The sequence below is a fragment of the Panthera leo genome, chromosome D3, assembly GCF_018350215.1.
Source record: "Panthera leo isolate Ple1 chromosome D3, P.leo_Ple1_pat1.1, whole genome shotgun sequence".
Lineage (NCBI taxonomy): Eukaryota > Metazoa > Chordata > Mammalia > Carnivora > Felidae > Panthera > Panthera leo.
In genome coordinates, this window is record NC_056690.1 from 40,744,449 (window position 1) to 40,816,537 (window position 72,089).

At 41.1% G+C, this 72,089-nt stretch overlaps 1 protein-coding gene, 1 long non-coding RNA gene and 1 pseudogene across 4 annotated transcripts in view; 2 read left to right on the forward strand and 1 right to left on the reverse strand.

Annotated features, from left to right (window-relative positions):
* The window catches only part of TGIF1 (TGFB induced factor homeobox 1), an 8,321-nt gene extending 4,314 nt beyond the window's left edge, over nucleotides 1-4,007 (reverse strand). The window contains exons 1-2 of one of the 2 annotated variants that reach the window (XM_042910478.1): nucleotides 3,634-4,007; nucleotides 3,199-3,522 (exon numbers count right to left, since the gene is read on the reverse strand). In XM_042910478.1, coding sequence (XP_042766412.1) covers nucleotides 3,199-3,214 — 16 coding nt within the window. In that variant the 5' untranslated portion in view covers nucleotides 3,215-3,522; nucleotides 3,634-4,007. Of the gene's footprint in view, nucleotides 1-1,932; nucleotides 2,075-3,198; nucleotides 3,523-3,633 lie in introns of those variants that run through there. The other variant, XM_042910477.1, reaches the window with a different exon arrangement.
* A 1,337-nt stretch (nucleotides 4,008-5,344) lies between these two features.
* Nucleotides 5,345-56,874, forward strand: LOC122203538. Of its 2 annotated transcripts, none has more exons than XR_006195231.1 (5): nucleotides 5,345-5,818; nucleotides 6,517-6,649; nucleotides 49,944-50,076; nucleotides 50,694-50,959; nucleotides 56,790-56,874. It is a non-coding gene; the product is annotated as an uncharacterized LOC122203538 (long non-coding RNA). The 2 variants fall into 2 exon arrangements; XR_006195230.1 differs by having other exon boundaries at nucleotides 6,517-6,584.
* Nucleotides 56,875-66,858: 9,984 nt separating this feature from the next.
* Nucleotides 66,859-67,359, forward strand: LOC122203537 (annotated as a pseudogene).
* Nucleotides 67,360-72,089: the final 4,730 nt, after the last annotated feature.

A 72,089-nucleotide genomic window follows, 5' to 3' on the forward strand; every position in this document is an offset into this window, starting at 1 on the left:
CTGGACCTCTTAACAAATATTTCCAATATGTGCACAAAAGCTGAAGTAACAGGAAGTTAAGACTTCAGCTCCTTGGCCACACCAGCTGATATTTCACGGCAACAAACCACGTTTGCTGCTGTCAGGACTGTTTTCATTAAAACTCTCCCTCCGGATTGTGGCTCAGCTTGGAAAAACAAAAAGACTTTTCCACGTTACTCATTTCCTATTGTAACAGAGCTTTTGAAAAGTTTCCCGGTTACCGCCTGTTTCCAAAGGTCCTGCTCTGCTTACACTTTAAAAAATGTGGTGGTGGGGGAGGGAGATCACAAGCCTCTTTTACTCCATCCACATACAAGGAAATGTTTAGAAAGCCACAAGATGGCCTATGGATCCCACAGCTCTAAAAATCAATCTTTTCTTATTAGGAACTGGGGGTGGGGGGTGGCGAGGGAAGGCCAGAGACACAGTGGTTGTGAATTTGGACTTTTAAAAATATCTAGAAGAGGCTAGAGAAGAATCTACAAATAGGAATAATCGAAGGAAAAGTTCAAGCGTACAATTAGGAAAAAGGAAACCTAACCTAACAACTTTCCTGATCAGAGTATCTCAGGAGATGCCGCAGAAATCGTGGTTAACACCCCAGGCACAGACTCCAAGGTGCGCTGGGCTGGACCCAGCCAGCAGTAAGCAATTCTAAAGCAAGAATTCCAAATTGTCAGGAACTAGGTACAAAAAGACGTCGGGGATTTTCCTCACGGAATCGCCTTTGCTTGTTCTAAAGCTATTTGCTGGGTGAGAAGATCTTTTTGGCACCCTCAGCTTTCCGAGATACTATTATCACCAACCAGGACGAAATCCCCGGCTCTGCGATGGAGTTTAAGGTGCTTTTGTTTTCAAGAAAACTTGAAAAGATTTTCACAGACTTTTCTAAGAGACTGCAGTCCAACTCCACGAGCCAGGCGGGGCAGATTTCTTCCCGGGTCCTGGCTGAGCAGACCGGGAACGCGGGCCCCCTCCGAGGTCGTTTTAGGAAGGGGGCGGGGAGGCAGGACGGAGGAGGACTAGAGGAGAGGGAGGAGCCCGGGAGGGAGGATAGCCAGGGAGCTTTTGTTCTTGCGAGTTCCGCAGCCCCAGCTGAAATCGGCCCCTCCAACTGTACAACCTGAGGGCTTCGGGAGTTTCAGATTACAAGAAGAAACTTAGAAGCGCGGCCGTGAACCCCAACATTCTGAGGGGTCTGCCCGCCCCCCCTAGGGTTTGCCGGGAAAACCTAAAAAGGGAAAGAAACCGGGCAATCTCAGCAGTCTCGGCTCCCCCGCACGAGCTCGGAACCAGTCGCAAAGTTTCCCCTCCAACACGTCACCTTTCATTGTTTCCGTGAGCCGGCGCTCAGGAGCAGGACCGTGCGCCCCCGGGACCGCTGACCCCTAATACTCCCAGCCCGCGGCCGGAGAGTCCCAGCCTCGTTTCTCTGCTGGGGGGCGGGGGGAGGGGGGAAGACCCGGAGGCATCCGAAGGGGGCTCCGGGGGTGGGGGGACGAGGAGCGCCGGGGCAGAGTACCCGAGGGGGCGCCCCGGGGAGGACCCGCCAGGCTGCTGAATACCTTCCCCACCCGAGCCCGAACAATGGGGGGAGCCCGCCCCCGGCGGAAGCCCAGCTTTGCTTTCGGCTCACAAGAACGACTTTTCCAAAACAAAACCCCCAAACCCCTAAGTGACTCCCGTCAGTTCCACTGGGAGAGGGAGAACGCCTTCCAATAGGGATCTAGACCCGTCAGTCCTTGTTGAGGTGACACAGCCTACCAGACACCACTTTGGGCGCTCCCCGCACGCGTTTCTCACCGAGCCCGGTTTAACATCCGAGCCTCTAAGCCCCCACGTTCTCACTGTCCCCCGGAGAGGGGACGCTGGGTGTCCTACCCCCAAATACTGACTGCCCTGGGTTTTGACCTTCGCTTTTACTCTCGCTGGGAAGGCACGGGTTGGGAAGCTCCGCGCGTTGGGAAGCCACCCGCCCAGCATGAAAGGTACACAACACCAAGATGAAAACGTGGCCGAGGGCACCCTCCCGGGTTGAAGGCCGCCCCATCAACAATACTGGGTTTTCACTATATCCGCTGGACTAGTCTGAAAGAATGTGGAGTTACAAAAACTCGGGGACGCTCCTGGGCATGCGCAGCAGCGCCCCCCCCCCCAACCCACCCCCGCGCTGGCTTCCCTGAGCGATTAACTTCTGTTTTGAACCACTCCACATAAATCACAACAGAAAAGCCAACTCTGGCTCACCACGGAACGTTCGGGGTACCTCCCAGCCAGGGACCCAAAAGTTAACTTCAAAGGGGAGTTAACATTCTTTGACCTTTCGGGGCGGTGGGTTGTTTTTTTTCTTTCTTTCTGTGTATTTTGTTTTTAAACCAGACTGACGGCAAGTTTTAGTTGTAACGCTTCCAGGACGCTTCGTGGAAACAATGACAGACTCACTCTGTGCACTTACAACCAAGCCTGCTTGTCACACTTGGACTCGTTCTGACCACACGCCGCTTTAAGCTGTTTGCCCGCAGTCCTAACTCTTCATCTCGCCCCAAATTCATCGTGGGAAAACTTTTAGAGGCTGGGAGTTTTTACAAGTCTAGCTTTCCAAAGCTACCGATACCCGAGGGCGGTTTGGGGGCCAGAGGCGCATTCTTTCGATTGTGAAAACACCCCATCCCCAGCGAAGATCGTGCCGGGGCCCAGCTGGGAGGGAGTGGGGGCCCGGGAGCCCAACTTTCAGACAAAGGCGACGCCGCTCGGTGGTCCCGACCGCCCCGGGTCCAGCCCGGGAGAATCGGGGCGGGGGTCCCCCCGACCTGGGCCCACACCCCCGCTCGCAAGAGCCAGAGAGAAGCCACGCGGCTGCTCCGCGGAGCGTGGGGTGGCGGCTGAGACAATGAAACTTGGAGGCGCACAAACAAGGCGCTGAGCGTGTTTCTTGACAACGTGCCAGCAGCGTGGAGAGGCCCGTCTCCCCACAACAGCCCCTCGTGTTGTGTCTAGAAGGAAAACAGCAACTGCCATTTCAGACGCAGCCTCAACAAAGAGAACGGCCGCGGTTTCTGCCTGAGAGCCCCGGGCTGAAAAGTCCACCAAGTCACTCTCGCCCCAAGCCTGGCGGGGCCCCGCGAGCACGTTTCCCCGGACCCGCACCCGTGGCGCGCACAGCCCGTGGAGTCTTACCTTTCTTGCTTTTCATTCTGGAGCTTCCCTTCCAGCGCTAGGCGATGCTGGGGTCTCGAGGGGCCAAGAGCGGGGGTGGAGGGGGCAAGCGATTGTCCTCCTTCCCCGCAGACTCTCCCCTAACTTATAGGACGCGCTCAGCCGTTATTGCTAATCAAGGCGCTCGGATCCCAGGCGCTCGCTCCTTGGGTGGAATTCAAGTGACACTTGGGCTTCCTCCTGTCGGGATCTTCTGGCAGTCGTCCGGGGGCTCTCCTTCGCCCAACTCGCTCCCCTCCCCACTCGTCTCCTTTGTTCCCCGCTCCTGCTCGGCGTACCTCGGCGCTGTCAGAGTGAGAGAGGCGAAGAGGGAAGGTACAGGAGGTCCTGCCTCCGCCCCCAGCCGCCCGCCCCGTCCCCCGCCCGCCCCGCTGCTCCTCCGCCCCTCCCCCGCACCTTCCAGGCAGGGAGGCCGGCACCGAGAGCCCCGGCCGCGCTGCCTCACTCCGCGCCTGGCTAGCCGCTGTCACCCGTCGCTCGTGGGGGCTGCTGAGCCCAGAAACCCGATCCTTCCTCCCTGCAGCGCGCACGCCGCCCGCATCCCTCGCTCGGCGGCGGCGGCTGCACCAGCCTAATGCCTGGGTTTCTCCTTTGGGCCTTTCTTCCTTGGGCTGGCGAGGGTGCGTTTGGTTAGGAAATTGCAACAGATGGAAAAATGCTGCCCCCTCCTCCACCCCAGGGAAGAAAAGGCTTCCCTCTCGTTTTTGACAGCTGCCCCAAACTCCACCGTCCCTCTCTAGCCGCAAGGAGAAGACAGCTGCTTCTGATTCAAGGGGCGGGGCACCGTAGGAAAAGTATTCAGGACAAGAACCAACTTCTTCCAGAATGCGCGGCTGCCATTGACACGCGGGCGCGGCGCGTCGCACCCTGCTCCTCCCGGGGCTCTTCCTCCAACAGCGACGGCGGGGTGGGGGAGGAGAGTGAGACACAGACACCCCAGGCGAATGTCTGTTACCCCGGGCTAAAGCTGCGAGTTCCGGAATGGATTGCACGGCAGTTTCAAAATCTAACACGTTGCGGACAGACACTTGTCATGCTCACATGCTCTTTAAAAGTCTCAGCCTGGGGACTGCCCGGGCGCGCGCCCGCCTGGCTGCAAATCGGCCTGAAACCCCCACCCTCCGACCCCGGCAGTGCCGCCTTTAAGGGAAGGGGGCGACCACACTGGGGCTGCTCATATGTTTCGATAAACAGTCTACTTTTAGGACTTAAACCCTGTTAGGGGACCCTTTCTCCCCTCGGGTAATTTCAAACAGAAACTAGCCATTGAGCAAACACATGTTCCTGTTAGTTTATTTTGGTTGAGAGTTAGGACTCCAACAGGAGTTCCTTGATGAGATTACCCTTTTAAAAGACCAGATGCTGTTTGGCTGATTTCAAGAAACGCCTGCCCCCTCCCCGCCCTCTCCACTGGGTCTAGTTTTCGCGTGTGTGTCCCGTTGTTTTGAAGTAAACGAACTGTCGCATGCCTCTCTAAGACTTTCCCCATCACTTAAAAAAAAAAAACAAAAAAAACACCCAAACCGTAAATAAACCTAGTAGAGACGTCAGCGCCTGAGTCTGCCTCCAGTTTCGGCTCTGTGCTGTTTTTGTTTTGTAACCTCGATGGAGAAGCCGGCAGGAAAAGCTCCGTGGAAATAAGGTTAAACCCGAGAAGGGCTGAGGCGGCCAAACGATGACTAACTAGACTTTGGAGCCTCTGTTTCAGGATCACACTGAAAATTAAAGCCAGCCTCCCACCCACTCGCCCTCCCAAAAAAAAGACACCCCCGCCTCGAGAGTGAATTAAGGCCAGAGTTTACAAAGCTTGGGTGGTTTTACCAATTACAGGACTTAAAATGAATAAACAAGGAAAAAAGCGTCATTCTAAGAAGGCAGCAACCTTATGACTTTTTTTTTCTTCTGTGGTTTGCCGACTGCTCGGCACCTATGAGAGCACACATCTAAAACGGCAGGGGGGGGGGGGGGGAACATGGTCCTAGGGGAAACCACCAGCCTGGAAGCTAGTCTGCAACTTGCTGGAGCGCAGTTCCTTCCCTGGGCCTGGCTGGAGATGAATCAGCTGCTGCGCCCGAGTGCGGGACAGATGTGGGGCGGGGAGCGAGCGGGAGGCCGCCCGTTAGAGGGCCGCGGCGTCCTAGCATTTGAAGGATTGTTTGTTGCTGGGATTGGTGGCTCGGATCCGTTGGTGAACTGGAGAGGAGGGAGGAGAGACGCAGGGAGGAGGAGTCGGGGGCCGGCCGACGCTGCGACTCCGAGGTCTGAGTGGCAGGAGCCTAGTCTGGAAGCGGGCGGTTACTGGGGAGACGCTTTGTTTGCTAACTTCGAAAGCTGCTTCGGCTGCCTCGGCGGCTTTCGAAGCCACTCAACAAAACACGCCTTCGGGTCGGCTTAACCCTCCCCCTGCCCGCTTACAGAAGCCCGGCACAAAAATGTTTCCGTCGGCGTGCTTATCCTTGGCCACGCGGTGGCTCTCATTAGGTACACAAAGGTATCTTTTTCCTCGTCGAAGTGAGCTTGGCTAATTACTGCGATTCTCAGGCAACCGGGATGGAAACCGAGAGTTGAAGCGACTTTATAGGTAGAAAGCAGACTTTACAGGGGGAGGGGGAGGGGCGGGGAGAATTAAAAGCCTCTTTCAAATTGCAAAGAGGAAAAAAAAAGCCGAACTTTAAACTCTCTTGCTGGAGGTCCGGCTTGATCCGGCCAATGCTCACCTTTTGCTCGAACGAATCCTATCAAAACTGTTATTAAATCTGGAGAGATGCTCCCAAGAGGAACACGGGCACCATTCCGTGTGAGGGCTCTCCAGTGGATTCTCCGACCTCCATCCCCACCCCCAACCCCACCCCCATGGCCTGTCTCAAACTTGTTTGGGGCTTTGGATTGTTGTTGCATTCTGGGAAGAAAGTGCCTGGAGTCTGCATAACACAGGGAAGAAAAACAGCCCAAAAAAGTGGGCTCGGAAAAACCAGCAATTGCTTAGGATATTTTTTGTTTATTTGCTTTTCTCAAGGTGGAAAAACAAGTTTCAATTCTGGCTCTGTCAGTCCCTTTATGTCCCAGGCAGGGCCTCTCCATAAAACTGTTCCAATGACTTTTGAGTTCCTTTTCAGTGCTAAAAGAAATGATATGGATTCGCTTTTGCTGCCTATTATTTGCTGAATTCATATTCATGTTAAATTGGAAAATTATGTGAGTAAAAGTGAGAAAGTGCTTTCGTGCTGGAGAAGGCTGCCGATAAACGTTTTTCACCATTATTTATTTTTTTCCCTCCAGGCACACATAGTTCCATTTGGTGTCATCTTTTGAAGCTGCCTCAAGGCCAAGAAAAGACACAGAGTTGTGTAAGTTAAGTTACTCTTCACAGCCTGCAAACCCTTCAAAGGCAAAAACTCAGAAACTTAGAAAGGTAAATGAGCCAGGAAAGTGTGTCAATATGTGCAGTTAATTTTTATATCTATACCAGGTCTATCAAGCTATCAGAGAAGTATTTACTTCATTCATCTACTGAACAGCCATTGATGGGACACAGTTTCCCTCCAGCAAGAATGGCGTCTCACAGTTGCTGGACCCCTTTGGCTTCTAGTCTCTGGGGAGCAGATACTTTTATGAAGTATGCACACTGCAGGGCTCCAAACACCACGCTATAATCATCTTTTCACATCTCAGGTCAGAGGGTCTTGGGCTGCTTAAGGGAGAAGTTGGCCATTGTCTTTTCAAGGGCCTGGGTTACAACCATCTTGTGGTGATTTTATCTATCAGGATTTCTCTCCTCGCCTCAGTTACATGAATAATGTAAAACTGTGCTACTACTTTTGTTTGTAATCACTTTTCTCCTGGGCACTTCCTTTCTCAGTCTTTTCCCCTCTCTAGTCCAGTCCTCATTGCTCACTACCTACAGGGGGTTTGGAATCAAGGGGGCAGAGCAAAAAGATTATTTGTGGAGCACAGCTTTCCCCCCCTTTATTCTCAACAGCATGGATCTGTATTATGCTTTCCAGTTTATGAAACACTATTTTTTTAAGTTTATTTTTTTGAGAGAGAGAGAGCGAGCCGGGGAGGGACAGAGAGAGAGAGAGAGAGAGAGAGGGAGAGAGAGAATCTCAAGCAGGCTCTGCACTGTCGGCACAGAGCCTGATGTGGGGCTGGAACTCATGAACTGCTAGATCATGACCTGAACCGAAACCAAGAAGGGACACTCAACCGGCTGAGCCACCCAGGCACCCCAGAACACTTATTTAAATTATCTCGTTTAATACATGAACTCTAAGTGGGTTATTTTTTACCCCTTAAAGTCAAGTAACAACAAATATAACAGAACTGAAAGGTATAAAACCAAGTGTTGGACATAGATTATTTGGCTTTAAATCAGGTGATCTCTGTCATTCTTTGGAGGGGTGAAAAGCAGAGACTGACTAACCACAGATTACACACCAGGGCCTCCTGAATGGGGGTGGGGAGGGAGTGGTGGGGGGGGTGGTTCTAAAATCCCCCTCTTCTCTGAAATCTATCTGTAGTTTTGCAAGCGGCTGTCTTCCAACCTGCCTTTTTGTACTTTTCTTTCCCTTTCCCCATTTTTAAATTAAAAAAAAAAAGTTATTCTCAAAACTTCAGTAAGAAAGCCATACAAAGTGAAACATGAAAGCTCTCTTACTTGTCCCCTTCACTTCCCCTAGGCACACATGTGTAGGACACACACTGTTACTTTTTGTTTTCAAGTCCCCTCCGCCGTGGCTGGGCCCACTCCACTCTGCTATAAGTCTCGCTGTTTTTCACCAGTCAAAATTTGGCTTAAATGTCACCTCAGAGAAGTCTTCTGTGACCGCTTGACCTGAATTTAGGTTCCCCCCCACCCCCACCATCTAGTTCAGGGTTTCTCAACCACAGCCCTATTAATATTTGGGGTTGGATAATTCTTTGTTGTGGGGGCTGTCCTGTGCATTGTTAAGCAGCATCCCTGGCTGCTAACCAACACTTGCCTGTAACACCCTCCGCACCAAGTTGTGACAAATAAAAACATCTCTAGACATTGCCAGATGTCCTCCAGAGGGGATGGAAACGGTGTGGAGGAAGGGAGGAGGCAGGGATTGCCGCCGGTTGAGAACCACAGATCTACGCTCAACTGTTTCTTTGTTTCTTGCATAGCCACAATTTTTAATTATTTTGCTTATTTGACTATTAACTTGTTTATTTTCCTCTGATTCCCCTACTAAACTGTATGCTCATTATTAAATCTTCATGCACTGAGCACAATGCCTCACCCATCATAGGTACCCAATAAATATTTATTAAACAAAATAATGCATGAAAATGAGGCTCTAAGGGGGTGCACCTGGCTGGCTCAGTCAGTAGAGCATGTGACTCCTGATCTCAGGGTAGTGAGTTCAAGGAAGGAAGGAAGGAAAAAGAAAAAAATTGAGACTGTAAGAATCATTAATAAAAAGAATACAATCATTTATTAAATATAGCATGCCAGGGAGTATGCAAACACTTCACCTATTTAGTCTTATTTATTACTGAAAACAATCTTAAGACGTATTCCTTGTTATTACCCCATCTGACAGAGGAAGTTGTTGGAGTCTGGGGAAATGACGTAATTTGTCCTGTCATTCTGACCCCCGGTCAATGATCCAAACAATAATGATATTCTGCAATGTTTTTTTCATTTATGTAACAATTTGTTTAGTGATGAGTATTTAAATAATTTCTAATTTGTGACTAGTTAGTCAAATTATATTTGAAATATAAAAGCTATAAAAAGGTAGTCCAATTATATTTGAAATATTTAGCAATTGAGAGAACATGTGCATCATCCAATTCGAAGGAACTCCTCCTGATTGTAAACTCCTGTGTCTCAGCAGAATGTCAGCTTGTGTACAGATCTTTTGGGGCTTGAGTCCCTTTGTAGGAGTCCCTGGGAGGTGGTATGGTTGGGTCAAAGGCATGTGCATTCAAAATTTTCATAGATATTGCCAAATTAGCCCTCAAATCATCTTCCCTATTTAAAATCCCACCAAAGGGATGTGAGAAAACTTTTCTCTATGCCCTCACTAACACTGCATATTATTAATCAATTTCATATTTGTCAATCACCTAGGCAAATAAATGGCACCTAATTTTTATAAGGTTTACATTTCTTTGAGAAAGCGAGCACATTTTTGTGTATTTATTGGCCATTTTTATGTCTTCTTTTTTCCTATTTATGGCTTGTGTCAAATATTCTATTGTATTGGTTATTTTTATGTTCTTTTTTCTTCTTTTTTAAGAAGCAGTCTGTTTTGGGGTTAGCTTTAAAGCTCATCTAAAAAGAGTGAGTTAATGTTGAGGGAACAAGGTTAGGTGAAACAATAATGAAGGGAGGCAGCATGTCTGTTTTTAAAAAATATATATGTTGTTTGGAATAAGTACCATATTTATGCAGTAAGAATAGGAGTTCAGGAATATCATATCTGTTTTTAACATATTCCCTTTCTCCCCTTTCCATCAAAAGGGTTAATCTATTCACGTGTTTCCATTTTATCACCATTACCTCTTCCCAACACTGTGGAGGACCCATTTATAATAGCAATAAAATGATGAAATATCTAGGAATAAATTTAACAAGAAATATGTGCAAGTTTTATGAAGGAAACTTTAAAACCCTACTGAGGGACATAAAGGAAGCCTTCAGTAAAATAAAAGATATAATTTATTCTTTCTAGCAAGATTCAATAGTGAAGGTATAAAGATGTTTATTTTCCCCAAATCAATCTTTAAATTTAAAGCAATTTCCATTAAAATACCAAGAGGATTTTTAAAAACTGCCACAGTTCATCAAAATAAAATAGCTCGTAGGGCGCCTGGGTGCCTCAGTCGGTTAAGGGTTCGACTTCGGCTCAGGTCATGATCTCACAGTTCGTGAGTTCGAGCCCGCGTCGGGCTCTGTGCTGACAGCTCAGAGCCTGGAGACTGCCTCGGATTCTGTGTCTCCTTCTGTCTCTGTCCCTGCCCCACTCATGCTCTGTCTCTCTCTGTCTCTCAAAAAATGATTAAATGTTAAAAAAAAATTTTAATAAAATAAAAAAAAACAAAATTAAACAGCTCACAATAGCCAGGGAAATGGTGAAAGAGAAAAGTAGAGATGGAAGCCCCTCCAGATAAAGTATTTTATTTATGTATGTATGTATGTATGTATGTATGTATTTTTAAAGTTTATTTATTTTGAGAGAAACAGAGACAGCACAAGCTGGGGAGGGTCAGAGAGAGAGGGAGAGAAAGAGAATCCCAAGGAGGCTCTGCACCATGAGTGCAGAGCCGGACATGGGGCTCGAACTCACAAACGGTGAGATCTTGACCTCAGCCAAAACCAGGAGTCGGATGCTTAACCCACTGAGCCACCCAGGTGCCCCTAAAGTATGTTTAGAAGTTCATAGTAATTAAAATGTAAAAGTTTTGTACTGAGAATAAAAAAAAAAAGAAAAGAAAGAATCATGAGACAGATTAGAACATATACGGAGATTTAGATTTCGGCAAAGGGGTCTTTTCAGATCAGGGATAAATTGAATGAGGGCAATTGACTACCGTCAGTTAAAAATAAAGCTGAATCAAAAAAATAAAAATAAAAAAAAAATAAAGTTGAATCTTCCATCTCACCTTCTTTAACACAAATAAAATTCACCGGAATCAAAGATTAAAATGTTACAGTAATTAAAAAGGCACCTACACATGTTCTAGAACAGTGGTTCTCCAGGCATAGTGTGGGTGGCAATTTTTCCTCCCAGGGGACATTTGACAGTGTCTGGAAACATTTTTGGTGAGCACAACCAGAGAGCAGGGAATGCTACTGGCATCCAGTGGAAAGAGGCCAGGGATGCTGCTAGGCACCCTCCCCGCCTAGGACAGACCACAGCAAAAACTCCCCTGCCCACAGTGCCCAGGTTGACACAACCTGTTCTAGAAGAAGACATAAATATGATCTCGGAGTGAGAGAGGACTTTTTAGTCAGGCTGTAAAATCAAGAAACAATAAAAGATATAAACATAAATAAACTTAAATTTCAGGAAAAATTCCATACATTTTCCAAAAACAAAGAAAATGGGAAACAATGCTTGCAGCTCATGTCAAGCATATGACCAATTTACCTAATTTATGAAAAACTCATACAAACTGTAGGAAAGAAGAAAGAACTCTGCTTTTCTTTTCTTTTTTATTTTTTTAACGTTTATTTATTTGAGAGAGACAGTGCAAACAGGGGAGGGGCAGAGAGAGAGGGAGACACAGAATCAAAAGCAGGCTCTGCGCTCCGGGCTCCGGGCTCCAGGCTCCAAGCTATCAGTACAGAGCCCGATGCGGGGCTTGAACCCACGAACCGTGAGATCATGACCCGAGCCAAAGTCAGACGTTTAACTGAGTGAGCCACCCAGGTGCCCCAAGAACCCTGTTTTTAAAAAGTTGGGCAAAGTCTGTAGATAGGCAGTTCATCAGAAAAAGGTATTCCAAAAAAAAAGAAGAAAATTTTATGTGGAAGTCATTACAACAATGAAGTAAATTAGATTGAGTTGATATGGAAAGATTAATAAAATATATTGATAAGGGTTTTGGTTTTTTTTTTTTAGCAAGACAAAACAATTATTCCTTTTGTATAAAGTATTTCATGCCTATATATTTTGGAATGAAACTCAAATATTAAGAAAGTATTCACAACGGCTACTTTTGGAGGAAGAAAGGGAAGGGAATACTATGCATCATAAAGGGGCTATTACTTTTTTTCATCTTGTGCTTTTTTTGTACAAGCCTGAGAAGAGAGAGAGAGAGGTAAGATTGAGTTAGAGAGGCAAGCATGCAATCATTGACTGGTACAGAAGGCCTACATCATTTTATTTTACCTTCACTTACTCCTTCTTCAGCACTCTTCCTTTCTTTATGTATGTCTGCATTTCTCACCTGTACTTTCCTTTTCTCTTAAGAACTTCTTTTAACATTTCTTGCAAGGCAGGTCTACCATCATCATTTTTAATGACTAAATAATAGTCCATTGTAACTGTAGATATCATTTATGTACCAATCCTCCTATATTGGACATTTAAGTTTTGTTCTGGTTTGAGGTAGAGGGGATTTTTGAAGATCCTGTATAGAAATAAGCAGGGATCTAAAATAGGAGACTGAAGTTGTATTTGGGGCCTTTAAGTCTGGCTCTTTGGTCCAGGAGCCATGGGTGGTTAATCATTAGTAAGTGTGAATAACCCCCAGTGACACCCTGGGAGCTCATTATTCATTGCCTTTTACAGGACATAATAACAAAGGCTGTCAAACCATTTACATTGTTGAACTGGATGACCAAATCTGCAAAATTAGAAAGATTAATCCTGATGCAGGTAATTTTTACAGAAAATTTGGCCAAGCATTACAGCATGTAATGTAAATGTAAAAACAGGGCAAGATGCTTTTCCACACACCAAATTAATACATGCTATCGGTGTACGAATAGAGTCAGCATATCCCCTGAAAGGCATGGAACGTTTAAGTAAAGGCTTTCTCTTCTACTGGCATATTTGTAAAAGGGAACAATCTGTTATCTCCTGAAGTGTTTCAGCAGGCCTCCACAGGATGTCATGAAAAAGCAAAAACAATTCTTCCATATTACCTTAAAAGGCAGGAAAACATATTCATGTCCACGCTACTTAGATATACTTTATTTTTTAAACTTAGGCATATTTTATTTTTCCAACCCGTTTTGGAAGCTGTCCTCAGCAACACATTTACAGAGTAGATTAGCAGGGCTCCTCTTCCAGGGTGAAATAAATGTATAAATCATTCCCTATTTGGGGGCGCCTGGGTGGCTCAGTCGGTTGAGCTTCTAACTTAGGCTTAGGTCATGATTTTGTGGGTCAGAGTTTGAGCCCCGTGTCGGGCTCTGTGCTGACAGCTCAGAGCCTGGAGCCTGATTTGGATTGTGTCTGTCTGTCTGTCTGTCTGTCTCTCGCTCTCTGCCCCTCCCCCACTCATGCTTTCTCTCTCTCTCTCAAAAATAAACATTAAAAAAAAAATCAGTCCCTATTTTTCTCTTCCCTTCTGCTTGTGCTTGCCAACAATGCACACATGTGTCTACTAGTCCTGAATAAAAATTTTTAAAAGACCTGAAAAATAGCCAGGTGACCTCAGAAACAAAGACTTTGTCATGCCTAGAATGTCGTTGTTTTGCTTTTTTTACTTTCTATTATGGAAAATTGAAATATGTCTCATATGGAGATCCCAGTGTAAAGAATCCCCACATACCCATCACCTAGATGCAACAATTATCAACCCAAGGCCACACTCTTGCTTTATCTGTGTCCTCACATACTCCCTTCTCTCCTGTATTATTTTGAAGCAAATACCAGACATCATATCATCTCTGGATAAGCTCTTACAGTTAATGTTCTGGCTAGCAACTCCTTATTCCCTAGTTTAAGTGGTTTGTTTACTAATGGGACTAAGAAGTCCCAGAATTATGCCCTATTGTATTTTCCTTTCTAGCTATTTCTGTTCCTATGGTTAAACGTTCTCTTCTTGCCAGGGAGAACAATTACGTTTTATCCATAGATAGTATTTTAAGGCTTTTAGCTCTACTAGCCTCTTTTAGACCAATAACTGAGGTAAATTTTCTTTTTTGGACAGTCCTACCCTCAAATACTTATTTCCATTTCTCCTATTTGAACAGTCAGACTGTGTGTCCTGACTTTTTTTGGTTCAGGCAACATGTCCACCAAATCAGTATCTCACTTTGAGATCTCTAGAAATACCGTTTTATTTACTGACCCTAAAGAAATGAATTACTTTAAAAAATTAATGTCTACAAATGATTTTAGGGCCAGTTATTTCCTCTTTGGGTACTGTGTGTGTGTGTGTGTGTGTGTGTGTGTGTGAGAGAGAGAGAGAGAGAGAGAGAGAGAGAGAGAGAGAGAGAGAGAGAGAGAGACAAGAATAGGGAGATGGGGGAGTAAAGTCTAGAAAGCTTTGATACATCTAGTGTGGAGGTGTTTTCAGCCAGGACAGCCAGATGGTAACATGAAAACACACATGGGCCTTATTCCACAATGTAGAAACATAACATTCTGACCATTAGATTTGAAAACAGTAGTATTTCAGATAGCTGAGCTGTTTTTACTTTCTTCATCCCTCCCTTCCTTCTCTTTCTATCTCTCTTTGTCTCTGTCTGTCTGCCTGTCTCTCTCTCTCTCACTATTCTTGGACACATTATCCCTCATTGGAAACCAGCAATCTGTGATTTGTTCTAAATATTTTGTACTTTGCAAGAATCCCATTTAGTTTTAAACATTAAACAAAGCAACCATTTCAAAAAATGTTCCAGATTTCATGAATTAGGTTCACTTTATTTTCATCTAATAAAGTCCTATGTTCATCTACCAGCTTCTTTATGGGAAAGAGTATAGAAAAATCCTACACAAACTTCTACTTCATCAGTCACTGGTCGCTTCTTATTTGTCTGATTGCAAAGTGCATTTTTCAAATGGATTAATTATTCTGTAACCAGTGCGCTTTGCCTTCTGTTGACATTTTGCGGAGCCTCCAAGAATTCTTGAGACACCCCCCACCCCCAACCCCCAGTCTGAGATACAAGCCCTTCTGTGTAGCTTTGGAAATCCAATTCACAAAATAAAGCCCCCGTTTTTTCATACTAATGATATTGTTTAGGAAAATTTCCTTTCTGACAGAACTTAAACGTACATTTGTTTTTCCCATTTCTCGCTCTTGAACCTCCCAAAATACGTATCTTATTTTGTAAATTGTAACTTGCATGAAAAATGCAAAAAAAAAAAACACACAAAAAAAACAAAAACCAACAAAACTCACCCTCTAATCCAGTAAAAAAAAATCACGCGAATTTAGTTTGTTAGACTTCAAGTTGGGTAAAGAAGATTTCACGAAGTTATTGTTAAGGAATCTTTATCTGGTAACATGTGGTCTAAGCTAGGAAAAAAACTTACAATCCTGGCAGGGGAAGTTGACATTCATTCCTCATGTATTAGCCCATGAGTTGTAGGATAGAAGCCTCCCCCCGCCACCCCACCTCCAATCACACAGAGCAGTCATCCCAGCTACAGATTGCTCTTGAGAAACAAAGCCTAGAAGGATTGGGGGACATTCAGGAGTTTGTACTCTTTCTTCCACATTAATAAAATTGAAGATTTATTTTCTTTTACCTCGGGGCCTCTAGAGCTACACTCTAACCATCCACTCCAGACATTATCCCAATGGCATAGAAACAAATCAAAAATAAAATTGGGTACTTTTAGGATTCAGCTTCATTTGTTATATCGTCTGTTTATCACCCTAAATGTAAATAATGCCTATACCCACGCTGTGAGATTATGCCGCCCTCTCTCTTGCAGTTTACTGCAGTGAGCTTGGACTTACTTTTATCATCATAAACACCAGTAGGTGTTATTTTTTAAGTGAAAGACCTTGGTATCAGGTTCTAGGTACAATGAGAGGTTCTGCATGGAAACTGAAATAGTGGTATTCGTCACTTGGCAAACATTGGCAAAAAATGGCAAATATTCTTGATTGCTCACTATGTGTAAAGTGTTAAGCTGGTTGATATGAAAGCTAAGCAAGTGAAGAACAATAGATAATGTGCTTGGGAGTTCAAAGGAGGAGAAAAGAGGAGTAGTGCAGTGAATTTCAAAAGTGGAAGAAAGTAGGATTGGCAAGGATTTGAGGAAAAGGAGGCCTTTTGTTCAAAGCTGGTGAGAGAACAGCTCACCAATGTATGTCTGAAGTCTTAAAAATGGGTGCACTCTTCGGGGGATTTATTCTAAGGTTCAGTGGTCTAATTTGGCAGATACAGAAAGCAGGTTCGTGGAAGGTAAGCTTTGAAAGGTATACTGAGGTCAAACTGCTAGACTGAGGTGGGGGTACGGGGCCTCATTCTGTAGGAAATGAAGACCTTTTGGCAACACTTCTGGAGGACGAAGTTCACGGTTGTCTCCAGAATGAATCAGAGGCAAAGAGTCTGGTTATTAGGCTTTTAAAAAATTGAAGGCCTGACATTTCATTGTGGCTGTGAAAGGGTACTTGAAGTTTCTAAAAAATAAGACAAGATTTATTGTGCCTTGATATTTGATGCTGTACAGTGTTACTATAAACACTTAAAGCATAGAAGACACTTTACCATTGTTTATACTATAAAAAAATAATGAGTAACCTAGATGAGAACACGAGCCTACTTCAGGCCAGGCTGGTGCCAGAATTCAGACTGCCTAAGTCGGCTATTTTACTTTGCTTTAATTTTCCTGTTCACACTGCAGAGGTCAAAGGGTGCAACAGGGAAAGGCTTGCAAAATGCTTGATTTCTCAGGGTCACCATCCTTGGGATGGCGGCAAGCAGGCTGTTGGCTCATTACTGTAGTGACTGAGATTACTTCCTGAGCCAGCTCGTAACTATTATTTAAATAGGCTGTTTCTTACTGTGATTGGCAAGATGTTACAAGATCCCTGGTCCGGAAGGAGGCTGTTCCTTAAATGTTTTGTTGAATGAACCTGCAGTTTGTAATCAGTTCTGGGGAAGGAGCGCTGGTGTTGTGGGGTTAAAATATAAATCTGGGGCTGTCAACCCTCATTCCCTTTTTTTGTATGTGTGGTAAAATGCACATAATGTAAAAATGACCATTTTAAGCAATTTTAAGTGTACAATTCAGCGGCATTAAGTACATTCACAGTGTTGCAACCAGCACAGAACATTTTCCTTGATACTAAGCTGAAAGTCCATACCCACTGAACACTAACCCCCATTTGCCCCCTCCCCAGCCCCTAGCAACCTCTATTCTACTTTCTATCTGTATGACTTTACTACTTTACTACTTATATGAGGGTATAAGTCAATCATATAGTATTTGTGCTTTTGAGTCTGGCTTAGTCCACTTAGTATAATGTCTTTAAGGTCCACCCATGTTAGAACATATGTCTGAATTTCATTATTTTCTCATTTACTTTTGTTTTGTGATTTTTTATTTTAATATACTTTCAGCCTTATCAAAAAAAAAAAAAAAAGTAGTAAGAATAGTACAAAGCAGGGGCACCTGGGTGGCTCAGTTGGTTAAGCATCTGACTTCAACTCAGGTCATGATCTCGCGGTTTTTGAGTTTGAGCCCCGCGTCGGGCTCTGTGCTGACAGCTCAGAGCCTGGAGCCTGCTTCGGATTCTGTGTCTCCCTCTCTCTCTGCCCCTTCCCTGCTCTCTCTCTCTCTCTCTCAAAAATAAATAAACATTAATTTTTTTTTAATTTTAAAAAAGAATAGTACAAAACACTCTCATATACTCTTCACCACCCAGATTCTTTAGATTTGGTTCATTGTTCACACACACACAATCATTTCCCACATATATATCCATTTTCCTTGAATGAGTTGAGAATAGGTTGCCGATATGTTACCGCTTGAGCACAAAATACTTCAGTGTGTATTTCCTAAGAACAAGGACTTCCTCTTACAGAATACAGTTATAACATTAGGAAACTAACATTGATATAATGCTATTACCTAAAATATGGACCAAATTCATATTTTGCTAGTTGTCAAAAAATGTTTTTCATAAGAAAGCAAAAATTTCTAGACTTAAGACCCAATCTAGAATCACACATTTTATATAGTCAGTATATCTCTTCAGTCTCCATTCATCTGGAACAGACTGTCTTGGTCATTCATGACTTTGGCATTTTTGAAGAGTAAAAGCCTCTTATTTTCCAGCAGCACACTCACTTTGGCATTTTCTCATGTTTCCTCATAATTAAATTGAGGCTGGGCATTTTAAAAAATTTATTTAAATCCAAGTTAGTTAACATATAGTGTACTAATGATCTCAGTAATAGAATCTACTGACTCATCACTTACATATAACACCCAGTGCTCATCCCAACAAGTGCCCTCCTTAATGCCCCTCACCCATTTAGCCCATCCCCCCACCCAACACCCCTCAGTTTGTTCTCTGTATTTAAGAGTCTCTTACGGTTTGTCTGCCTCTCTCTTTTTATCTTATTTGTCCTTCTCTTCCCGTATGTTGATCTGTTGTATTTCTTAAATTCCATGCGAGTGAAATCATGTATCTGTCTTTCTCTGACTGACTTATTTCACTTAGCCTAATACACTCTAGTTCCATCCATGTTGTTACAAATGGCAAGATTTCATTCTCTTTGATTGCAGAGTTATATTCCATTGTATATATTTACCACATCTTCTTTATCCATTTGTCAGTCAATGGACATTTAGACTCTCTCCATACTTTGGTTATTGTGGATAGTTGAGCCTGGGCATTTTTGACAGATGTATCACAAAAAGTGACATTATGTCCTGCTCAGTACATCATATTAGGTGGCACTTGATTTCAGTGCTGACTTGTAATGTTAGCTTTAATTATTTGGTTAAGGTGGTGTCTAATCCATTATGATTCTAGCTTGAATCAAATATTACTGTCATATTTATCAATTTCTCACACCATAATTTCTTTTACATTTATTTGTTGGCATTCTACTATTGTTGGCATTCTACTAAGAGCTTTTCCTTTCCCCATTTTTTTGCTTGCTTGTTTATTTATATCAATATAGATTTGTGGAGTCCTTCTATTCAGTGGGTTATAACTGATCACTGTTACTTATTTTGATGATCAGATTGTCTCCTATTTGGCCAGTGGGAGCTCCTCAAACTGACTCCCTTATCCTTTTGACTTGACACTGTCTTTTTTTTAGGACTTTCTTGTTTTCTGGTATGGGACCCATATTGATTTTCAGTGACCTGGCCCTGGAATCAATCATTTCTCCAAGAAATGCTAGTTATTTTCAGTAGAGAAAGTATTTAGAAACCAAGACCTGGGCTCTAAGTGTGCTTAGAACTACTGGAGTGTCAGTACTTTTAAGACCTATGAGAGGAGGCAGAGATAGAATGCACACAGAGACGTGCATGCACACATCCACACTCACACACGCACCCATACATATCCACACTCACACACGCACCCATACATATACACACCCATATCCACATACAGAAAACCATGAATTCGTACTGATACCTTCAATTTCAATCCAACACCACAGGACTCATTCCAGTCCTCCTGGTATTCACAGTTTTATGCTCTTCTCTGACAGGGAGAAAACTGTGTCCCCTTGCTCTCAAGGCAATTAGCACATGTTCAATTCTGGAATACATCAGCCACACCTCTGTGAAGAACAAACCTACTATTATTTCTTTTTTAAGTTCATTCATCCATTTTGGGGGAGAGAGAGAGAGAGAGAGCACAAGCAGGGCAGGGACAGAGAGAGGGAGAGAGAGAATCCCAAGCAGGCGCTGTCAGCACAGAGCCCAACATAGGGCTCTATCTCACAAACTGAGATTATGACCTGAGCCAAAATCAAGAGTCCGACACCATCCAGGCACCCCCAAACCTAATATTATAATTCAATTTTATTTATTTGTTTGTTTGTTTATTTATCTATTTTAGTCTGAGGGTATAAGGTCAAAATACTGCATTCAAAAGTTTACTTGAGTTAGTTCTCTGTTCAACCCTCTTTAACATGACTGTTATTCTTTTGAAATACATTTAGGTTTATTTTTGAAATTCATATTCTATTTTATGGTTGCCCCACATTCTTTTGACTCTATCATCATTTTTTTTTGTATATGAAACATTAGCATGGTTCCAAAATCAATACTAAGTGAAAAGTTTACCTAGAGAAGGGTCAATCCTGCAGGTTCCTCCTACCATGTAGGTAACCCCACTAGGTTAACCCAGATTATTGTTTCTAGTCTTTCCTGTGTTTCTTTTTGCAAAAAAATAATTAGATATATGTATATTTCTTTATTATAACAATAGACAGTACACTACAGATCAGCAATTTTCAAACTTTTTAGTCTCAGGGTCTCTTCACGCTATTAAAAATTATTGAAGAAACAAAGAGCTTTTGTTTATGTGGGTGACATCCATTATATTTACTGCATTAGAAGTTAAAATTGAGAAACTGTAAAAACATTTACTAGTTCAACTAAAATTAACAGTAATAAGCTCCTAAAATGTAAATATATCATATTTTTTGTGAAAAATGATGCCACTTTCTCAAATAAAAAAAATAGAAGATGGCATTGTTTTATATTTTTTTGCAAATCTCTTTAATGTCTGGCTTAATAGAATACAGCTGGCTTCTCTGCTTCTTTAAGTGATCTCTTGCAGTATATTGTTTAGGTAGAAGCATATAAAGAAAACCTAGCCTCAAACAGATCTGTTGTTGGAAAAGGGAAGAGTATTTTTAACAGTGTTTTCAGATATTGTTCATGTCCTCTGATACTACTCTAAACACAATAGTGATGAATGAAAAACAGTTATAAATATGGCATATATTAATTCAACTATATCAATAATCACTTTAGGGGTGCCTGGGTGGCTCAGTCGGTTAGGTGTCTGACTCACTCAGGTCACGATCTCACGGTTCGTGGGATCGAGCCCCACATCCCCACATCAGGCTCTGTGCTGACAGCATGGAGCCTGTTTGGGATTCTCTCTCCCTCTCTCTCTCTCTCTCTCTCTCTCTCTCTCTGCCCTTCCCCTGCTCACACAAGCTCTCTCTCAAAATAAATAAATAAACATCAAAAAAAAAAAAAATATGTTCTGGAAATCACTCACTATCAGTTTATAGATATCAACCTTACTATTTTTTTTTTTAACAGTTCCAGAGTACTCCATTGTATAGGTGTACCATACTTCAATTATTTTCTTATGTTTGGACATTTAGGGCGTAATTACAAATAATTTTGCAATGAACAATCTCATGCATATTTGTTTTCATGTTACTGAAGATGTATGCTGAAGATAACTTCCTGGATGTGCAATTGCTGTGTCAAAAATAAATATGTGTCTGTTTTGTTGGATATTGCCAAATTCTAGTTCACAATGCAAATACCAATTTGCATTTCTACCAGCAATGAATAGGAGTTCCTGTTTCTTCCCAACCTCACAACAAACTATAATGCAGAAGACAGACACATAAATTAATGATATATTAAACCCATAGGCTATCTCTGAAGCTGACACCAACGTTTTCTAAGAAATTTCTTTTCAAATACCAGCCTATGGGATGATTGGATTAAGTAGACCCTAGTCAAAGCTGGGCCAGATTCCCTATTCTGGAAACTCTGGAATTAGAACAGAGGTCCCATTCTGTCTCTGTTAGGAAATGATGTAAAAAGTTGGGGCCAACTCAATCACATTGGGTCATATACCAACCAAAGCAGAGAAAACTGGTCTGTAGAAGCATAGATGAGAATAACCTCATTTCCTGATATCTTCTCTAATTCCCATTTTAGATCCTGCAAGGGCTGGTTGAACTTAGATTCCAAGTAGATTATAGTAGAGATTGGATTATAGTAGAGACTTGCTACACATTATTATTCCCTGATATTATTGTTGCTGATTGGCTACTTATAATAAAAAGAATCACAATGAAGGAAAAGAGTTACAATGCAATGAGATATGATAGTTGATCAGAAGCTTGCATTAATTAGGCTATAAGCTTTATTTGCTCTAACAAAGACCCAAATAAACATGAAAGAGATGCATTTCTCTCTTTATCAGTTTGAACATAAGCACTCCAGGGCAACTCTGAGGTGCTGAGGGTCACACCCCTTCTATTTTGTTATTCCACCGTGGCTGCTCTCTTGTAACCTACAATGCCTACTTCAGCTCTTGCTTCCTCAAGAGAGGAAGGAATAAGGGAGCCATGCCTATTTCTTTTAATAGCTTAAAAATATATGGTATATATGAATTCTTGTCACATCCCATTAACTAGAAGCAAGTTACATGTTCAAACCCAGCTATGCTAAGGAGGTTGAGAAATATAGCCTTTGACGGAATGACCATATGCTAATCTAAAATTTGATAATTCTATTGCTAGAGGGAGAGGGGAAAATGCATACAGTCTCAGCCACAACCCACCCACGATAACCCAATTACACACACTCAGCCTTCTTCCTACATATAAAACACACTTGTCCCCTGTTCAAGTGAAACAACCCAAATTTCCATCTGGCCACTGCATTCAGTTCAAAATCTAGGATCTCTGTGACATGCATTCCCCCATCAGGACTCTCTGGGACTGTTTCATGTGAGCATCTTCTGAAAAACAGATTATCTGTCCTCCCCACCTCCACTCACCAAAAAGAGTGATGAATTAGGAATGGGATCCTAAGAAACTTCTTTTGGAAAAACAAAGAAAGGGAAGGAAACAGCAATCATTGAACGGCAATGGTGTAATGCTTGCTAAGGCGAAAGGCTCCCTGCACTGGCAATTAAGTGTGTTTCTCCATTAGACTTGAGCTCTGCCAGACAATCTCCTTCTTTATTGCTCACTGTGGCCTTCAGCTTTGCCTCTGAAAGGTTCTTCCATCAATCATGCTTCATAGCCACATCTGAAGTGGTATTGAAGGGTAATGCTCTTGTGTAGGTTCAGTTGTGGGAGCCCTGGGGATTGCTTTAGGGGTTGAAGAATTACTAGTTCTTGAGGGCCAGTCTTGTGGATTCTTAATACATTTCTGGTATATTTCCTTCCATTCAACTCCATGGTCAAGTAACCACAACCACACATCATGTCTGGAAAGCCCGAAGAGTCTCCTCTTTTACACACATGGCTCACACCCGCACTCAAAATATGATGGATAACCTGATGCTATGTGAAGCAACTGGCTTAGGTTGGGAAGCAACCAAACTTTATTAATCTGGCTGGCTCCTGTTGACTGGTAAAGAGCACATGAGAAAGGTTTCACCAAACCTCCCTCCTTAGAAATGTATTCCATTTCACTCTGCTTTCAAACCTAACTCTTGCCTGGACTCATCCCTCTCATAGGACTTAGCGAAAGACAGAGAAAGCAGTCAACATACATAAACATTCTGACCTTCCTCAAACACTTCTCCTCGAGCTGTGAGCCTGACTGGATGAGCACTGCCTTCCAAGATATTGCAGGACATAATTTGTCTGAAATTAATACAGCTACTGCCGCTTTCTTTTGGGAGGGTTTAACATGGTATATCTTTCTCCATCTCTTCACTTTTAATCTGTCTTTATATTTAATCTTACAGACAACATATTGCTAGGTCTTGTTACTATATCCACGCTGACAGTCTCTCTTTTAATTGGTATTTTTAGATCATTCACATTTAAAGTGATTATTATTTTTTTTTAATAATGTTTTATTTATTTTTGAGACAGAGAGAGAGTGTGAGCAGGGAGGGGCAGAGAGAGAGAGAGGGAGATACAGAATCCAAAGCAGGCTCAGGCTCCAAGCTATCAGTACAGAGCCTGACACACGGCTCCAACTCATGAACCATGAGATCATGACCTGAGCTGAAGTCAGACACTTAACCAACTGAGCCACCCAGGCACCCCTAAAGTGATTATTGATATAGTTGAATTAATATATGCCATATTTATAACTGTTTTTTATTCATTGTTCTCTTGTTCTTTATTTTCATGTGGGGGCAGGGGTGGGGTTTGGTTCTTTGTTTTGGTTTGGTTTTTTGGTGTCTACACCCAATGTAAGACTCTAGCTCATGACCCTGAGATCAAGAGTCTAGTATGCTCCACCGACTGAGCCAGCCAGGCATCACAGCCTTCTCTGATTTTAATTGAGCATTTTATATGATTCAGTTTTTCTCTCCTCTCATAGTGTATCAATTATAGTTCTTAAAAAGACTTTTTTAGGGGTTGGGGCGCCTGGGTGGCTCAGTCAGTTGAGCGTCTGACTTCAGTTCAGGTCATGATCTCGCAGTTCGTGAGTTGGAGCCCCACGTCAGGCTCTGTGCTGACAGCTCAGAGCCTGGAGCCTGGTTCCGATTCTGCGTCTCCCTCTCTCTCTGCCCCTCCCCCGCTCATGCTCTGTCTCTCTCTCCCAAAAATAAATAAACATTAAAAAAAATTTTTTTTAATAAAAAAAGATTTGCTCCGTCTCAAATTTTCTGCAGTTTGAATATAATATGCCCGTGTGTATGTTTTTGTTATTTATCTCGTGTGGTATTCTGTGAGCTCCTGAATCTGTGGTTTGGTGTCTCATAAATTTTGGAAAATTCTCAGCAATTATTAGTTTAAGTCTTTCTTCTGTTTTTTCCTTTTTTGGGAATTGCAATCACTATATGTGACACCTTTTGTAATTGTCCCATAATATTTGGATATCCTGTTACATCTTTTTGATTCTTTTCTTCTCTTTGTTTTTCAGTCTGGGAAGTTTCCATTCACATATCTTCAAGTTCACTGATTTCTTTTTTCATGTGTAGTCTATTGATGAGCCCATCAAAGGCATTCTTCATTCTTCATTTCTGCCGCAGTGGTTTTGATTTCTAATATTTTGTTTTGATTCTTTCTTTGAGTTTCCATCTCTCTGCTCTTATTGGTTCTTAAGTTGTCTCCCTTCTGTATGAGACCTCTTGACATATTATTCATAGTTATTTTAAATTCCTGGTCTGATAATTTCAGAATCTCTGTGAAATCTAGTAGCTACATTAAAAAAAAAAAAAAAAGTAAAAAGAAACAGGTAAAATTAATTTTAATAATATATTTTTACTTAGCCTAATATATCTAAAACATTACTATTCAGCATATAACCAATATAAAAATCATTATTTAATTTTATTTAATTTTTTTTGCACTAGTTCTTTGAACCTCGGTATGGGTGATGATGATGATGATTTTAAGATTTCATTTTTAAGCAATCTCTACACCCAACATGGGGCTTAAATTCACAACCCTGAGATCAAGAGTCACATGCTCCACCAACTAAGCCAGCCTAGGACCCCTTCAGTGTATATTATTAACTTATAGCACATCTCAAGTAGGAATGTCATTTTAAGTGCTCCATGGCCACATGTGGCTAGAGGCTACCATATTGAACAGCTTGGTTATAAGAAATCTCTATTTCTTTCTTTTCTTTTTTATTTTTTTAATGTTTTTTTTGTTATTTAATTTTGAGAGAGAGAAACAGAGAGCATGAGTGGGAAAGGGCAGAGAGAGAGAGAGTGTGAGACACAGAATCTGAACCAGGCTCCAGGCTCTGAGGTTGTCAGCACAGAGCCCAATGCAGGGCTCGAACTCATGAACCATGAGATCGTGACCTAAGCCAAAGTCAGGTGCTTAACCAACTGAGCCACCCAGGTGCCCCAGAAATCTCTATTTCTGATTCTTGCAATCTGAAACCACAAACTCTGTGATGAGATTAATTTTTATTTATTTTTTTAAAGTTTATTTACTTATTTTGGAGAGAGAGAGAGAGAGAGAGAGAGAAAACAAGCATGAGTGGGGGAGGGGCAGAGACAGAGGAACAGAGAGAATCCCAGGCAGGCTCCCAAGAGAACTAAGCTGTGCAGAGCACTGTCAGGGTGAAGCCCAACACGGGGCTCCATCTCACAAATCGTGAGATCGTGACCTGAGCCAAAATCAAGAGTCAGATGCTTAACTGACTGAGCCACCCAGGCACCCCAAGATTAATTTTTTTATTAAAAAGTGTTTAATGTTTATTTATTTTTGAGAGACAGAGACAGAATATGAGTGGGAGAGGGGCAGAGGGAGAGGGAGATAGAGGATCTGAAGTGGGCTCCATGCTGACGGCAGAGAGCCCAATGTGGAGCTTGAAGTCCCGAACCGTGAGATCATGACCTGAGCCGAAGTTGGATGCTTAACTGACTGAGCCACCCAGGTGCCTGCCCCAAGATTAATTTTTTTATATTATAGTCAAAAACATATAATATATGTTTAAGTTAGTCAAAATTATAGTCAAAAACATATAGTCAAAACATATAATTTAATTATAATTTAATTATAGTCAAAAACATATAATACAAAATGTACTGTCTTAACCATTTTAAATGTACACTTCAGTGGTGTTCTGTACACTAACATTGTTGGGCCATCAGTCTCCAGACCTCTTTTCATGTTGGAAAACTGAAACTTTATACCCATTAAACAGCTCTCCATTTCCCTCTTCCCCCAACCCCTGGTAACCACCATTCTGCTTCCTGTTTCTATGAATTTGTCTACTGTAGACACCTCATATAAATGGAATCAAAACATATGTGTCCCAGAAGTGGGACTGCTCGATCATATGGTAGTTCTACTTTTATTAATTTTTTGTGGAACAGCCACATTTTTTCCCATAGCAGCTGCATTACCACTAACAGTGCACAAGGGTTCCAATCTCTCCACATCCTTACCAATACTTTAATGTTCTGTTTTTTTAATGTTTAATAGTAGCCATCCTCCTATCAGTGGGTAGAACATGACATGATGTGGTATCTCTCACTGTGATTTTGATTTCCATTTGTTTTCTCTTTTTTAGGTAGGCTCTATGCCCATGTGGGGCTTGAAATCAGGTCCCTGAGATTAAGAGTCACATGCTCTACTGAATGAGCCAGCCAGGTCCCCCTGCACTCTCTAATGATTAGTGATATTAAGCATCTTTTCATATGTTTGTTGGCCATTTGCGTATCATCGTGAGAGAAATGTCTATTCAGGTCATTCACCCATTTTTTAATCGAGTTTATTGTTGTTGAGTTGGAAACTACTTTTTATATGCAGCACATACAATCAGATGCATGTTTAGGGTAGTCTCAGGTGGATTACTAGTCTTATGCATTGTATTTAGCAACACATAAGATCGACACAAAGAAAAAAGGATCATAGAAAGGATATAAACAAACCAACAAAAAAACAAAATAGAAAGCACTCTTCTGATCTAACACAACCATGGCCCTCTACATCTGGCATATGGCAGTTCTGGTTGCCAAAGGTCAATGAAGAGATAATTAAGCTCAATAAGACCCAGAGATCTGTGGAATGGGGAACCAACTATAGCAGAAGTTACAATCTGGTCACCATTTTCATCAATATTTCCCTATAGCACTTTAAGTATTTAAGACATCTGGAATACATTTTGTTATTTAATCTAATTTTGTTGTTTTCCAAATGGTTATCCAGTTCTCAACATCACTGACTGAATAATTCATTCTGTCAACCATCCTAACTTGAAAAGCTACCTTTTTTTATATGCTTAAATCTTATATGAATTTGAGCCTGCTTTTGGTATACCCAGCCTACTCCATTATTCTTGTACCACAGTATTACAGTATTTCAACTATTGTAGCTTTATAATATCTGAGGGAGCATCTATTAATTGATTCCTTCTGAGTTTTAGTAATAATTCCTTCACCCTCAATTTTAGCTAAACATGTATCTATGGCTGGCAGATACAGATCACAGCCTGCCTTGATCATAGACTGGTGTGGTGTGTGACCAGGATGAAGCCCATAGAGAATGGAAATGAAGTGTGCAACTTCCTGGTCATCTCCTTGGAGACAAATGTACTTGTTCTGGAGTCTCCTGTGGGCTAGAATAGGGATATGGAGGTTAGCCAGCTTCTACCAAATGGAAAGGATATTAACCCAGATAATAGCAGCACGAGGTGAAAGCAATCTGTCTCCCTAAATAACTGTGGAATACAGCTTCATCATAACACTGGACCTTTCACCTTGAGACAGTTTGGGGAGATTTAAAAACTCTTCCATCTTATTTGAGCCCTATAGTTTGTGTCTCTTTGCTTATAACCTAATTAACAAATGGTTTTAAGAATAACTTTTTTTCCTATTCCAAATGTAATCTATATCAATTGTAGAAAATTCAGAAACCAGTAAACAAATATATACTGAAAATTAAAATGTAAAAAAAAGAAAAAAAGAAACCATTGAGTGAAAAGAAGAAATACACATTTCCACTTCTTCATAATTATGCAGACACAGTTATTACAAAATTGAATATTTGGGGGTGTATATTTCTGTTTGCTGTGGTGATTTCTAAAGTGATACACAAATATATAGACAATCGATATTTATAGTCACATAGTTATAGGGAAATGAATATATCTATATACAACAAAAATGGGATTTTACTCCATATGTTGAATTGTGATATACTTTTTTGGACCTGACAGTGTATATCATGAACTTCTCCATGTTATGAAATATTCCTCTCGATGTAGTATAATTTATTTAACAAAACATTCATCATTGGACATCTAGATTCTATAAATTTTTAGCCATCTTAAATAATATTGAAATAAAGACTTTTGTAGAAATATACTTGTGTTCATCCATGATGACTTGGGATAAATTCCAACAAGTGAGATTTCTCAGTCAAGGAATATGGAAAATTCTATGATTTTTTTTTTTTTTTTTTTTACATGCACTGTCAAATTTCCCTTTAGAAAGAATATGGAAGTGTAGTTAGAAGAGTATCACTTCTCTTTGGCCTTTCTGACATTAGGTATGGTGAGTTTTTAATTAGCAATTCCTCTTTTTTTGTTGTTGTTTTCAAAGATATTTTAAAGGGAAGTTGGGAGAGACTTCAATGGTGTATGTTGGTAAAAGGAAATTGTGGGCCTAAACAGAATGGGTGTTGAGGCCTAAAGAAGACACAGAGATGGGCCACCTCTTTATTTAATTTCATTGATAGAGCCAAGAGACCACTACAAATAGTATCACGAGGAAGAACCAAATAAAATCCATGGTAAACAGGATCACTAGTCCAACTGGGGCTAGACTTGGAGATGAAGCTTAGCTACAAAGCCAGGAAACTTAGGGGAGAGGGGAGAGGAGAAGGTTTGAAGCATGAGGATCATGCTAGAGTGGCATGGAACATGCTAGAACAAGTGAGAGTAGTTCCTGAATTAGTAGTGTGGTGGAGAGCATCAATTCTAGACTCAGACTGTCTAGCTGCACAATAAGCGTTAGGGATTATTGTTATCATTACTGCAACTGACTAAGCATCATATACTCATGTCCACCGAAGGTATGAGGGTTCAGGAACATTTAAGAGATGATAACTATTTAATATTTTACTATATAATTATGACCAATTCAGTGAAGCATGAAACAAACATAGGAGACATAACCCTCAGAAAGGAGTAGACAAATCTCATTTTGTATAAACGATATGATTGTGTATCTAGAAAACCTAAGGGAATTAATGAGTGCTCAGGAATGAACTGTGTGACCTTGGGCATGTTACTTCATCTCACTGAACTTCAGTTTTTTCATTTATAAATTAGGATAACAGTGATAAATAACTAGAGGATTACTGTGAAGATTCAACAGGAAAATACATGTAAACACAGAATATAGTGCCTGCCATCTGGCAACTGTTCAGTACTACTATAATTTTATCACTTCTTATTGTTATTTTTATTATGGCAACTATAAAGGACAAATTTTTAGTAGGATTGTAACTTTCTTGTATATCATCTATAAACAGCTAAACTGTGATGGAGAGAAAAGTCTCTTTTTATAGTATGAAAAAAAAACCTTATAAAATTCTTTATGTAAAACATACTAGACTCTATGAAGAAAATTCCAAAATGTACTCTGAGAAAAATAATAATCTGAGTAAGTGAATGGAACTACCATCTTCCTGAATGAGAAAGCTCAGTATTATAAAATGTCGGATTTAACAAAATCCCAGTCAAATCTCAATTTAAAAGGGGCACCTGGGTGGCAGCATCTGCCTGTTGATCTCAGCTCAGGTCTTGATCTCAGGGTTGTGAGTTCAAGCCCCATGTTGGGCTCCATGCTGGGCAGGGAGCCTACTTAAAAATTTTCAATTCAAGTTTGGGGACAGAATTTTACCCTAATGATCCTAATCTCTGTGTTGGAATGAGTGGCAAACAAGATGAGTCTGGGGCAGTAATTAGCAAACTTGATTGCATTAAGACCCAGGTTGCAAAGGATAAAAATGTTCACTTGCTACGTTATACTCTTTCTCCCTCCCTCTCTCTCTCTCTCTCTCTCTCTTTTTTAAGATTTTTATTTTTAAGTAATCTCTACACCCAACATGGGGCTCGAACTTACAACCCCATATCAGGGGTGGAATGCTCTAGGAACTCAGCCAGCCAGGCACACCCACATTTTCCTCTATCAACATGAAAATAGTTATACTGATTCAATGAAAAAAAAAATCTCTTATTCTTCCTACCCTATTAAAAAATGCCAATGAGAAAATAAACATTTCTTTTTAGTCACTACCTTCTTGCTATCTGGGGGTATTGAAGAATTAAGAATCTTTTATCCCTACATTTCTGTGCTCACCAAGTGACATTCAATGAAATTTCTCTTTCACACTGGAAAAAACCTTGTAAGGTAGGGTTTATTTATTATCAGCTCTACTTTATAGACAGAAAAACAGATACTCACCGAATAAAGCTTGACCATGCCAAAGAGTGAGTCGCTGGCAAAGGCCAGAATTCCTACACTCCATTGACTATAACTTTCTCCGTGAATCTAATGAGCCAGACCCCGTGCCTGATACTGCGGATGCAGACCTCGCACACCTGGGTCCTTCTTGACCCAGGCTCCTCCTACCCCTGTGGACAAGGGCAGGGTGAGCCCCCAGGGCAACGACCTGGGCACCTAGCTCCCTCCGTGAAGGGCGGTCTCTTCCACCAGGTCCTGGCCTTTCCCTGCTGAGGCAAATCCTTGCTGTCCTAGAGACTTCTTTCCTCCTTGTAACAGATAAAATGTTTTTGAACGATTCCTGGCCTTTGTTTCCTTACGATAAGCTGGTTTCTGTTTCCTGAACCCTTTCCACCCTGGGGCAAGGGCGAGAGTCACCTCCGGAAGAAAGAGGATGTGATGAAGGGGAATGTTCTGTCAGACAGGAAGAGGAGGGGCAAAGCCTGCCCTTTTTCCTAGGGTCATTGCAGAAGGGGGACGTATTGCAGTGCATGTTTAGGCTTGTTGCGATTTTCTTTCTGGGCTGAGCCGAAGTCACACACTGTGGTGGGGACAGAGGAGAATGGAATATGGGTTCCCAGGCTGCTGTTGGTTCTCAAGAAGGGTCACCAGGGCCAGACCTTCCCGTAGGCGGGTCCCAAGGGGGCAAACTTGGGAGGACCCACTGGGGAGGGGCTTACGTATAGGTGCAGAGGATGTGACTGTAGGGGAGAGAGCCCCTGGGCACTTGACTAGCAGCAGACTTTACAGAGCACGCATGGGACATTGTCTCTGAGGTCAGAGGAGGCCTGGACACTGCACCATACAAGCACCTTTTATCTGGAAGACATCAAGAAAATATGTAAGTCCTGCCGGTTTCCCCAGAAGAAGAAAAGGTGGATGAGACTACATTTAAGAGATAAGAGTATTTTAGGGACGCCTGGGTGGCCGAGTCCGTTAGGCCTGGGCCTCCTGATTTCCCCTCAGGTCATGATCTCACGTTGCTCATGGGTTGGGACAGCATGGAGGCTGCTTCAGGTTCTCTCTCTTCCTTTCTCTCTGCCCCTCTCCCCTCTCTAAAGAAATAAATAAACTTTAAAAAAGAGAGAGAGAGAGTATTTACTTAACCAGATAAAGATTTTTATCAGCCCTAATGGGAAGCTGAACTTTGAATGGACCAATTGTTTACACTGAAACAAACCTGCATAATTGGGAAGAAATGGAAATATTGTAAAGAAATAAAATCAAGCTTTCCTCTTGATACCTGAGAAATGAAAAGGGCAGAGTGGGAGAGGGAAGTCAGCTTGCCAATGAGCAGTCAAAAGGAAAACAAACTTGAAATTTTTTTTGCACATCTGAGTTGTATACTTTCACAGTCTTGCTGCATTCTGTTTCCTCCATGTTGTAGGAACTGAAAGGTTGCATTTAAAATACATTGGGACTTTGGGAGCCAGGAGCATACACACAGCTCATGGATTTCAGGATGATTATCACTATCTCTAGAGAAATTAATTACTGCAAAATAGCAGTTACCACAGTGGTTACTTATAGGTTTCTTCTGTGTGTGCAATTTATTACAAATGTTGGGGTGGGGCGGGGGCGGGGGGGAGATCATTCAAAAGGAAAAAAATAAAGTTACTGCCTCATGATAATTGACCATAGCTTTCCTGGTCAATCTATAAAAAATATATCTGTGTAATCCTCCATCAATATTTAACCTAATTAAATGAACTCTTCTGAGACTGTGTCCTTCTCTCTTCTAGGTAATAAGCCTTTGTGTTTTTATAATGGTCTAGAATTTACCTTTTCTATCTGATGCATCGAGTTAATCTTGTGACATAGGGGGAAATGTACCATTATCTCCATTTTACAAATCAGGAAATCATCAAAGAAGTCATAGGATTGCTCATGGTTGTAGAACCATCATGTAAATAAGAGAAATAATGTGCAAACCCGGGCCTTGTGCGTGCTAGTCCAGTGTTCAGCATCAGTGATTTCCAGGAAGTTATTTCTGGAAACTTCTTCCTCTCAACATGTAAGACAGGATTGGATCAGCCATTCTGATTCAAATGGGAATGAGGTAGAATCTGGGGTCCTGGCTACTCCCTCCCACTCCCTGGAGTGCTTCCATGGAGGTGTCCCTGCAGCACCCCAGGACTTCACTGAAAGCAATCTGAAAACCACTGCCCTGCACCATGCTTCTCCCAAACCACTTCAGCCTCCCCCATTTCCAACTATAATTACTCTGTTGAGAACACAGAGCCCAGCATCAACTTGTGAGACGAGTAATTTGGGGCGCAGAGTAAATCGCAAAAATAACAGTATGGTGAGAAGAAACAGACCAGCTGAATTTAAAGACATAGATATTGGGGCGCCTGGGTGGCTCAGTCGGTTAAGCGGCCGACTTCGGCTCAGGTCACGATCTCGCGGTCCGTGAGTTAGAGCCCCGCGTCGGGCTCTGTGCTGACAGCTCAGAGCCTGGAGCCTGTTTCAGATTCTGTGTCTCCCTCTCTCCGACCCTCCCCCGTTCATGCTCTGTCTCTCTCTGTCTCAAAAAGAAATAAACGTTGAAAAAATTAAAAATAAATAAATAAATAAAGACATAGATATGGTTTAATTGCCCCTGTATAGTATACCACCATTGCTGTCAGCTCAAGTGCCTTGGGGCAATTGATTGTTGAAATATCGTGACCGTCCATGATGCAAGCGTTCAGCTGCCCGGTCAGAACTGAGACTAATGAGGACAAGTCTCCTGGTGCAAACATCCGTTGCCCACTAAGGCTGTGTGCCCTACAACTGAATGAGAAAGTGGGGGTGGTCAAGAGAGGAAATTCTACAAAAGGTGACAGCAGCAAGACTGTCAACAGATCCCTCTGACCCGGTTCCCATTGAGGCTGGCCACATATGAACTCCATACAGTAATCCAAAGGAGTATGCCGATGAGGAGAAGAAGGCCTTTTGTCAGAAACTCTGTCCCAATCCAACCAGTCGTAAAGCTGCTTCACAAGAAAGGAGAGACTTGGGGCTCTGCGCACATTCTTGGTGACCCCACTCCTGGACAAAGAATTTCACAAAGGAACTCTTTGTAGGAGGACTCTGTCCCACCTTGTGCCTACCACCTCTGAAAACATAATTTTAAAATGTTTCATTATTAAAATACATCCCCTAACTTAAAAATAAAAGTCGAATTGTAGAGAAGGGTTAATAAAGAACAGCAGTCCCCCCTCCAAGAGGGAAAGTTCTTTTTAACTATTCTAGTCACTTCTATTTTTATTCTTATGGTGATCGCCTCATTTCTTTAAATACTATATTAACATTGCTATTTCTTGATGTAGTATTTTCTGAAATTATTTGTTGACTTCCTACCATGAAAGATGAAGATTTAGCTTGGCTCTCTTTCCCAATAGATTTGTGTTCTTTTTTTTTTTTTTAAGTTTTTATTTTAATTCCAGTTAGTTAACATGGAGTATAGTATTAGTTTCAGGTGTGCAATATAGTGATTCAACACTATCATGCATGACCCGGTGCTCATCACAACAAGTGCACTCCTTAATCTCCATCACCTATTTCATACTCCTCCCCCCCTTCTCTCCTCTGATAACCATCAGTTTGTTCTCTATAATTAAGATTCTGTTTCTGGGTTTGTCTCTCTCTTTTTTTCTTTGCTTCTCTGTTTTGTTTCTTAAACTCCACATAGTGAAATCATATGGTATTTGTCTTTCTCTGATTAACTTATTTCATTTAGTATTATGCTTTCTAGCTCCACCCAAGTTGTTGCAAATGGCAAGATTTCATTCTTTTTAATGCTGAATAATATTCCATTGTACATCTATCTATACCACCTCTTTTTTTTTTAATTTTTTAAATTTTTATTTATTTATTTTTGAGAGAGAGAGAGAGAAAGAGCAAGCAGAAGAGGGACAGAGAGAAAGAGAGAGACACAGAATCTGAAGCAGGCTTCAGGGTCTGAGCTGTCGGCTCAGAGCTTGATGCGGAGCTTGAATCCATGAACCATGAGATCATGACTGGAGCCAAAGTTGGACACTTAGCCAACTGAGCCACCCAGGTGCCCCTATACCACATCTTCTTTATCCATTCATCAGCCAGTGGACAGGTGGACTGCTTCCAATTTGTGTTCTTATTTTGAGTTCCTCTCAGTTACATTTATAATTATATTTTTTAAGTTATTATTATTTATCTATTTTAATTTTTTTTAAGTTGGATCCACACCCAGCATGGGGCCAGAATTCACAACCCTGAGATCTAGAGTCAAAAGTTCCACTGACTGAGCCAGCCAGGAACCCCCTACATTTATCATTTTATTTTATTATTATTTTTTTAATTTTTTTTTCAACGTTTTTTATTTATTTTTGGGACAGAGAGAGACAGAGCATGAACGGGGGAGGGGCAGAGAGAGAGGGAGACACAGAATCGGAAACAGGCTCCAGGCTCCGAGCCATCAGCCCAGAGCCTGACGCGGGGCTCGAACTCACGGACCGCGAGATCGTGACCTGGCTGAAGTCGGACGCTTAACCGACTGCGCCACCCAGGCGCCCCTACATTTAATTCATTTTAAATGAGCACCTTCATTTCTTGTTATGTCAGCTATTGACATTATCTCTTTTCTCTCCATTTTCTTTCACCTCTCCTCTTGATTTCCATCACTCAAGTCTGCCATATATACTTTCATATTGTCAATGACCATGACCTTTACATTCTGCTCTGAAACTAAAGTTGACTCTTGAACAGTAAGGGTTTGAGCTATGCAGGTCCATTCATATGCAGATTAAAAAAAAATACAGTACAGTATTATAAGTGTCTTTCTTTTCCTTATTAATTTATTAACAACATTTTCTTTTCTCTAGCTTACTTTATTGTAAGAATACAGTGTATAATACATACGACATACAAGACATTTTTAATCCACTGTTTATGTTACTGGTAAAGCTTCCTGTCAACAGTAGGCTATTAGTAGTTAAATTCTGGGGGAGTAAAAATTTTTACGAGGGTTTTTGACTGCATGGCAATTGGTGCACCTAACCCCCACGTTGTTCCAGAGTCAACTATGTAAGTAAATCTTTAGATTAATTCGAAGAGTTGAAAATCAGTTAACTATGTTTATTATATTATAACAAGGACAGATGCTCTTGGTTTGCCACCTGGCATCCATCCCATCCTCACTTGACAGAACCTAACAGGACCCTGAGTTTTTCAAGTGTCTGCCCTCATCCACTTAGCCAAAATTTCCAGCAGAGGTCAGCTCTATTTTCAGCCAAACAAAGGATCCCACGTGAGCTATTCAGTGTTTCTCAAACTTGAATAGGCATCAGAATGACCTGGAAGGCTTGGTAAAGCACAGCCTGCTGAGCTACATTCACAGATATTCTGACTCAGTAGATCTGGGGTGTGGCCCAAGGATTTGAATTTCCAGCAAAGTTCTAGGTGATGCTAATTCTGCTAGTATGGGGACCTTACTTTGAGACTCACTGGTCTAAGTGAAGCATGGTCATTGCATTAATTAGGATATTGCTCTGGCTGTTTAATAGTGATCAGAATTAATGGACAGAAGTTCATTTCTTTATCACATAAAATTCTAAACTAGTAGGAGTGTAAGCTTAGCTTCATGAGAACACCTTGGTGCCAGGTTCCTTCTGTCTGTTGCTGTCATCTCCTTAGGAATTGCCCTCATCTTCATGTTTGAAGCTGACTCGCTACCACTAAACCTTTGTGCTTGCTGAAGGGAAAGCATGAGGCAGTGGAGAGCATACAACTTTTTTTTTTTTTAAAGATTTTATTTTTAAGTGATCTCCATACCAAATGTGAGGCTTGAACTCACAACCCTGAGATCAAGTTGCATGCTCTACCGACTGAGCCAGCTAGTCACCTCCATACAACTTGTTTTCTTTTTTTTTTCCTTTTAAGTAGGCTCCATGCCCAACTTGGGGCTTGAACTCATGACCCTGAGATCTAGAGTCACATCCTGTACTGACTGAGCTAGCCAGTCACGCCTCACCCCCCGATTATAACTCTTTTTTAAAGGAATAATCTAGAAATTGCCCACACGTCTCCAATCACATCCTATTGGCCAGAACTTAGTCACATGGCTACACGTAGGAACAAGGGAGGCTGGGAAAGGTGGCTCCTACTTTGGTGATTATGTATCCAGATAAAATTCAAGGGAGTTCTATTATAGAAAGGGAAGAAGAAGAGAATGAATATCAAGTAGCAATTAATCTCTCCAGTAGTGGTTCCATTCTCCTTTCCAGCAATTGTTTCAAGGTACACATGACACACTTTTGGCCAATTGAGACAAGAAAAGATGTCAGGTGAGGACTTCTGGGAAAGTTTTCTTCTCTCCAGGAGAGACATGGCATCTTCTCTGGGGTTCTATCATGTTGGTGTGAACCTTAAAAAAGAGCAGTGGGCATCTTGCTACTGAGAGAAGAGCCAGCTTTTGAATAAAGCTTACAAAGTAAAGCTGGCAGAGGGAAAGATGGAAAGAACATATGTGCTTGATGAAGACCCAGAACCACTGGGTTAACCAGTCAGCCTGAAACTTCCCTGCCTACAGTGCCCCTGTTATGTCAGATAAAAAATTCCTTCTTCTTTAAGCCACATTGGTTTTTCTATAGTTTGGAGCCAAACCATCCACATGAATAATGTGGCTTTCTAATTGTTTTTCTTTCTTTTTATTTTTGCATTGTTGGCATCTTTGTATTAGCCTAAAATCACAAAGTTAGTATGAGACACTCAGCCCCTTCCCTTTTTCCCCAGATAATTTCCTCCTAGCCTCTTGCTTACTGGCCAGGTCTGCTACCCAGCTGTCACCCTGAGACTTCCCTTAATTGCTTTCCTCATTGGAAACCACCATTTCCTGCATGCCAGTGCTTTTCCTTGGCTTATTCCTTTGTCTTGCAGAGGCATATTGCCAAGTAACTTCCTAAGAAAAGATGTGGGAAGTGAATTTTCTGAGTCCTTGCATGTTGGGATTGGTAGGCAGATTGGCTTCCTTCTCAGGTATGGCCTCTCCATGCATCCTTCAGGCTGGAATTACCTTCACTGTGTTTCTCTGGTTACAACTTTCTTCTTTGTCTTCCAGAAATTTATTGAAAGATTTAGATCACCGGTGGCCCTTTCCTCATCTCTTGATTGCTCCTCAATTATACCTCTTTATTTCTTTATTGTCATTTTAATGAGGCCTTAAGAAAAAGATCACATAAATATGTCATTCCTCCATCTTGAAGCAGAAGTTTTATCCCCTTTTAATAAGACTAATAAATAATTCAGACTTTGAAACCAGGTCATTAGATTGGATAATTCACGTTTCAGTATTCTGTGAAAGAACATCATCTTACTATTTCTCAAAAAAACACTTTTTTCAGCACGGTCAAGATAAAATTAAATGAACAAACTGTATTTGTCTGGGAATTTTCACCCACTCACTTTCCTGAATTTTCTTCAAATTACAATCAGGGAACTAGAGTTTCTACTGCCTATTTTCCATTAGTTATGAAAAAAAAAATTTTTTTTAACCATTACTGCCAAAAGTGTGGCTGAACATCCAGGTCACTAGAAATTTACAGTTCTAAAACGTGTGTGTGTGTGTGTGTGTGTGTGTGTGTGTGTGTGTGTGTTAAAATAATTTTTCACTATTCAATTGAAATTCAGTATTTTTTTCAATAATTACATTGAAAAGAAAGAAAAGAGCTCTTAACTTTCATAAACACGTCAAATAAACGTAAGAAAAAGCCCATGTCAGCAGATATAATGGAAAGAACATGTAAACAGTAATATCAAAATGATGAATATTAATGGACCACTTAAATGAACTCATATGTAAAGGCTGCAAATCAGCCTTTCTTGAGAGCCTACTATGTGCTTTGTAACTTTCATATGTTTCATGATAATTGCTCTCAATCTTGTGAGGATCTTATTTCTATTGTTAAAGAAACAGACTAAAGTAATTACCTTACATGAAGTCACACAGGAAAGAATTGGTTGGGTCAGGGTTCATGTCTACTTTTGCTGAACCCCAAAGTCTGTGCCCTTTGCACTTCATCATTCTGTAACATAGGTGAGGGCAACCATTCCAATCTGTATTCATTTCCTAGGACCTTTGTAACAAAGTGCCACAGATGGGTGTCTTAAAACAACAGAAAGTCATTCTCTTACAGTTTTGGAGGCTAGAATTCAGAAATACAAGGTGTTGGCAGGGTTGTGCTCTCTCAAAGGCTCTTGGAGAGAATCCGTCCCATGCTTTTCTCTTAGCTTCCGGGGTCGTAGGCAATCCATGGTGTTCCTTGGTATATAGCTGCTCATCACTCTGCTTTTTTTCTTCTGTGGTCACATGGCATTCTCCCTGTGTGTGTCTTCAAATGGTCATCTTCTTATAAGGATGTCAGTCAGAATTGATCCAGTACTCCCCACCCCCCTCCCCTGACCCCCTGATCCCCAGCTCAAGTATGACCTCATCTTAGGTATTTATTTCATAATTTATGGGGCGCCTGGGTGGCTCAGTCGGTTAAGTGTCTGACTTCGACGCAGGTCATGATTTCGCAGTCTGTGAGCCCGAGCCCCGCGTCGGGCTCTGGGCTGATGGCTCACAGCCTGGAGCCTGCTTCCGATTCTGTGTCTCCCTCTCTCTCTGCCCCTCCCCCGTTCATGCTCTGTCTCTCTCTGTCTCAAAAAAAAAAAAAAAAAAAAAAAGTTAAAAAAATTTAAAAAAATAATTTACTTATTTTATTTTATTTTATTTTATTTTATTTTAATCCCAGTTAGTTAACATACAGTGTAATAATGGTGTCAGGAGTAGAATTTAGTGATTCATCACTTACATAGACACTCAGTGCTTATCCCAACAAGTGCCCTCCTTAATGCCCATCACCCATTTAGTCCATCCCCCAACCCAACACCCCACCAACAACCCTGTTTGTTCTCTGTACTTAAGAGTCTCTTACGGTTTGCCTCTCTTGCTGTTTTTATCTTATTTTTCCTTCCTTTCCTCTATGTTCATCTGTTGTGTTTCCTAAATTCCATATATGAGTGAAATCATATGATATCTGTCTTTCTCTGACTGACTTATTTCACTTAGCAGAATATACTCTAGTTCCATCCATGTTGTTGCAGATGGCAAGATTTCATTCTTATTGATTGCCAAGTAATAATCCAACTAATTATATTTTTAATTTCCAAAGGTCACATTCTGAGGTCCAGGGCGTTAAGATTTCAACATATCTTTTTGGGGTGACACAGTTCAACCCATAACATTATATAAGTTGGGTTTTCTCCTCTATAAAGTCTCTATTTCAACCATTTGCTCATGAACAAAGGTAGTATTAGTGTTGAGGAAGAAAAGTTTTCCATTACCCTTCAAAGTTCTTTTGGCTGGTCTAAAAATTAAGTTGACATGAGACAGGTTAACAGTAGCAAATAAAATTTGATTTCTTATGTACAGAGGCTCTATAAGAATATAAGGCCCACAAGCAGTTAGACAATGGAGGCTTCTATGACTTCCAGAGCTAAGGACAAAAAGGTAGGGGTGTGGGACCTCAAAGGGAAGACAATTCACAGGAAGATAAAAAAGAGTAAATATTTGATAAACAAATGTTGGCTGGGTCACACAGGAATAGTTGGGCATAGAAAGGAATTTTAACAGACTTTGCTAAGCTTCTCCTTGTCTACCATACCTACTTTATATACACTGTAGTTATCCATTACAATAGCTCCTTTCCAGAAGCAGGTCCTCTAACTAAATTCTTTCAGGCAGTTAGGGGGAAGATCAAGGGTTCTTACTGAGCCTTATGTTTTTTTGTTTGGTTTTTTAAATATCAGCCTAAAATAATCCATCTGCCAAAGAGACATATTGCAGGGTGGTGATTTTGCTCCCCTACATTAGCTAAAAATTCTAACATAAAATTAGCTTACACAATATTCTAAAAATATGGTAAAATTATTACTGAAAGAAACCTGATTTGTAAGTGTTAAATCTGTATTAGAATCATATTATTGAAATATTTCATTTCAATGGATAATTTTTATTTGTGTTAAATTTTTCACACGTTAAAATATACCCAGGAGTTATTGTTATCACATTAGAAGTAATTGAACTACATTAATTCCTCCAAAAGAGTCTCGGCAAAAGTGATTTCAGGGTATTTAAACAATGCATTGTGATGACAACTAGGTCTTTTAGAATGTAAAGATTACCTTCAGTATACTGCCCTTTTTGTAGACTCTGAAGCATGACTAAAATAAGTGTGGAGCTCATCTCAATGCCAAGTCTAATTATTATCACTTAAATATTTAAAGTTTTATTGTTTCATTGCTGATGGTTCTTCCAGAAACTTCTAGCTGCTCATTGACACTAGATGTACGTGCTGTGTACTAATGTTTTATTTCTTTGAATAAACAGTAGATTTTTTGAGAGAGAGAGAGAGAGAGAGGGAGCACAAGCAGGGGAAGGGCAGAAAGAGGGGGACAGAGGATCCAAAGCAGGCTTTGTGTGGGCTTTGCATGGGCTTTGTGCTGACCACAGCGAACCCGATGTGGGACTGGAACTCAAAAACCGCAAGATCAGGACCTGAGCCCAAGTTGGATGCTCAACTGACTGAGCCACCCAGGTGCCCCTGCATAGATAGTAGATTATACCAAAGATTAAGACAGGGGTATTTCACAAATGCAAATAAATAAAGGATGATTTTGATGATTAAGGTACCTACTGTATTCTTTATAAAAGGGAATGTCTACGGAATTTGAATTCCCCTGGCTGGAACAATGATCTCTCTAGACTATAGCACAGGGCCCCTTTCAGGTGTCTAAAATTATCAAGAGGGACAAAGTCATAGTTGCAAAAGGGCACACATTTACATGTGCCTTGCATAAATCATTTTGCTCATGCTGCAGTTCTGTTACTTCTGTGGTTTCATTTCCCTTAACTTACTATCGATCACCAACCCCCTTCTTCCAGAGTGACAGTTTTAGTGTGAGGCAATATCATTTTCTGGTTATCCAAGTTGTTCTTCTAAGATTCCAGACATATGGAAGTTCATCCGTTTAGCAAAAGTAACCCGACTCCTCCCCAGGCCCTCCAGCTTTTCAACTGAGGAGTGCGAACATTTCTATTTAAAACGTACATGCTCGGCCTGAAGCTCCTAGCCTGCTTGTAGGCAAGTCCACTTTCCTCCCCAGCTATTTCTGAGTATCCTTGGGGTGGGTGAGGGTTGCTTATCCTTTCCACATTCCACTCTGGTCATCACTTCTCACCTCCCTCCCACCACCCTCTGGGCTTCTTTGTCATTCATCGCTCCCATTTCACAAACATTTCTCCACAACTTGCCCCTCTCTCTGATCTGATCTCTTCCCCTCTTACTCCACGTGCAGAGCCCTTTCTCATATTTCTCAAAGGATGTAGAGCAAGGCGGCCATGTTAAACAAACTTTATCAAGGCTTGAAAATAACACAAAGGAACTATTTTACAGAAAAGGGAAACTGAAGCCTGGATTACCTATTACTGTCAGTAGCATCCATTGGCCACACCCTTCAGTTGGGGTTTCCTTGGGCCATCTGTTCTGTATCCGCCCCCCTCCCAGACCCCCACCCCCAGCCCACCTCTGTGTTGTCTGAGTCCACTTCCTCCTTTTCAGTTGCCCCACCTCCACCACCTTCAGGTAAAGGAAACAAATCTAATAATTAAAAAAAAAAAAAAAAAAAAAAAAAAAAGAAAGAAAGAAAGAAAAAAAAGAAAAAAAAGAAAAAAAAAGCTGTTCTCCAAATGAAGACCCCCCGCCCTTCTCTTACATCCTTGAAAGGCACATTAATAACAGCATTGCATTCTCAAACAGCACCTACCAACCCATCCCAGTCTGAACCACAAGCATTGGGATTACTCAACTGCTAGCTCTCCCTGAGAACAATGGACAGAAAGGACTCATGAAAGGTCCCTCCTGGAACAAAATAAAGGTCTCTTTCAAGCTTTTGTGCAGAATGCAGACACTGCTCCAGTTTTACATCAGCACTTTAAAATTCTTCCTGCTACCAATATGTGTCAACACTACCTACTGAAGATCTATTATGGGTTAGGTACTACCGTGTTAGTGACGTGAGAGGTTCCAAAGAATAGGGACTTTCCCTGGCCTCCGGAGCTTCCATCAGTGGGACCACTCACTGAAAATGGATTCCAGTCCTGGTTCAGTCGTGTGTTAGCTGTGTGTCCTCGGATAGGTCACCTGAACTCTCAGAACTTTTGTAATCGCCACCTTTCGAATGGGGAGGAAAATACTAGCCTCCGATATGCTTTCAGGGTTTTGCAGGAAGTGAGAATATAAGAAAGTAAGCACTTATAAAATTGTATGCAAATGCACACTGTTATGATTACTAAATCTCAATCTATCCTAAGAGATTCTTAGGATGAGCAGTTGTCCTGTGGAAAGTAGTTTTTGTGGATTCTGGGATGTTTCTGGAAGCTGGTTGGAAGCTGGAAGGAAGAAAGAGACACCTTTGAACACAGTCATATATAATATCCAAAGTGATTATGCCAGGGTCCCAGTGTATGGAGGTATTAAACATAAAATAACAATTAAACAATTCTTTAAATGAGATACAATAATAATTAAACTCCAAAAGGAAGCCCAAGGAGTGAGCTCTGTAGGTGAGCACTGAGCATAAAAATTGGAGCTCCAGTCTCCTGGGTGCAAAACCTTCCACTATCAGCAAGTCTTCGATGGAGATACTGAAATTTTCTTTGCCTCTATTTCCTCATTTGTAAAAAAAAAAAAAAAAAAAGTGCCATTACAGCTCCATTTCATAGTATTTCTGTGAGGATTAAGCTAATACGTGTAAGGCCTGTAGAAGTTTACATGAGAAATGGCATAACACAACAAATGTTAACCACTGTTATATCTGAAGAGTTTAATGATGGTTTGCCCCAGATTTGAGACTTTTCTTTTTTTTAATGTTTACTTATTTTTGAGAGAGAGAGAGAGAGAGAGTACGAGCAGGGAAGGGAGAGAGAGGGAGATACAGAATCCGAAGCAGGCTCCAGGCTCTGAGCGGTCAGCACAGAGCCCGATGCGGGGCTCCAACCCGCGAACCATGAGATCATAACCTGAGCCGAAGTCAGATGCTTAACTGACTGAGCCACCCAGGCACCCCTGAGGAGACTTTACTACTTAAGGTCAGAATGCTTAACTGAAACCTTTGAGTGTGATGATTGTATTTTATTTATTTATTATTGTTGTTTTAAGTAAGCTCAATACCCAGTGTGGGGCTTGAACTCACAACCCCAAGATCAAGAGTCACATGCTCTACTGACTGAACCAGGCTGGCACCCCTATGATTGTACTTTATGTGTCTGCTAGTGAATGATGTGAACTAACCCCAATAATCCTTCCCTTCTCATTCTACCTTGCAAGGTCCTTCAGCGTAAGCCGTTGTACATCTATCGATTACTGTTGGACAGCTATAAAACGTCTCAGTTTTTATTCACTCTCTCCTCATTTGTGCACCAGATATCATGCTGTCACTGTGGCTCTCTTTGTAACAGTATTCTGCTTGTGTCTCCAGAGACAGGGCTGAGAAAGAAGTAGAATTGTCTTAGAAACAAAGCTTTCATTGAATATTCTCAAATGCTGTGTATGTATGTGTGTGCGCATGTATGTGTGTTCTCTGTTGTTTTGTTGACTCATATCCAGCTGGTGGTCAGCTTTTCTTCCTAGACTTTCTTCCTTGGTTCCATCTGACCAATGCTTTCCCGGTTTGTGTGTTTATGGAATTTATTCGTTCCTTATCCACAAAAATCTACCTCTGTAACCTCAAAATGTATGTGGGTGTGCCTGTCAGGGACGAACAGTAGAGCGTTGTGTCTTGGAGCCAGCCTATACTCCGTATGAGATCCCAGGACAAGAGCATTTACTCTGGGCCAAATGTCATTTACAAATACAAAAAGCTGGTCCCTTAGTTGAATGACCTCCAGACTCTCTGGGGTGAGGAAATGGGCAAGGTTGGTAGGCAGTTTCAGGTGGAACCTGTTTGGTTTCTTTTCGCTGCGGCAAGGTGACCACGGTTTAGGGTTTTGCTTTCCCTGCTCTGGAGTTTGAGAGCTTCCCTGGTGAACTTGGAGGTGAATGAGGTAACTGTCTCACTTTATCCTAACAGGGGCTGCTTTGTAACCCAGACAGCCAGTCTAGTATTCTAGCGAGCCAGGGGCATGTTCTCAAAGAGACACACGTACTCGCGAGAGCATCACCTTCCCTGTGCCAAAGTACCTGGTGAGCTTCAGAATCGTAAATCAGCCGTGTGCAATGCCAACAAAGGGAACTAACCTGTGACTCAGTATTTTTAACAGAATGCAAGAACCTGCGATGTGTTTGTCTGCTCTGGGATCATCTGGAACCCTCTTTCACAACACTGATGCTGAGAAGCATATGCTTCCTTGCCTTCCTTTCCTGTTTCTAGAACTCCTTTGATTGGCATTTTCCAGGACTACACCCCCCCCACCCCCTTCCTTTCTTCTTGTCTTTAGTTTTAACTTTATACCTCCCTTTTTAAAATGCACATTATGTTCATACAATATGTGGTGTATTTAGAAATTTTATCCTGCTTTTCTTTAAACTTAGTGTATTTTGAGCATTCCCCCATGAAATTAAATTTTTTTGGAAACATAACTCTTGATGATTATATAATATGAGAACTTATGTACTATGATTCTTTAACTGTTATTTTTTTTTGACATTTGGACTGTCACTTTTCAATATTGCATTTAATTCAGATGTTGGCTAGCTCTTTTATCTGTGTGGGATGACTCCGGGCAAGTCCCCTGCTAACTATGACACAAAATTTTAAAAAGTCATATTAATTGATAAATTAATAAAAGTGTGCCATTCAGGTAGGCCTGCTGTAGGGAAGAAAAATATTTTTCCCCTATCCATCTTAGTTTTAGTGGCTGGGCCCTGCAAATCAGACTGACAAATTGATTAACAAGAGAAAAATGGAGGTTTACTAACGTGTGCATTGTACACGTGGGAGTACTCTGTGATGAGTAACTCAAAGAGAATTTATTTAGCATTTAAAAAAAAATTTTTTAATGTTTATTTATTTTTAAGAGACAGAGAGAGACAGAGTGAAAATGGCGGAAGGGCAGAGAGAGAGGGAGACACAGAGTCCGAAACAGGCTCCAGGCTCTGAGCTGTCAGCACAGAGCTGGATGCGGGGCTCGAACCCACGAACTGTGAGATCATCACCTGAGCGGAAGTCAGAGGCTTAACTGACTGAGCCACCCAGGTGCCCCTATTTAGCATTTTAAAAAATATTTATTCATTTTTGAGAGAGAATGGGGGTGGGGCAGAGAGAGAGAACCCCAGGCAGGCTCTGCGCTTTCAGTAAGGAGCCTGACATGGGGCTCGAACCCACAAACCATGAGATCACGACTTGAGCTGAAATCAAGAGTTTGATTCCTAACCAGCTGAGACACCCACGCGCCCCTATGTAGCATCTTTTTTTTTTTAATTTTTTTTAATGTTTATTTTTGAGACAGGGGGAGACAGGGTGCGAGTGGGGGAGGAACAGAGAGAGAGGGAGACATAGAATCCGAAACAGGCTCCAGGCTCCGAGTTGTCAGCACAGAGCCCGATGCAGGGCTTGAACCCACTAACTGTGAGATCGTGACCTGAGCCAAAGTAGGATGCCCAACCAACTGAGCCACCCAGGCGCCCCCTTATGTAACATCTTAATAATAATTCTGTAGAATAATTTTGTGGAAATGTGACAAGACAAAAGAAAATGACTCTGAGCTCCTAGTGGTGGCAAATTGCAAGAAAGCAAATAAATCGGGAAACTAAGGAAGATAAAGGCTAGTTAGTAAAGTTTGTTATGTAGATTCCTCTGGCATCATCTCCAGGCTGATAAGGGCCTAGGGTTGTCTCTGGGGGTTAATTTCTCTCCTCTCTGGTAGAGATGGGAAGGAGGGGAGCACCTTTACAAACTGATGCCTTGCTTTTTGGCAAATGGGGGGAAAGCAGAGAGCTTTTCGTGTATCTCTTTGTTCTCAGTGGTGCTCAGCTCAAGATAATCCTTATGCCAAGTGGCACATTTTAGGGCACGTCCTACTACACTTCACTGTGCTTAATGCCAGTCATCTTCACTAGTGTGGGATCCTCTTCTAAGGAGACTTCTGCCTCTGAGGGCCAAACTTAACCGTCCTCATCTGAACCCATGAACCCCCCTGTACCAGTCACAACTGACAGAACCAGGTGGACATCGAGCCAAGTGCAGGCCAGAGGCAATGGTATGGGCCAGTGGGAGAGGACAGCTGGGTCAAACTGAGAAGCCATGAGAGCAGGAAGCAGTTACCTGAGGGAGGTAAAGGTGAGAACATGCAGAGAGAGAAGTGATGAGGGAGAAAACACAGTGGGAGACAGAGAGCCTGGAGATTTGAGTTTCAAACCTGGTTCAGCCTCTTGACCTTGAGGAATTTCCTTAACTCCTTCAAACCTCACTGTTCTCACCTGTAAATGGAGATAATGACACTTAGCTCATAGGCTTTGGGGGAGGATTAGAGATAGTGTGTATAGAGGGTATATGACAGAACCGGACCTCACCAAATGGTAGCTATTACTAAGCATAAAAGTATCTTTTAGAAAGGAAATAAATACAGTAGCATCTTCTAAAATCATCACTTATAATAAAGAATAAACTATATGGAGGAAGTAAAGAGTTTATACAACACAATAGCTAGATTTTAAGTTCTTAAAACATAGCCTGTTTTAATGACATGTTTATAGTCGGTACTTAGCACAGCGCCTGACAAATCTTAAGTGTTCAGTGAACGCGTATTGCCTTTAGCAAATAGCTTCAAAGCAAGATTTTTCTTGGACTCCAGTACCACTCAGATACCCAGTTGACTGAGCATTTTTACTGATTTAATCACCCTGCCATGACTTGCCTCAGTGTAACTCACTGAGCCCCTTGCATGAGGAATCACTGCTACAATTCGTTTCACTCTGAGAGGCTGGGGTTTATTAGGTCATTTTTTTTTCCTTCAGTCTATTCCCTATTCCTTTTCATTCTCATTTGCTCTGTAGTTTCTACCAGATTTCACAAGCTACAAACAAAAGACCTTTCATAAAAGTAACTTCCTACTGTAACTTCTCCCCCCGAAATCTGCTGAGAAGACAAAAAACAATCACAAAAGAGATGAAAACACAAGCCAGGCTAGTTCCCCAAATCTTTAATAGGATACCAATATTGATATTAGGTGAAAAGTTTCCCCAAGGTCCTGGAAGTAACCCTTCACTCAAGGAAGGATGAGCCAGGGAGGGAGAGGGAACATTTCCATATCAAAGAGTGTGAGGTATGTAAACACCTGTTGTTTTTGTCTTCTCAGAGCAACAACACTCGCTACTCCAGGGAGCTGGTCTTCCCAGAGCCCATAGGATTCCCATGGGAATGATGATGGGGGTAGGCATTCCATCCAATCACGACTCCCCAGCCATGTTAACACAATGAGATTGGGCACTGACCCAAGCAAATCCAATCTTATTTATTTCAAGGGATTTGATATATGAAATATTGGGAAAGAGAGGGAGTCTCTCATTTTTATACCATGAATTATATGGTTATACATATGATTGGTACTACCAGGAGTCATATTTTCTACATAGAATGCATTTATTTGTATCAGAAGAGAATTAGGTCACATAGGGGAACAGAGAGAGAAAAAAAAAAAGCAGAGACAAACATAACCTGAGAGGAAAAGTGGGAAATATAATCTTGATGACATCATTTAAACACCTGAATGCAGCTGTGACTAAACCCTTTGTTTGGGAGAGTGGATCCTAAGAGTAGGAAATGAGTGCTAACGTCCCCACCTCCACCCACTTCTGGCTCCAGGCTTGGTAAGTTGGTAAAAATGTCTTATTAAAGAAAGAGGGAAGTTACTGTGCACAAATACAAGGAAGGAGGGGATGAGGAGAAGAAGTGGAAAAAGAATAATGAGAGAAGAAGATGATCCAGTCCTGTGATAGGAACCCCTCCTTAGAGCTTTTCAAATTTTAACCAGATTCAATGAAAGGTCATTAAATATCAACGTCAGTCCATTTCTGGGAGAAATTTAAAAAAAATTTTTTTAAAAAGGGTATGTAGTTTTGTATGCTCATAGTTTTGTATCTATGACATATGGAGAAAGAAAGATACAGGATTTAGTTGATATTGTGAAGTCTTTGATCTTTTATAGGTCCTGAAGTTGACAAAGGGCCAAGAGGCCTTAGCTAACATCTGAATTATAGATATGAAAAGAAAGAGGAAGATTCAAGACACACATAATAAGTGTTCCTAGGGAAGAGAACCAATATATATATATATATTCACAGTTGATAAAAGAAGATTCTCCTGAAAGAAGAAACCTAAATCTTCAGGTTAAAACAAGACATCAAGGAGTGGCTGAGTGGCTCGGTCAGTTGAGTGTCGGACTTCTGCTCAAGTCATGATCTCATGGTCCATGAGTTGGAGCCCCACATTGGGCTCACTGCTGTCAATGCAGAGCCCGCTTTGGATCTTCTGTCTTTCTCTCTCTGCCCCTCTCCTGCTTGCCCACATTTGCGCACGTGTGCGCCCTCTCTCTCAAAAATAAATGAGCATTAAAAAAGAAAACATCAAGAAAACAGTGATAAGATCAAGACAAGATCAAAAAGTGATCAAGGTCAAGACATCTCCTGATGAATTTCAAGTATGAAAAAAGTGTTACAAGCATCCAGGAATGACTTGTCACCTTTAAAGAAAAATAATATATATCAGGCAAGCCTTGGATGTCTATCCACAGAGACACTAGAAACAAGGTAATGGAGCAGTGTTGCAAAGAAAAAAATATGATACAGAATTCTTAGCCTAGCCAGGATATCTTCCAAATGTAAAGCCTTGAGAAACACAATCTTAAATATGTAAGAGCTTTGTAAATTTTAGTATTAATAAAATGTTTCTGAAAAATCTACTTAAAAATAACCCTGCTATCTGAGAGAATAATCAAATTTAGAATTTATAAGTTAAGAAGCTACAATGGAGATAGATTAGCAATAAATACTGTAGTCTACTAAACAGAATTAAATAATTTAAAACTGTGGTACCCATTGCTCCTGAATATTGTGATTATGGCTTCTGAAAGAAATATGTTTTTATTATTTTATTTTATTATTTTTAAAAATATTTATTTAAGTAATCTCTACACCAATGTGGGGCTCAAATTCATGACCTCGAGATCAAGAGTCGCACACTCTTCTGATGGAATTAGTCAGGTGCCCCTGTTTTTATTATTTTACACAATGAAAATATAAGAATAATTTGGCAATAATAGATGGAGATAAAAAAAAAATTACAGAATATGCCAACTAAAAGCAAAACATTTGTAGCTGGTTCACAGTGATAGACTAAACAGACATGTTCCCCTTCCTCCCCAGGATCCTCTGAGAAGGTGGAAAAGAAGCCGAAAGACAATTCAATGGCAAGAGTGCTGGAAAGTGGAGAAAGAGCATAGACCACAAAGTTGGAAGTATTCATGGAAGACAGAAGAGTTTGCAGGGACAAAAAAAAGTAAGTAATACCACAACCCCAAATATCAGAAGTAAGAGAGATTTTTCCCTGGGGAAGCATCTGGAGAGGCTCTATGCTCAGAGACAAGAAATCTAGCACAGTGGGGACACCTGGGTGGCCCAGTCAATTAAGCAACCGCCTTCTGCTCAGGTCACAATCTCATGGTTCATGGGTTTGAGCCCCACACTGGGGACTGTGCTGACAGTGCAGAGCCTGCTTCAGATCTTCTGTCTCCCTCTCTCTCTGCCCCAACCCTGTTCTCTCTCTCTCTCCCCAAAATAAATAAACATTAAAAAAAAAACTAAAGGGGTGCCTGGGTGACTAGGTTGAGCGTCAGACTTCGGCTCAGGTCGTGATCTCAAGTTCCTGGGTTCAGGGCCCGTGTCGGACTCTGTGCTGACAGCTCAGAGCCTGGAACTTGCTTCAGATTCTGTGTCTCCCTCTCTTTCTGCCCCTCCTCTGCTTGCACTCTGTCTCTCTCTCTTTCAAATGTAAAATAAACATTAAAAAATTTGTTTTAATTAAAAAAACATCCAGCACACTTGGAGAGGGGGTGACATCAGGCCAGGTCTAGCCTTTGAGGGGACTGGCAGCTTCTATTTCCTTTCCTCTTGGAGCTCTTGGAACCCAGCTACCTCTCCGAACCCAGAAACCGCTCTGTAAAAAGCACAGGCCACGTGGGAAGGCCACCTGAAGGTGCTACAGTCAACAGACCCAGCTAAACTTCCAGCCCCCAGCAAGTGCCCGAGAGTGAGCCATCTGAATGACATAGCCCTCGGGAAAGCTCAGAAGAATCCGAGTCAGCTCACCTCTCACAGAGCAGAAGCCTGACCCAGCAGAGCCCAGTCAACCCACAGAATCACTGGAAATTGTACAACCGTATGTAAGTGTTGAAAATACTGATAATGAAAGAGAATACTATAATGAATACATATTGAGAGCTGAAAAGGGAAGGAGACTTAAAAGATATGGAAGGAATCAAGACAGCAATATACTTTAAAGTGTTAATTATAACCTCCAGAAAAACAAACCCAGAAAATCTTAAGTTATTTCTGGAAAGTGGGACTACGGGTAGGAAAAATTCAGAAAGTAGTTTATATTTTTTATTATACACTCTTCTTTGTTTTTCCTTTTTTTTCTTTTGCCATGTAAGTCTACTTCCTTATGATTATTATTTTTTAATTTTTTAAATGTCTTTATTTTATTGTTGAGAGAGACAGAGCACTAGTCGGGGAGTGGCAGAGGGCGGGGGGTGGGGGTGACACAGAATCTGAAGCAGGCTCTAGGCTCTGAGCTGTCTGTCTGCACAGAGCCTGACGCGGGGCTCGAATTCACAGACTGTGGGATCATGACCTGAGCTGAAGTCGGATGCTTAACTCACTGAGCCACGCAGGCGCCCCTACTTCCTTATTATTTTTAAGAAACCTAGTTAGAAAGTTATATTTAATGCATAAAAATAAAGGAAAGAAATAGAACAAAATAGTTTCTTCCTTTTAAAAATTTTATCAATTTATATTATTATATATAATAAATATAAATAAGTATAATATAAAAATATTTTAAAAATCAATTTATATGTATAAAGACTGATTAGGTGAAAATACAAAACCCAACCATCTGTACACTGAAAATAAAAGATGTCAGAAAGACTAAAAATGAAAGAAGGCAAAAGTGTAGTCAGCCAATTCAAGAAAAAGAAAGTAATAGCGAGATGTTTAATTTAAGGCAAAAAGAAATACGTAAGACAAAGAGGTTCACTTAATAATAATTAAAGATATTTATGCGCAATGAATAAGTAAACATCATGGAACTTTATACAACACATAAAGCATCAAAATATATGAAGCACAAACTTCAAGAGGTAGAATAAGAAGCAACAAAAATATAAAAACTGAACAATTAACACCCTTTTCTCAGATAGTATTAAGAAAAACTAAGATAAAAGAGGATAAAATAATGATTAAAAGGTTAAATAGGTATGTGTTAAAGACTACGAGGGGCACCTGGGTGGCTTAGTCAGTTAAGCATCTGACTCTTGGTTTCAGCTCAGGTCACAGTCTCGTGGTTTGTGACATCAAGAGCCCCGTGTCGAGATCTGCACTGACACTGTGTGGCCTACTTGGGATTCTCTCTCTCCCTCTCTTTCCATCCCTCCCCGACTCATGCACGCACACGCGCTCTCTCTCAAAATATATAAATAAACATTTAAAAAAAAGATTATGAAAAAATAGAAGAAACTTTTCTTGCTCTTAACAAGAGTTTAGGGAAAGGGGTAAGGAGATGATAAACTTTGCATTTATACATCTTTAGTATATTGTCATACTTCATATAGCAAACATTTATACATTATTGTTGAAATATGAAAAACATCAAATAGAGAAAATTTAGAACAGTTTATAAACCTGGGTACATTTTCTTTTTTTTTTTTTTTTTTTTTTTTTAACGTTTATTTATTTTTGAGACATCGCTTCTCGGCCTTTTGGCTAAGATCAAGTGTATTTTTGAGACAGAGAGAGACAGAGCATGAACGGGGGAGGGTCACAGAGAGAAGGAGACACAGAATCTGAAACAGGCTCCAGGCTCTGAGCGGTCAGCACAGAGCCCGATGCGGGGCTTGAACCCACGAACTGTGAGATCATGACCTGAGCCCAAGTCGGACGCTTAACCGACTGAGCCACCCAGGCGCCCCTGGGTACATTTTCAAACACATTTTCTTTGAAAACATTAAGAAATTATTACTGTGGTTTACTGTAAATATTGCACAAAGAACACCTCAAAAATATCCCCAAAGAAGAGAGTATGGCCTGCTTTTTTCTTTTGACAGAAATGTAATTTAAAAAATGTAATAAAAAAGATAATTAGCAATAAAAGTGACTGGGCAAAGCAAAGCTCAACAGATTGGAAATTTTATGATGATCAGTAGAAAAGAATAAAATAGTAGTAATAATGATAATATTGGAAATAGTAATAATACAGATCAAAACACATGAGGCAAAATATACCAAGAGGAAACTTCATGACCTCCAATGCCTTCATTCCTTATCAAGGAAAAGGAAGAATTTTTCAATAAGTAAACAACTAAAAAAGTTGTTTAAAGAATGACAAGAATATTCCAAAGAAAGAATAGCAACGAAACAAATGAACTAGAAAACGTGTTACATAACTAACCAGTTCTTAGAACACAAGAACTAAACAAAACCTACCCCAGGAAGTGTAATAAAGGTACTTAGGCCATCATGGGAAAAATTGGAGAAAGCATAAATACACAGAAAACAAGGAAGGAGGAAAATCCAGACCGGCCCCACCATTCCACCCGCTAGTCTGTAACTCATGGTAAGGACTCCATTTCTTCAGGTGCTTCATTTGTGAGAGTTACAGTTCAGGAGACTCTGGAATTAACCCTTATAGATGAAAATGCTGAGCAGTGAGTGGAGAGTAAAACAATAGCCATATTGATATGAAGTCCTAGGGGCAGGATGTTTCTGTGGTAGTGCTTAAGATTAAGAGACACACAATAGTTAGTAAACTAAGAAAACCTGACTTCCAGCAACAGGTTTTGTTATGGAGAAAGACGAAATCCTCATCTGATTGGCTGTCCATCAACCAGACGCTCAGGCACCATTTGAAATGGTGGATGAAGCTACAATTGATGTGACCAGCAGTAGACAAGAGGCATCTGCTCAAAGTCAAACAGAAAACTGTGCTACTTCTTTATTCTGGAGTATGACGTCATTATCGTATTCTTATGTTGGGAAAATATGATTTAATTCAGCCACATCTTGGTAGGTTTTCCTGAACATCACTTTTATTTCTCTATAGGAGATAAATTATCTGGTATATGTGCATAAGCAAAGTGCATTTCTTTTGGTTTTCTTTCATTAAGTTCAATGGTCACAGTAGTAAAAATCAACAAGAAAAAGAATCCATTCTAAGAAAATGCTACTTTTTCCCATAAGTAGTGTGCTCATTCAACTTTTTATAATTTCATTAGGGTTAACAACAACAACATTTATATGCCTTTCTTCACAAAATAAAAATCAATGTTTTCTTTGTATCATTATTAAAACTAAGGTTTAATTCATAATCTTCTGTGTGTGTATATAGGTCTATGAAAGAAAAAAACACGTAAGGGAAATTGATTCTAGAATCTGGATAGTCGTTCCTACATATTATGGATCTTCATGTTCAAATACATTTCTAGTTTAAATTCCAAGTATTTTGGTTATTTAGAATTTAGAATTTTGGGGTACCTGCCCGGCTCAGTCGATAGAGCATGCAACTCTTGATCTTACGGTTATGAGTTCAAGCCTCATGTTGGGTGTAAAGATTACTTAAAAATAAACTCTAAAAAAAAAATTATTTAAAATTTCATTAGTAATTATGTTAGAGTATTGGGCTCTGAAAATGTGCTCTATATACTTTCCACTCTTAAATTTTATCAATAGGTTCTTTCTTGCCTGATAATAAATTCCACTGACACTGGAAAGGTATCCATGTGAAAGGTATAACATTCAATATGCAGCTATTGGGGTGCCCAGGTGGCCCAGGTGGCTCAGTCTGTCAAGCGTCCAACTTCAGCTCAGGTCATGATCTCGCGGTTTGTGGGCTTGAGCCCTGCATTGGGCTCTGTACTGACAGCTCAGAGCCTGGAGCTGCTTCGGATTCTGTGTGTGTGTCTCTCTCTCCCTGCCCCTCCCCAACTTGCACTCTGTCTTTCTCTCAAAAATAAATGGACATTAAAAAAAAATTTTTTTAATGCAGCTATTAAGGTACTTTGTTCATTTTATTATTGTAGCCTCCATAATCTACCTTATTTGTTTCCTGTGTGATTTATGAAAGACTGAAAACATATTTTAAAATATCCTGTATGTCAATATTATATCTATTAATTTCTGTTTTGGTTATTATATATTTTGACACAATCTTATTCACAGTTCAAAGGAATATGAACTATAACCTTTATTAACATATTCGACAGTGGCTTCCTTTCAGGAGTAGAACTGGGTCCATGGCCAGAGCAAATGCAGAACTAAACTTTTAACTTTATAATATTCTGTATTATCTCTGCTTCCCAACCCTGTCCATGTTGTTTCTATTTTTCAAAGATAAAGAAATAGGCAAAATATAAAATAAAGTAAAATAAAACAGTCATTTGTTTGTTAATGCCTTATGCTTTTACCTCTACGCTGCATGATATTGGTATGATATTTCTTGCTTTATGTATTTATTCTTTGCATAGGATTGCCTGATAAATATTTGGCCATCTTACAGTTTATATCAGAAACTATAGGATCATCCAATGTTACAAAATTTGTTACTATAGGGGCCCCTGGGTGGCTCAGTCTGTTGAGAGTCTGATGTTGGCTCAGGTCATGATCTCGCAGTTGGTGAGTTCGAGCCCCACATCAGGCTTGCTGCTCTCAGCACTTACTTGGTTCGGATCTTCTGTCCTCCTCTCTTTCTGTCCATCCCCTGCTCATATTCTCTCTCTCAAAAATAAATAAAACATTAAAAACAAATTTTTAAAAAAAGGAGAAAATTTGTTACTATAACATTATATTGTTAAACAAGGAGGCCGTCGGATTGAAGTGGCTCTTAAGCCCTGTGGCCTGCACAAGCAAACCAAAACCTAATCCTGGAAATACTTCAAGGTACAAAATTGAAACCTAAGGACAGCCAATCACAGTCAAGTAGGCTTTCCGATATAACCAATCAATGATTTCCTTTCTTTGCCTTTGCACTCTATGTAATTCTTTCCCTGAGCTTCCTGATGGAGCGTCCCTAAATACTTCTTGTTTGGCACTGACAGATTTGAATTGATTTTTCCTCAAATGAACTCTTAAATTTTTTTATATACTTCAAGTCATCTTTTAACAATATCAATAAGTCCAGTAAGTCTTTTATATTTATTTTTGAGAGAGACAGAGACAAAGAGACAGTGTAAGTGGGGGAAGGGGCAGGATCGAGACTCAGAGCTGTCAGCACAGAGAGCGACCTGGGACTCAAATCCACAAACTGCGAGATCATGACCTGAGCTGAAGTGGGACATTTAATAGACTGAGCCTCCCAGATGCCCCTAATGTTTATTTATTTCTGAGAGAGTGAGCCAGGGAGGGGCAGAGAGAGAGGGAGACAGAGGAACTGAAGCAGGCTCAGCACTGACAGCAGAGAGCCCAATGCAGGGTCTGAATCCACGAACTGTGAGATCATGACCTGTGCCCAAGTCAAATGCTTAACTGACTGGGCCACCCAGGCACCCCTATTCTTTATTTTTTTTAAAGAACGACCCCTATAGTTCTAAAAGAACCTTTTTTTTTTTTTTTTTTTTTTTTAGTAGGCTCCACACCCTATGTGGGGCTTGAACTCACAATATTCAGGTCAGCGGTTGCATGCTGTACCCACGGAGCCAGCAAGGCACTCCTCCAATACATCTTTTTTTTTTTTTTTTTCCCAATACATCTTTTAAAAAGCAGTATATGCTAGAGGGCATTCAATACAATTCAGAAAACTAGGAAAAGAAAGACACTGTCTTAATCATGTTACCTTTACTCTTTTCTGTCACTTAATTTTAGGGTGTCCCTATTAATACCATAGAGTTGGAGATGGATGCTGTCTTCTGATTCAGTCTGGGAATCTTTATCTTTTCATAGGAAGTTTAACCTATTTATACTCATTGGTATAACTAATATGGCGATCTTTCTGGTTATTTTCAGGCGATTCAAACAAATCTGCATTTCTGTAAATGACAAAGCCGAAAGAGATATGGAGCCCTCCTTAACTCTCCAACTCTATTCAAGATAAAAGGTATAGACTTTTGCATTTCTTAAACAATGGGTTCCCTTACCTTTACTACTCTAATAATCCAGGGGGTTGTTACTTAAATATTTTTATATCATGTGTCTTTTCCTTCAATAGCTCCATGAATACAGGTACAAAAATTCTTCATAAAATATTAGCAAAGAGAATTCAACACTTAAGAAAAGGATAATATATCATCACAAAGATATGCAAGAGTGGCCTAACAGTCAAAAAATGAATCAGTGTAACTCACTGTATTAACAACAATGCAAAGAGGAAAAATACTGTATGAACATTTCAAAAAATGCAAAAAAGGGCACATGTTTGATCTTGTATTACAGTCCCACTAACACCTGAAGCTGTTTTTGTTTGTTTTTAGTCTATTTTCTCTCTGTTGTTCAGTTGGGTAATGTCTTTTTTTTTTTTTTTTTAATGTTTATTTTTGAGAGAGAGAGAGAGCACAAGCAGGGGAGGGGCAGAGACAGAGGGGGACAAGAGGATCCAAAGCTGGCTCCACACTGACAGCAGATGAAGGGCTCAAACTTGTGAACTGTGAGATCAAGATCTGAGCTAAAGTCAGCCACTTAACCATCTGAGCCACCCAGGCACCCCCAGTTGGGTGATTTCTTTTGTTCTATCTTCAAGTTCACTGAGTGTTCAGCTCATTCCATCCTGCTATTGAGCCCTTCTGTGAGTTTTTTTTTCATTTTGGTTATTGTATATTTCAGCATTCCCCAGCTAAAATAACAATACAGGAAGGAAAAGATTGTAACCCGCAAGGACTAAAGGTATAGGATGGGAGCCAGACAACAGATATCCAGGAATGCTCACAATGGGGGAAACTTATAAAGGAGTTTTCACTACCTTAGCAAAAAAGCTGGGTCCGCTGCCAGTTTTTGGCACAGCAAGATGTCAAGGAGAAGTAAGATGATTCTGTCTATAGAAACTGAGAGGATCAGGACTCATAGGTACCAGGTAAGGTCCTATAGAATACGGGTATCATACGCAGAGCCGGGGAAACGTACACCTTTTATCTTGGGAAGTGATCCCAGTGGTGGGAGGCACTGAAAAGAGTGAAATAGGGTGACAACTGCATTTTCACTGTTCTGGGAAATTGGAGTTTAATCTTGCTGGAATGTCTTTGAGGAGCCATATATAATTCACCTCAGAATTGTTCACTGGAAGGATAGAAGAAGAGAATATTCATCAATAAGCTCCCCACCCCAATGTCCAAGGTTGTCCTGTGGCATGCTACGTCTCTGTACTTCCAACTTGCATGGGTTTCCCAATGGCCAGGCAGCAACTCGCTGGTGGCTGCAGATATTGAAGCACTTACGAGCAAAAATCATGATGTATTCATAATCCTGAAGATCCCTCTGGCCTTAAAATTCCATGACCCCAGTTGTGTCTTCCCACTGACCATCCAACCACACCAAATGGTAACCCAGGTCAAATGTTTGCACTTTAAAACAGTTTCCTTAGGAAATTTAAAACACGGAACTTACAATGATTCCTTTTCCAATGTATTTTTACCAAAAGAATAATCTCTGGGAAGAAAATCTAATGGTGTTACTTTTCTATTTCATGTAGTCAAAAATACCTAGAGTTTGAAGTACTAGAAAATAAGTTATGAGTCTGAATATAGACTCTTACCAGACTGGGTAACAGCAAAGACAATTTAAGCAAAAACACAAATAAATGAAACATATGGTAAGGACCCTTTTAATGCAATTTCCCCAAAACTTTTTATGTTGAATACTTTTAAACTTACAGAAAAGTTAGAAGAATATTTCTGTGTGTGTGTGTGTGTGTGTGTGTGTGTGTGTGTGTGTGTGTTTAAGTAATTTCTACACCCAGTGTGGGGCTTAAACTTAATGCCATCAGTCAAGATCAAGAATCTGAGTGCTCTACGGCCTGTGCCAGCCAGGCGCCCGTCCAAAACCTGCAGGGATAGCTCAAAGATCTTCCTGGTACCCATTCCCTTGATTCACGAATGCCTAACATTTGGCCACTTCTGCTTCCTCTCTCTTTCTCTTTCTCCGTCTGTCTCTCTGGATCATTTCTCTGAATCATTTGAAAGTAACTCGCAGACATCACTGCACTATATTCCTAACCACTTAATCCCTAACTCCTAAGAAAAAGGACCTTTTCCTCCATATACCATGATCATATACAAGAAGTTTAACATTGGTATAATATTATCTAATAATCATTTATGATGAAAATATTCAAAATAACAGCAGTAGAGGAGGAGAAAATATCTTCTTCTACCCATCTTAGGTTCCCCAGCTGGGACCCAGTAAATTAGACTGGCCAAAGACAGATTAACAAAAGAAGAACAAAGAGAAATTTGTTAACATGTATGCTGCTCGTGTCTGCATGGGAGCACCTACCATGAGTAGTCCAGAAGGGTGATTAAAACTCAGGCTCATGTACCATCTTAGGCTAAAAAAAGGAAAAGTGGCTTTGGCTTTTGGGCAGGGAAGGCAAGTTGTAAGAAGGTTACCTTAAACTATGGTAAACTAGGGTTGTTTAGTAAGGTTTGTGATGCAGATTTAGGTCAGCACTTTCTCCTTGGATAAGAATTGGAAGAGACTTCCTCTTCCTGCTATGGGAAGGGAGAGGCATCTTTACAAATGGAAATTTCCATTTCTTTTACAGAAGGAAAACTTGTGCCTCATTTTTCAAGCTTTTCCTGCCTCTGCTATTAGCTCAAAGGATCCACCCCAATATATGCCAACAGAGGCATATATTGGGGTGACAGAGTCACAGCCAAAAATCCTATTTCCCCAATTGTTCCAAAAACACTCTTTATAGATTTTTTTTTTCCTCTTTTTAATCCATGACCCAATCTAACATCATGTACTGCTTTTAATGGTCATGTAGCTTTTGTTTCCCTTAATCTTAGTGTACTGCCTTTTCCCCTCCTTTTTTTTTAGGTTTATTTATTTTGAGAGAGAGCCTACATGGTACACACACAAGTGGGGGAGGGGCAGAAAGTGAGAGGGAGAGAGAGAATCCAAAGTAAGGTACAACATGTAAAGAGTTCAGGCCTATTGTTTTATATGATGCATCAGAATTGAACTAAGATTAATCGCTTCAACTGAAGTGTTGGGTGTTCAGCATCTTTTAGTGGACTCCTATGTTTTTTTGACTTGTTCCCATTCACCTTTATTTGTTTTTTAAGTTTATTTATTTATGTTGACAGAGAGCACACAAGCATGAGCAGGGAAGGGGTGGGGGGGGGGGGGGCGAGGTGGGGAAGAATCCCAAGCAGGCTCCTCATTGTCAGCTCCGAGCCCATAGCTGGAAGTAGGGCTTGATCCCACTAACCAGGAGATGGTGACCTGAGCCGAAATCAAGAGTTGGTCACTTAACCAACTGAGCCACCTGGCGACCCTACACGCACTAAAGTGTTTAAAAAACACTTTCTTAATTGCTGCTCCAATAAGATGACAGTGATCCAGGCCCACCTTTTGCTTTTCCTACTCCAAACCTGAAGTCAACCAGGGAATCCATCCCTTTCAGAGGGAACAGATTTTGGATTACTGTGTTTTAATGTATGGCATTTGTATGCTGCAAAAAAAAAAAAAAAAAAAAAAAAGTAGTTCTGGATAGGCTGGAGAACTGTGATGATTTATCTCATGATCTACTTTCTCCAGCAGGTATCAATTACATTATAGTTGCTAATTATGGAAATAATCTCTAACAATTGGTTTTAAAAAAGATTAGCGTCAGCCCTGTTAAATTAATTAAACAAGGAGGCCATTAGACTGAGGTGGCTTTAATGCCTTAGTGGCCTACTTAAGCAAACAAAACTAACACCTGAAATACCTAAGGTTAAGACATCAAAAACTTAAAGACAACCAATCACAAACAGCCAACTAGGCTTTAAGCTGTAGCCAATCAAATAATTTCCTTACTTTGCTTCTGTCTTTATAAAAGTCTTGTCCCAGCTCCTGTGGGTGAAAAACTCCTAAGAACTCCCAGTTTGGCACTGTCTGAGTCAAATCCGTTTTTGCTCAAATAAACTTAAAATTTTTAGTATGCTTCAGTTTATCTCTTAACAGCCTTAACGTCGCCTGTGTAACTTTGACAAAATACTTGCTCACGGGTTTGATATAGATTATTCAAAGTTATGAGATTCAGAGGACATGTTTAAAAAACAGTTTGTATTCTGGGGTGCTTGAGTGGCTCAGTTGGTTAAGTGTCCAACTTTGGTGCAGGCCATGATCTCAAGATTTGTGAGTTCAAGTCCCGCATTGGACTCTGCTGTCAGCACACAGCCTGCTTTGGATCCTCTATCTCCCTCTTTCTGCCTTCTTCCCTTTCCCTCTCAAAAATGAATAAGCGTTAAAAAAACCTTTTTTTTAACGCTTATTCATTTTTGAGAGACGGAGACAGAGCATGAGTGGGGTAGGGGCTGAGAGCGAGGGAGACACAGAATCTGAGGTAGGCTACAGGCTCTGAGCTGTCAGCACAGAACCCGATGTGGGGCTGGAACTCATGGACCACAAGATCGTGGCCTGAGCTGAAGTCGGAGGCTTAACTGAGCCACCCAGGTGCCCCTCAAAAATAAATAAACATTTAAAAATTTTTTTAAAAATAATTTGTATTCCAAATGAATGATCTTATTTTATGATCTTGAAATTTTCTTCTAAGTCAATGTTACATGATTTTGCAGTGAATGGCAGTGACCCCTACTGGGATTGGTCATGTAATCATTCACTTAATTGAATGATTCATTGACTATGACACTTAGGACAATTATTTCTGCTACATTATGATATTGTCTGTGTAATGCAGTGACTGAGCTGTACCTAATGCATGAGAAATCCCTGAGTGCTGAGTCATGAGAGCAACTGAACTGTACAAACTCTTGCTTGTACATGATTTTAGTAGTCTGAATATTTAAGGAGTTAACAATAATGTTTCAGACATTTGCCCATTTACCCAGTTTATTTTTGTCTTTCTTGGGGAAGGGGGATGGGAAGCTATTGATATCTTAATGCACGGAGGAATTAGGAGAACACTCTACTTTAATGACACCATTGCTGGATACACATATGGCCTCTTTTCAGTCTGAAAACTTTTTAAGCTTTTTAGAAGATTTGTCTCTGTTAGAGATACTGATGAATCTAAAATCCCCCTCTTTTAAAATCCACTTACACTTGAAAAGGGTATGTTTTTGTTTGTTTTACGTAAAATAAACATAAAATTTATGATGTTAACCACTTTTAGTTGTGCAGTTCGGTGGCATTAAGGGCATTCACACTGTGGTGCAAAGAAGAAGGTGTGGCTTTAAGTGGTGGTCTTTGCTTGTTCGGATTCTGTCAGTCACAGGGGGAAGACTGCTTGAACATACTTTATTATGGTTTACATACAGCAAAGACAGGAGTCCAGGTACATAGCATCCCATCCTAATTGGTAGGTACTACTTTAATGTGAACAAATACTACGTATAAAATAAGGAAACTTTATTTTTATTTATTTATTTATTATTTTTTTTTTTAAAATTTTTTTTAACGTTTATTTATTTTTGAGACAGAGAGAGACAGAGCATGAACGGGGGAGGGTCAGAGAGAGGGAGACACAGAATCTGAAACAGGCTCCAGGCTCTGAGCTGTCAGCACAGAGCCCGATGCGGGGCTTGAACTCACGAACCGCGAGATCATGACCTGAGCTGAAGTCGGCCGCTTAATTGACTGAGCCACCCAGGCGCCCCAAAATAAGGAAACTTTAAATAGAAATAACTTTTAATTGTATAAACCAACGTAGAAATAGACAACAAAATCTTTTTGAATCTAATACATAAATTGATAAATGATATAAACAATTCATGAAATATAATAGTAATCCTAGAAACATGAATAACAAAAGAGCAAAAACTTTTGTGCTTTTTTTTTTTTTTTAACATTTATTTACTTTTGAGCGTGAGCGGGGGAGGGGCAGAGAGACAGGGAGACACAGAATCGGAAGCAGCCTCCAGGCTCTGAGCTGTCAGCACAGAGCCCGATGTGGGGCTCAAACTCACGAACTGTGAGATCATGACCTGAGCTGCAGTCAGACACTTAACCAGCTGAGCTACCTAGGCACCCCAACTTTTGTACTTAATTATATGCCAAGCACTGTTTCGACCAAGAAGCACTTCATTTCTATTAAGTTACTTAATCATCATAACAACCCTATGAAGTAGACACTTGTGTATCAGAGAAGCTGTGTGGTGTTAAGAACATTGCTACTGGAACCAGAATTCATAACCTGGGCTTCAATTCTGGTCTGCTATTTACTTGCTATGTGGTCCTGGGAGAGTTCCTTCACCTCTCTGTGCCTTAGTTTCATTTTTAGAAAAATGGGGACTGTGCCAATCATAGTACCTACCTTACAGGATTGTTGGGAAGATTAAATAAATCGCTATTTATAAAACACTTGAAAATGTGAACCGAATCTGTCTGATTTCAAAGCTCTTAACCACTCCACTATGCACTATGCTGTTCTACTCGCTCAGTGCACAAATATTTACTGAAAGCAATGCTAGGCACCATGCTAGGTGCTAGGAAAGCCCCAAATCTTTCCCATCCTAAAACTTACAATAGGAAAACTTGTTCAGCCTCAACATACTCAAAAAATAAAAACGAAAACTGTTCACTGCTAAAAGCCAGTATCGACATGAGTTTACTGAGGTAATATTCTCATGTACAATAAAGGAATATGAACTTAGCACAGTTATTTTAGCAAAAAATCCAGACAATGGTATTTAAAGTCATAAAAATATTTGCATCATTTATTCCATGAACCTCAAAGCAAAAATCCAAAATGAAAAACCATATTTACAGAGGTGTTTGTTATAGTATCATTTATTAAAGGAAAAGAAGAAAAACCCAGAGAGTTTATCAACAGGGAAATTAAAAAAAAATTTTTTTTTTACGATTATTTATTTTTGAGAGACAGAGCACTAGTGGGGGAGGGGCAGAGAGAGAGAGGGCGAGACACAGAGTCCAAAGCAGGGTCCAGGCTCTGAGCTGTCAGCACAGAGCCCAATGCGGGGCTTGAACTCACAAACCATGAGATCACAACCTGAGCCAAAGTCAGATGCCTAACCAATTGAGCCACCCAGGCGCCCCCAACAGGGAAATTTTAAATAAATTATAATGCAGCCACTTATAGCGGTGTCATGCAGTATAAGAAAATTAAACAGAATAATTGTGGCAGGCAGAAAAGTGATTCCCCAAAGACATCCATATCCTATCCCCAGAATCTCTGACTATGATAGGTTACACATGACAAGAGGGAATGAAGGTGGCTAATCAGATGACTTTAAAATCGGGAGATTGTTTCGGATTATCCAGATGAACCTAATGGAATCACGTGAGTTCTTAAAAATGGAAGAGGGGGGCAGAAGGGTCAGTGTCAGAGATATGTTGTGAGAAATATTTGATCCGTGTAGCTGGCTTTGAAAATGGAAAAAGGGGCCATCAACCAAGGAATGTGCCCAAGGAATGTGGGCAGCCTCTAGAAGCTAGAAAAAGCAAGGAATTAGATTGTCCCCTAGAGCTTCCAAAAAGGAATGTAACCCTGCCAACCTTTTGATTTTAGCCCAGTGAGACCCATTTTGGACTTCAGACCTCCAGAACTGTAAGATAATACATTTGTGTTTTTTTAAGCTACAAAATTTGTGGCAATTTGTTACAATAGCAGTGAGAAATTAATATAAAAATCTTGGGTGAGAAGGCATCTAAAGTTTGCTCTGTGCTCCTAGGCTGCACCCCAACTGCCTTTTCAAAGGCAGTGCCATCATCCTTGATCTAAGCCATGAGCTTTAACAGAGGCTTGGAAGAGGGGAGATGGGGGGTGGAGGTATGGCGGGCTCCTGGCCTCCAACTGAATTTTCTGATAAACCCTCCAGTTTCCTTCCTTTAAGATAACTATCCTTAATTTGACAGATCGTTTGGCTTTTCAAATTCTGGCAGGCTTCAGACAACCAAATATGCAATTTTGGATTTCCTCCTGGAAACAAAAAGGACATCTGTAAGGAAAGCTATATGATTTCTTCCCCCTTTCTTTTCAGATGGCCCTCCTTCAGTTAAATCTGTCTTACCGTAGCCCCTTTCCAAAGGCTAAAGATGTATCTAACAGCTGGAATTTTTCCTACCAATGTCACAAATGCTGCAGTCCCAGTATACAAAAATCCCAGTTTAACCAATAGTTCTCCTACTGTGAGCCAGGGATGCCCAACTTCCCAGGAGAAACCAGTGGCACCCTCCAGCCTACCCCCAAACCCACCCAATTCCATATGTAAGATCTGTTGCCTGACACTCTATTCCCTAATGCCAAATTCTTTATAGATTAGGATTCAACTAAAAACGTATGTTAACATACAGGGGCGCCTGGCGGGCCCAGTTGGAAGGACATGGGACTCTTGACCTTGGGGTGTAGAAATTACTTAAATAAAAACTTAAAAAAAATAGAAATAAAAATTAAAACATATATTAATTCAAACTATCTTTAAAAAGACAAAAAGAACCTATCTTAAAGGACTTTGATAATAATAGAGGTGACATTACAAATCAGTATGAGGAAGGTGCCTTCAATAGAATATTGATTTTTAATAAATAGCATTTCTAATAAATCCTGCTAAAACAACTGATTAGCCACATGGAAATTTTAAAAAACAAAAGTAAGGCCTTACCTCATAAGCATATGCAAAAAGTGAATTCCAGGTGAACTAAAAACCTAAATGTAAAAAGAAACATTTTTATTTATTTATATATTTTAAGATTTTGTTTTTGGGGCGCCTGGGTGGCTCAGTTGGTTAAGCGTCCGACTTTGGCTCGGGTCATGATCTCATGGTTCGTGGGTTTGAGCCCTGTGCTGGGCTCTGTGCTGACAGCTCAGAGCCTGGACCCTACTTTGGATTCTGTGTCTCCCTTTCTCTCTCTGCTCCTCTCCAACTCACACTGTCTCTCTCTCTCAAAAATAAATAAACATTAAAAAGAAAAAAAAAAGATTTTATTTTTAAATGATCTCTAGACCCAATGTGGGGCTGGAACTCACAACACCAAGATCAAGAGTCACATGCTGTACCACTGAGCCAACCAGGCATCACAAAAAGAAAAACTGAAAAATTTTTGAATTTAAAAATAGAGAAGAATTTCTTACTTAAGATATAAAAAATCATAAACTTTCAGAAAAGAGTGATACATTTAATTACATTAAAAATCTTCATTCCAGGGGCGCCTGGGTGGCTCAGTCGGTTAAGCATCCGACTTCAGCTCAGGTCATGATCTCGCGGTCCGTGAGTTCGAGCCCTGCATCGGGCTCTGGGCTGATGGCTCAGAGCCTGGAGCCTGCTTCGGATTCTGTGTCTCCCTCTCTCTCTGCCCCTCCCCCGTTCATGCTCTGTCTCTCTCTGTCTCAAAAATAAATAAACGTTAAAAAAATTAAAAAAATAAAGTAAAATAAAAATCTTCATTCTGTTCAACAAAAAGATATATATATATCTTTTATTATTAATTAATTAATTAATTAATTAAGCAGCAGGCAAAAGTTTTTTAGAGTATTTACAGAGAGAGGACATTCAAAAGTGAATGCCCCTTATTTTTTCAAAACTTTTTAAAAGTTTATTTATTTTGAGACAGAGAGAGGGAGGGAGGGTTAGAGATGGAGAGAGAGACTCCTAAGCAGACTCTGCACTGTCAGTGTGGAGCCGGATGCAGGGCTTGAATCAACACACTGTGAGATCATGACCTGAGACGAAATCAAGAATCAGACACTTAACCAACTGAGCCACCCAGGCGCCCCTAAAAATAAATATTTTAAAAGTAAAAAAATTAAATGAGTCACACATGAGATAAGATCAATTCAATATATTTAGCTAACAAAGAATCAGTACACAGAATACATTGAGAAACAAATCTCAGAAATTAACCAGAAAAAGACAAATAATGCAACAGAAAATTGAACAAAAGCCATCAATGAAGAATTCGCAGATGGGAATGGACGGTGGCCAGCTGGGGACCCAGCTGCCCCGGTGCAATGGCTGATGAGCTAACTGAAGAACAGATTACTGACGTCAAGAAGCCTTCTCCCAATTTGACAAAGATGATCACGGCACCATAGCAACAAAGGAACTTGGAACTCGGAACAGTCAAGAGGTCACTGAGTCAGAACCCGACAGAAGCTGAATTGCAGGATGTGATCAACAAAGCGGACGTTGACAATAATGGCACCATTGACTTCCCAGAATTTTTGACTGCGATGGCTAGGAAGATGAAAGACACAGACAATAAAGAAGGAATCGTGAGGCATTCTGAGTCTGACAAGGATGGCCTGGTTACCTCAGGGTGCAGAACTACATTTTGTCATGACACACTGGGGAGAAAAACTAACAGATGAAGAAGTAGATGAAATGATCAAGAAGCACCTACTGATGGAGATGGATAAGCCGACTATGAAGAATTCATACAGATGATGACCGCAGAATGAAGACCTACTTTGAACTTTTTTCTAAGATTTCATTTTTAAGTAATCTCTATACCCAACGTGGGGCTCAAACTTATAATCCTGAGATCGAGAGTCACATGCCTTACCAACTGAGCCAGCGAGGCACCCCCTACTTTCCATTTTTCCCCCTTTCTAGAAGAATCAAATAGAATCTTTTACTTACATCTTGCAAAAAAAAAAAAAAAAAAATTTACTCATTCTATTTCTAAATACCAAACTGCACGTCAAAAGTACCTTCTGTTCCACACACAAAACCTGCATATATTGGTTGGTGGTTTTGTTCCCTAGAGATTGAGCTACACGTCAGTTTCACAGTATAAATACTTGTACTACCTTAATGAGAAGGAAGCACTTAGTGGACTCCTTGCAGTTCCATTGGCCAAGGACTGACACACTGTTCAGGCTGCCCAGTTTTTCATGCATGTAGCTTGACAATTGAGCCCAGTCAGGCATTTGTGTTAAAAAATGAAAAAACAAATTCAAGGCCTATTTAAATGGGATCTAGTTCAATTTGTTACTATAAATTGTCATAGCTGGGGGCACCTGGGTGGCTCAGTTGATTAAGCGTCCGACTCTTGGGGTTGGCTCAGTTTATGATCTCATGGTTCGTGGGTTCTAGCCCTGTGTCGGGTTCTGTGCTGACAGCGTGGAGCCTGCTTGGGATTCTCTCTCTCCCTCTCTCTCTGCCCCTCCCCTGCTTTCTCTCTCTCTCTCTCAAAATAAATAAACATTTAAAAAAATTATAAATTGTCATAGCTCGTTACCTGCAAAAAACCCACTTATTTATAAATAGTTTCCTTCAGGACGTTGTGCAGAAAAATGGGTGCAGGATAAACTGTGTAGACAGAGTAGGATGGTTCTCTGGCCCTTCTGTGTGCCCTGACTCATGGTGACAGTGACACACCCTGGTGGCATGCTGTATGTGTCGGGTTTAGCATTGTCTGAATTATACTAGAGTGAAATGGGTGTCAGGTTATCACCGTTCACAAAAATTTTTAAAAAGAAACCTTTACCAAAGGAGCATCTTCTGACCCTTTATTTTTTTTAATCCTTTCTTTCTTTCCTTTTTTTTTTTTTCCTGGTCGGGGGGGCAAGTGAGTGAGGGGCAGAGAGAGAGAATCCCATGCAGGCTCTGCACTGCCAGCATGGAGGTGTGGATCTCAAAGTGGGGCATGAGGTCACTCGAAGTGGGGCTCGATCTCACTCAGTGCAGGGTGTGAACTCACGATGAACTCTGAAATCATGACCTGAGGGAAAGGCAGATGCTTAACAGACTGACCCACCCAGGTGCCCCTGACTCTGTTTTTTAAAACCTTCTGAACCATGACTGGGAGCCAGCAGAGAAGGCTGGGGGTTGTGGACATCAGCACAACCATCAACATTGCTGTTTAAGAAATTACAATTTACATCCATTCCAAATTGCAAATTCTAGTCTCCCCCTCCGATCCCCCTGCAATAAAAGGACTATTAACTTAAAACAAACAAAAGAATTCACAGATGAGGAAACCCACATGCCTGATAAACATGAAAAGATTCTCACCCTCATGATAATCAGAGAAATGCAAATTTGAAACACAAAATCCCTGGGCACCTGGATGGCTCCGTTGGTTAAGCCTCCAACTTCGGCTCAGGTCATGATCTCACAGTTCGTGAGTTTGAGCCCCATGTAGGGCTCTGTGCTGATAACCTGGAGCCTGCTTCAGATTCTGTGTCTCCCTCTCTCTGCCATTCCCCACCCCTCCACCCCCCGCCACTCACAATCTGTCTCTCTCTCAAAAATAAATAAACATTTGAGAAGATAATAAAAATTAAAAAATCCACAAGATCCTAGTTTATGCTCATGAATTAGCAAAAGTTTTGGTTCTGACAATACCAAGTGTTGGTGAGGGTATGGAGCCGCTAGAACTCTCATCGACCCTCGATGGGGGTCCAGCTTTTTTAAGACCAGAGTTTGGTAGGAGGGGGCTGGGTTGAGGATGGGCATCGCCTATGGCAGGAACAGTGATTCTTAACTTAGCTCAGGCTGGTTTCCCTCAGCAGAGTGACATGAATGATGGCAGAAACTGAGGTTTTGTGCTTCCATTTTAAAGTCAAATGGTAGGAAATAGTACCAAGAACAGTAATGAGACCGACTGTCTATAAATGTAAAGGCAAACTCTGCTTGGCCCTGCTTCAGTCACAGGCTTTCTTTAGGTATGTTCCCCAGGACACGGGGCTACTGTTATCAGCTCAGGCAGAGTCATGTACCTGCTTCTGTGTTGTTTTTTAAAAAATGTTTATTCATTTATTTTGAGAGAGAGAGACACGTGCATGCATGTGCAGAGGAGGGCAGAGAGAGAGGGAGAGAAGGAATCCCAAGCAGGCTCTGCACTGTCAGCACAGAGCCCAATGCAGGACTCAATCCCACGAATTGTGAGATCATGACCTGAGTCATAATCAGGAGTAAAACACTTAACCAACTGAACCACCCAGGTGGTTCAAACCACCCAGGCTCCTTTGACCAGACAGGGCTAGGGCCTTATGTGATGTGTGACAGTTACATCCATACCATCCAGAATCAGGGAGAGGTAGGCTCCCAGAAGGAAAGGAAGGTTTGGGGCAAATTCAAACTCAAATTCAAAACACAGATGTTCATTATAGCATCAAACTAAACATTCTGTTTTGTGATCTTTCTTCCTTTACCCACAATTACTAATATCACATAAACATTTCTCAGGAAGGGATTTATTTTTAATTTTTTTTTTTAAACTGAGCTTGTCAAGAAGGAAAAAGTTTTCCTCTACCCTCTTAGCTTCAGGTACTAGAGGCCTGTGAAGTAAACCAAAAAAAGAGGCAGGTTAACGGGGAAAAGACATACATTTTAATTAATATTCACATGCATGGGAGTTCACAGAAAAGCAGTGAAACTCCAAGAACTGGTTAGACTCGGGATTTATATTCCCTTTTAAGGAAGGAAAGAAGCTTTAGGCTGCAAGGGATGATAAATCATGGGAAAGTGACCAGCAAATATATGGGACAAATAATGGAAGATACTGGTTATTTTTAGTAAGGTGTGTTTATGCAAACTCCTCTCAGTGCCAGCCCCTCATCTATAGTGATAAGAGTCACTCTCTTTCTGGTGAAAGGAAGGGGAGACACCTTCACAATGGGAAATTTATGCCCTGCTTTTAAGCAAATAAGAAGAGGGCAAGAAACCTTCATGCATCTGTTGATTCTCAGCTGCCTTTAGCTAAAAATAATCCTTATGCCAAAGTGACATATTTTGGGGTGGCATATTCTGATCCCCATCAAGGTACAATTTACAGACAGGAATATTCACCGTTTCTGGTATTTAGTTCTAAGAGTTTTGACAAACAAATTCGCTGGTAACCAACACCACAACCAAAATAGAGAAAGTTTCACCACACCCCTCCCGCCACCCATGTCACTTTAGCGACATGACCCAAATCTCAAAGAATCAGCAGATCCAGCCTCATGGTCCCCCTTTATGGGCGGGATACCCTGACTGGAGCACCTCCCCACTCCTGGGGTCACCTGGGTGTGGGGACCGAAGGGCCCTCAGAATGATCACGCCCAGTGAAAAGAGAGGGGTCCTTCAAACGCAGGAATACTGTACAGAGGAAAGTTATAGCTTCCGTGACAGTCTCCAAGCAAACAGACTTTATGTAAGTAAACTCATGTGAACTTGAGCAGGGCCCTTCTAATCTCTGGGCCAGATTTTCTCACTGGCAAAAGAATGATCAGAAGTCTACACTCGCTTTAAGGGGTATGTCTCTAACATGCATAAATCCTTAAATCTGACAGCCTTTGTGAACTCAGCCTCAGCGAAGCCTCCATGCCTGTGTCTTCTTCCCAAAATGCCCGCCGCTCCTTCACTGAGGAGTTATAATTAGAAGAATAAATAATTTTTATGTTAATCATTTGGGGGCCAGATACGATAAGGAGGCATCCTAAAAGGTGAATTTTATGATCAATATCTGGTGTCCAACAGCCCACTGCCGAGGACCCGTAGCTTGGGAATCACGTACCCCGCTCAGCAGGCTGGCGGAAGGAGCCCGGGGTAACATCTGAGCTGGAGGAGGCGCACCTCCCGATAGAGGCTGCCGCGCACATAGCACCCTCCCCCCAGCTTCATAGTGGCCCTGAGCCCAGCCTGCACTCCCCCCACCCCAGAAGATGCAGTGATTCAGGGGTTCTATGCCTGGCACCCAGCGTTCTGAGGTGTTGGGCAGTGAGTCTTTACCGCGTGCAGGCCGAGAGCACAGGCAGCAACAGGAAAGCCCCGTAAGAAAATTTAATTGCCACGTGTCCCTAGATTCAGAAGACACTCATCTGCAGCTCTCTCCCAGGGGAGTCGCTTCTGTACCAAACTCATCGGTTGACTTTTGAATTTTTGTTTCAGAGGCTGACCTTTTACTTTTTATTTATTTTTTAATGTTAATGTTTATTTATTTTTGAGAGAGAGAGAGAGAGAGAGAGAGAGAGCGCACCAGTGAGCAGAGGGGCAGAGAGAGAGGGAGACACAGAATCTGAAGCAGGCTCCAGGCTCTGAGCTGTCAGCACAGAGCCAGGAGCCAAAGTCAGACACTTAACCAACTGAGCCACACAGGTGCCCCTAATTTTTATTTTTTTAAATGTGTATTTATCTATTTTGAGAGAAAGACAGAGAGAGTATGTGTGTGAGTGGGGGAAGGGCAGAGAGAGAGGGAGAG